Below are 72,089 nucleotides of genomic sequence, written 5' to 3' on the forward strand. Positions count from 1 at the left end.
AGTCGGTCACCTCTCCAGTGTATGCTCTGATGGCAGAACCGGAGGAAGGTGAGGCGACTTTGTAGCCCGTGAATCTTGAGTGGAAGCGGGTTTTAGATGGTCTTCCCTTTGTTTGGAGTCGGCAGGGGGATGCTCGTAAGCGAGTAAAGAAGGCATTTTGGGATCTTCTCTTTGAAGATCGGAGGTCGGTAGTGGTACAGGCCGAGGCTATGCGGATTGTATTCGAGAAGCTAAGGATGAGGAGTTCAATGTAGGAGAGCCAAAATTCGCTGAAATCGAGCTATCTCTGTCTAAGGCGGTCAGAGCGCTTGTACTGTCGGAGTCCTAGTATAGAAATTTTTGCCTTTTTATTTGAAATAGACCGCTTCTTGTATTTAGGAGACGAGTAGCTTCTTCTGTAAACATTGTACCTTCATCCCTTTTGCTCGCGAGATATGAATAGAGATTATTATTCTTTTCTGCATGCCGCATGTTTATAAAAGGATTTATCTTACTTCTTCTTGGGGAGCGTTCTCTTTGGGCTCCCTGAAGTTTATATTGTAGCCTCTTGTTTTTGCTTATGTCCATCGACGCCGAAAGTGATACAATCGTCTCTCGGTCTGTTGGTAATTCGTGCCTCTATTTGTCGGGCAGGTCTTCACCTACTGTCGCTGAGATGCTGAGCCGATCGCCATCTCCCTGTGAATTATCTTTTGCGGCCGCTGCAGAGCTCAAGGTGGAATTGTCTGGCCTTAGCTCGACCGGTAGGATTTTTCAGATGGAGGTACATCGGTCCAGTTCATGTTTCGCCGCCTAAGGACTGGTTTGCCTTTGGGGCATCCTACCGTGACCTCGATCACGTCTTCTCTGAACTGTTGTAGCGTGGCTGTGAAGATGGTCCGGATGTACACAGCGAAGTTGAAGGAGTGTCTGAATTGTATGGTCAGCCAAGACTTGCTAGGCCAGTCCTGTCCTTCTGCATCAGAGGGAGGGTCGCGCTCTCCGGAGTCGGCGTTGTCTCGAACATAAGGCTGTCTCAACACAGGAACCTTTGGCAGGAGGAGATGAGTCCTACGGTCCCCTCGGTAGGCGAGCTCGAACCTTGTCTCCTAGACGTCCTCTTTGTGCCTTCACCTAGTAGGTTGATGTGGTCATGAAAAGCGCACCTTTAACCCCTTATTGAACCCCGTTTCACATGCTTCTTAGTGCATTTTAGGGTCATATCGGCGTCTTTAGCTTCTTATTTGATTTTCTATAAGATTTTAGTTCGTTTGTAGGAAAGGAATCCAATTAGGCGGAAATCGCGCATTTAAGGAGCATTTGGAAGCTAAATTGATGATACTAATGACCAAGCATGAAGAGGAGACGGAAACGAATAGGCCGTAGCAAGATTTTTGGCTAATGGAGTCAAGCCCTATGGACCTAGGGCCATCCCCACGGATTATGGGACAGCATTTGAAGAAAAGAAGAAGACAACAGAGGAGCCTGGGCTTATTAACAAATGTATCCGGACTTATTAACAAATGTATATGGGCTTATTAACAAATGTATCCAGCATAATTTGTACGGTTCGCACCGTAACTCAGTTCAACAATGAATATTGATTGATAGAACATACAGTAGCAAAAGAAAACAAATTGTAAATCTTTGACGCTCTTTGTGGGGCTTCGAGCCAATATTCCAAAACTTGCATAATCTTTGGTGATTTCAGCTTAATCTTATCACATTAGATGGAGTAAAGCTCTTAATTAATAATAAAGTAGCTCTAATATATAAATAATATAAACACGACTTTCTTTTTCTTTTTTGGTAAAAACAAACGTTACATCATGACGAATATTCTCATAAAATGGAAAGAAAAAATGTAAGAAAAGACAAATATTAGAATATTCTAATTTTAATTTTTAAACATGTTTTTCCTCATGTATTATGTTTTCTTTAGCTGTTTTAAAATTTATTTTCCAATCACTTTATTTACACAATTACTCACGTAAGATGAATCTTACGCATATTTTTTATGAGATGGGTTCTTTTAAATTTTAAGTATATCCACTAATATGGGACAAGATATATAAATTATTGGATATATTTTAGAATATCCTATTATTAAAAACACCTTTAACAAAATTACAAGACTAACTATTTTATTTACTTATATATTTATCTATTGTACCTTTGTATAACTAATGACCAAATAATCTTTTAAAGTATAGAAGTTGACTCGTGTAAGACGGTCTTACACGAATTTATTATGAATTAACTATCATAAATTATATATACTTCCCATGGCTCTGATACCAAGTTAAGCGGATCTTTTTACAGTACCAACATAGTATAAGAACGAGAACGGGGGCGCTTGAGAGGAAAAGAGAAACAAGCGTTTGCATTTTTGTATGGAGTCGCCACCAATTTTTATGGGAAAATGGAACCGTTCGAATACCTCGCGTCATGTCAAGACACAAGGTAGAGACATGAACACTAAGCAATCGTTACCCTTAGCATTCTATGTCTAGAATGACTCTCGTGGATGCCAATGAACACGGGTTTTCACAGATATCTGGAGCAAGGGGTGAGGGTACGTATTAGGAAGCTCTTTTGATCGAACACCTAATCCCGCCCGCCTCGATAGCGGCCTCTACTAATGATTAGAGAAGTTATTCGTACTTGATATATCGTCGGCTATATGCATGCAATGCAATATCCAAGTTTTAATCCTAGCATGTGAGAATTAATACTAAGTCGGTGAAACACGTAATTAGCAAACAATTGGGTCGAAGTAGGATTTAATGTTGATTACATGTGAGAACATACAAACAATAAAAGAAATACAATAATTATGAATTACAATAATTACATTGGATTAGGCGATTTATGTCGAAAATACCTTTAAAATGGATAATTTGAGAAAAAGAATAAAAGAAAGAATCGACGAACAAAACAGAAGGTGATATTACGATTAATAGTCAATTATACGTAGACTAAATAACTAAGTCAAGCAACAACGGAGTTCAGGGACAGAATTCAACCCGGAACAGCCGCAGCAGAGCTGCGTCCTTTGGAATAGGCGCAGCAGATGCTGCGTCTGTTCCTGACCTGAATTCTGGCTGTGAAGCCGGAATTGCGAATTGTTAATATCAATTGGTGAATTTAATGATTGATTAAAATTATTTACTCGGATGAAAGTGATTAACAGGTTAATTACATATGATTGATGGTGATGAAACATGAATAAGACGGAATTAAACGAATTAACATAAGATGGATTAATTACAGGAGTGAAAAATGTTAACAAACTAAACGAATTAAATCAATTAATTAAGTTAGATATGACGGATTAATGACGAATATGTGATAAATATGACAAAAGACAGATGAAAACTATATCAAAGACGAATTTCAGAAACCCAATATTGATGAATTGAATCTTTATAACCCGGATTTGAATTTAATGACGAAAACCCGCAAATATTGGATTATAAGGGATTTAAGTCGGACTTGTGATGATTAAGACATATTGATGATGATGATTATAATATACATGTGAATTATATGCTATTATGATGAAGAATGAACAGGCAAACGAAACAAGTAAAAGAAACTTGACGAATAACAAAGGACGAACGAAGAAGGAAGGAAGCAGGAACTACGGCAGCCTCACGAAGAGGCGCAGCAGGTACTGCGCTCCTTCGAAGAGGCGCAGCAGTTGCTGCGTCCTTTCTCGACGGTTATCTACTGGAAATCCGTAAAAAGAGGTTTTAAAGCATGGTTTTAGAAATCGGTTTTAATGGTATTTTCGACATAAACCTTACAATTGATGATACAATAAATAAAATACAATAAACAAAAGAGAGATTACACCCTCAGACTTACATGTTGAAGAAACGAGAAGGACTAAGATATCGATTAGTGATGCTCGACGCAAATGCAAAGAAAGTGCCCTCGTAAGAGGAAAACGATTAGATTAATTAAGTTGATTGATTGTGGAGTTGGTCAAATTGGTAGGTCATGCAAACGAGGCTGGTACTCAGAAGGATCCGAGCTTACGTGGTCGAAAGTTCAAGCACGTAGACGCCAAAAAGTAAGAACAAAGTCTAGAATGCAAAGGGAGAAGAGAAGGGCGGACACTCGCGTGAGAAACTTGAGGAGTGAAGGCTCCTATTTATACTAATCACGTGGAGGAATTAGGGTTTCGGAGACTCTTTGGAAGTGAATCTCGGAAAGATATGAAAAAGATACGAAAAATACGCAGAAAAGGGCATGGGAAGAGGCGCAGCAGCCACTGCGTCTCTTGGAAGAGGCGCAGCACCTGCTGCGTCTGTTCCCAAGGGGTTTCCTCCTGCGGAAGAAAGATTTCCGTGTTTGAGTTATGGTAGGACGGAAATAATTCGGTTTTCCTTAATATCTTATGTGAATATTACGGGAAATTGTTTGCCAAAAGATAAAATTTATGAAATATGGAATAGAAATATCCGGAACATTCCAGAACATTCTGACTCGGGATTTAACGGTTATCAGAAAATGAAGACGGTTTTAGGCCCGGACTCCAAATGTACTCTAATTACTGTCAAAACGACCGTATCGGCAAGTAGATGACAACTAAGAGGTAGATATTAATATTTGAGCAATCACTTGACGATAATCTTATGAACTGTCACAAATCGTTCCGCGTACCAAACATGTGGCCCAATCATCACCGGGTGGTTTGCGAGAGGTGCAGAAATGAGGTATCTACAGAGCCCCCACTTTGACTGAGGCTTGGACAAGGCGAAAATCAAAGTATAGCCATCAGGTCAATCGAAGATTACAACCTGACGACTATGGCGACGCGAGGCGGTTCAAGGGGTCTGAACCAAGGACATTTCGTCGGGAGCATTTTAGAGTCTGTCGACTTCCGGGGAGGGTCGTTTAAAGTCCATTAGACTACGTAAGGAGGCTCGCCAGCCATAAGAAAAGATCAGACCTGAGACTTCTTCTCGAGATGCTTCCGGGGTGCATAGGAGCTAAGGTTAAGACCTAAAAGATACATAAGGATTGTGCTAGGGTATGGGGCCCTAAAGGAAAACATTTGACGGGAAGGAGGCCAGATATAAATTCGACTTAAGGGTAACTAAAGCTTGGGTATAGGAACTCTATTGGTTTGGGGCCTTCTGGAGAACGACACCTTTGTCGAACTCCACGGGGAAACACAAAATATTGTGAGTAGCAGGACACAGGCGGGAACTGCTGAGAGAAAACTGCTTGAGTAGTCTTCGAGAAACAATTGCGAGTAGTAGGACACAAGCGGGAACTGCTGAGGGGAAATCTGCTTAGGTAGATGTTAATCCTCACGTCTTGAGAGGGACAGTACGTCCGCTTACTCTCGCTGGAGACATGATTGGGAATTATTATTCTTGTCATGAGAGGGAAAGTATATCCGCTTACTCTCGCTGGAGACATAATGAGGGTGTGTCGAATTCGGAATAAATGCTCGTTGTGATAAGCAAAAGGTCTTGGAAGGAATAAATAACGTGTGACAGTCTGCTGTTGGCTTGGAAATGCGAGCCGGAACGAAAGAAAATCGTCAAACGGACCAAAAGAATAAAATAGCATCGGGGAAGAGGCGCACCAAAGATGCGCCCACAAATAACGAATTCATAACGAATTTTTGAAAATCCGTATGGAGGGAACATAGGGAAGAGGCGCAGCAAGAGCTGCGTCTCTTGGAAGAGGCGCAGCGCCTGCTGCGTCTATTCCCCAAAGTGTTATTTCTGCGTAAAAACGCGATAATCAGGAGGCTTATGTTCATTATTTCGAAACACAATTCACACAATTTCTCTCTCAAATCTTCACCATTTCCGCCAAGGTTTGATCCAAAATCTTGCATTAGTCATGACTAATCGAGGTATGTGTCTCATTCTTGCATTAATCGTCCATATTTGTCCAATTTTGAGCCGAAAAAATTAGGGTTTATGACCCATTTGATCGAAATTTTGGGGCTTTTCCCCCAAACGCATTTGCCTTGTCAAATTGACATTAGAAATGGATAGTAGGTAGTATTAGGAACATAACCATGTATTTGTCTCGAATTTTTGTTGAGTTTTGAGCCTTTGAGTGAAATTTGAGACGGTTTCAAAGCTAAACCGTAAATTGCTTCGAAAATAGCCTTAGGATTGCCCATTTGCGATGAAACTTGACATTTGGGATCCTTGAATGATGGGTAAACTTTATACCATCTCGGAATTTCGGTTTGTGAGAGCTTTTTCAGGACACTTTTCTAGGGCATAATCGCCGTTATAACGAAATGCTGCCGAAATTTCGACTCGAATCCGGAACTAGGCTTCAAATTAGGCTTGACTTGACCCAAATTACCACATGAGTGATCGGGTAGGTGGGAATATGGCCAAGGATGGCAAGAAGAGAGCGATTTCAGGGCTTCCGAAGGCTCGAAAACCCCTTAACCAAGGCTTGTCGTCACGTGACGCGGCCTAAACTTGCTTTAATGTTGCAGGTGATGAGGCTTCTACTTCTGGGAGAGCTCCCATGGAGATAGACGTTGCTACTGTCGAGGAGGCTTTGGAGTAGGCTTTCACCGCTGCAGTGATGGCTGCTGGGGACGAGATTCACGAGGAGGAGGTTGTTGAGGAGGAGGAGGCCCCGAGACGGGCCAACGTCGGGCGAGGAGTTCGTCAGCTGAGAGGAGCTCCTGCGTGGGCTGAGACTTGGGAGAGCGTTTTCTTTGTGGGTCGCCGAGGGTCACCTGTCCTACAGGACGGTGAAGAGTTTGGTAAATAAGAATTCACTACTCATTACTCATCCTCTTTCATTCATTTGTTCAAATTCCTTTCAAATTTTATTCAAAACTAAAGATAGCTTTTGTTTCAAATCACAATAGGAGGCCGGTAACATCAGGTCGTTCTCGGGGTACACGACAGCGATGGAGCACTACGAGCGGCTGTCGGCGGAGGAGCGGGCTATGATCGAGCGTGGAGCGTTCGGTCCTTTGGAGCATGTCTGGAGGGACATCGCGAAGAGGAAGCTACGGGCTAACCTTAGCTTGGTCCGCGCTTTCTTGGACCGATTCTGGGATACGACTTCCACGTTCCACATGCCTTTCGGTGAGGTGGGAGTCACTCTGGAGGACTACGGCATGATTTCTGGTCTGGCGTGCGGGACCGAGGAGGTGGAGTGGCCCAAGACTGCCATGAGGGTGGACTCGGCCGAGGCGAGGAGATTGATTGGCTGGAACTTGTCGCTGAAGGCTGTTACAGTGCCGGGTTTGATACCCAGTTCCTATGTTCGAGACTACTTTGCGGGAAAGACCCCGACGCTAGTGACGATTGACGGGAGGGAGACGACTCCTCCTCCCTGCACAGCTGAGCAGAGGGCTCATTTGTGGCTCTGGTGGTTTCTGTCTTCGATTTACCTCGGAGACAAGGGCGAGAGGCTGTCGAAGAAGCTTCTTCCCTTCCTTTCTGACCTAAGTTCCCTAGGGCGTTGGGACTGGGTCACTGCTGGTTTCGCGGTCCTCATGCGCTTCATGAGGGCCATGGTTCGTCCGGAGTTGATGGAGAAGGGGACTTCTCCTGGTCTTTGTCGGACTGGACTACATCGCCGGGAGGTATGAACCTTCCTTTAGACCAAATTAAATTCCTTTCTTTATCAAATCACGAAAGATCGTCATTGATTATTCTGCTTTACAGGCATGGGTGTACTCCTACTTCCCGAGCCTCGCGCCCAAGAGGACGGAGCCGCTGGAGAAGGCCTATCCCGTGGTGAGGGATTGGGTGATGTGCCGGACGAAGAGCAAGCGTTCTTCTCACAACGTCTACCGGCGGGACGTGAACGCTCTTCAGCTAGATAGCGTGAGTATCTCACTTATATTCACTCGTGCTTCTTATATTTGCTTTTAAATGATCATAGGAATGATCCCTTTCTTTATCTTGTCACAATGGGTGCCCAGACCTTAGGCGGAGTACGCTGGAGCGCCTCCTTTCGTGGCTGAGGTCCTTCGGCCTAGGAACCCGAGCCGACTGCTGTTGAGGACGTCGATGGGTCCTGTGTGGTACTTGGGCGAGCGCTTGGCTCGTCAGTGCTCTCGGGACGTGTTGACGGTCCCGTCGATCCTCCCAGGACGATGTTTAGGGAGCCTTCTGAGGCTGAGAGGGAGGCGGACTTGGCTGGTGCCAGTGGTGACGCCCTCCTTCTGCATGACGAGGACTACTCGGCGTTCCTCTACGGGAGGTTGGCGTACTGGTCGGTAGTGGTGAGCATCTTTTATTTTTCCTCTTGATTTGATTTTGAGAATTATGATGAAGGATCATCGATTAGTGAGAACCATTTGTCTTTGCAGGAGGTCGAGGCGGCGGGCATCGAGCCCCCGGAGTACCCCGAGACCCTCGAGTACACTGACGCGACCGGGAGGACGACGATCTCCGAGCTGCGTGACTTTGACGTAGCTGTGACGGATGCTGGCCTGGACGATTGGCAGCATCTGATTCGGAGGGTGAGCCTCTAACTTGTATAACTTTTGTGTAAGAACACATTTAATTGAGTTTGTTCAATTGTTGAGAATTTCTTTTTGAAAATGCAGGTTGCGCCGTCTCGGTTTGTGGCGTTGTGGAGGGTGGCCAACCGGCTGCGAGCTACTGCCGTCGAGGCACTTGTCGGCGGTCGAGGTCGTCAGGTATAAACCTTATGCCTATTTCATTTTTGATTTTTGATTTTCCGATTTTGCTTGAATCGATTGACATGAGCCAATTTATTGTTTACAGGGTGACCGCGAGCTGGAGCGAGAGTTGACTCAGTCTCGGGAGGAGACGGCTCCCTTGTTGAGGGAGCTCGAGGTTCGGGATGCCGAGATTGCCGTTCTTGCGGCGAGAGTTGCAGAGTTGGAGGGCGCCCAGCAGTAGTTTTGTGTAGCTTTTTTGTTTGTTGGCTGTATTTTGTACATTTGTACATTTGGACATTGATTTTGAACATTTTTGGACTTTGTTTGGGGCTCGAGCCCCCAGTTTGTTGTACATTTCCTTTGTTTGGTGTATATACGACGGCCTGAGTGCCTTTGCTGCTGGGTTGTGTTGCTTGTATCTGCAGGTTAGTTTTGAACAGGTTTGGTAGATGACGGTTTACGCCGTCATGCTGCCGAAATTTACATAGAAAACACGCAAAGCATACATTTGTATATACATATGGCGTTAATTAGCGCAAAATGAGTGACTCAAAAGGATGCAAAAATGCAAAAATTTTTCCGGAAATGACCGGACGGTAGGGAGGGTTACCCCCTAAAAAAAGAAAAAAAAAGAAATCTATAAGTTAGAAATGTAGAAATGAAATTAAGAAATCGAAATTAATATAGAAATGTTGAGATTCGGTAAAATGAATTAAATGAGAAATATTAAAACGAAAATTATTCTCTAAAATGATGATTTAAAATGAAAATTACTTCCTAAAATGAAGATATACAAGTGTGATAAAATGGCAAAAATGTCGATGTCGCCTCGAAATACGTGCCCGCGAAATTAGGAAACCTGAAACATGGTAATCTTCCCGTATTTACCAAAATAATAACCCGTAGGAATAGGAAATTATTCGTCATGGAATTAGGAAAGATCCAACGCGGAAAATCACATAAGTGAAGCTGAGGAAGAGGCGTAGCATGATCTGCGTCCCTTTGAGGAGGCGCAGCAGGTGCTGCGCCTGGTCACAAGGTGTCTTGTTCTGACGGATTTTTGGAAACAGAAATTAGTATAAATAGAGACGTCGATGGAGCTTTTATTCACATAATTCTTCCGTCTCTTCTTCGTCTATTTACATAAAATTCTCAAAAGAAATTTTCATCATGAATACTTTGGAGATCCGCTTGAAGGAATGGCCAACGAATTTTCGAATATGGAGAAGCATGATATGGGTGCTTATAATTTTGGGTCTTTGTTGAGTTTAAAACTCATCAAGGTTGTTAAACCGTTCTTGGATGCTTGCCTTGACTATTGGGACCCGAATTACCATGTTTTTGCGTTCCCTGGAGGTGATATTTGGTTATTTCCTGAAGAAATTGCTGCTATTGGTGGGTGGGATCCCGAACATTTGCCTGCCATTCCTTCTACTTCGCAAGGGTACAAGAGCAAATTTAGAGACTTGCTTGGATTGACTAGACTTGAGGTGGACCGTCTAGTTACCTCGAAAGGCGTTAGGATGCTGGATTTCATAGATCGATTCATCAACAGAGCCGACCCCACCGTTTCTCATGTTGCTAGGCGGAGGGCATTTGGCTTTTGCTTGTTGCATGTGTATGTCTTCCAAGGGCATGTTGATGAAGACTTGAGAGGTGATCCCCGTCTTCTGGGCCTTGTTGAGCAGATGGAGCTGCGCAGGAGCCCAGCTTGCTTATGCTTAGGAGAGATTATTTTGGGCTTGGATAGTAGAAAATCCAACCGCGATCTACCGTATTTGGGAAGCCCCGTCCTTTTGCAGGCAAAAGACGTTTTCTTTTTTTTTTTCATTTTTTTTTTTTCGTTTTTTTTTTATTTTTTTTCATTTTTTTTTTTCGTTTTTTCTTCGTTTTTTATGATGTCTAATACCCGCTTTTGGTAGGTTTGGCTTAAGGAACGGCTCCGATTGATCGAGCCCCCAGTTCATGTGCTTTCCTATCATGCCCGCTCGATTGCAATGAGGACGAGGTTGTACATGGTGGACTTCACTCGGGTCTGTGATTATTGGAAGAACAAGCTGAAGAGCGACGATGGCCCGTTGATTAGGTGGGTCGTACCGTGGTGGCACCTCAAATCCGTCACTGGAGTGTCTTCTTTGGATCCCACTAGGTCCGTGCGCATTCCTGGATTGGAGTTTATGGTGTGCATCTTCCCGGAAAGGCTGATGAGACAAGTTGGGCTGAAATAGACGATTCTGAGGCTTGACACCGTCCCCCTTGATCGCTATGGCGCTTACTACGAGAGAGTCAAGAGAGTGGGCCATTAAATGGGCCCAAAGAAACATGTGGTTCTTGAATTTCTCTGCCAATGCCTTGTGGGTGTCGGATTCTTATCTGAGATGGAGAAAGGCTACTACTCCGGAAGAGCGCGAGAGACTGAGGAAGCGCGAGCCCGTTGACTACAAGGTGCGCGAGGTAGAGAAAGAGAAAGAGAAGCACCTGACAGAGGGAGAAGAAGAAGCCGGGTTTCAAGTTGTTCATCCTTCGAAGAAACCAAAGACTACTCCTGTCGCGGAAATGGTGATTGGCAAGAATGGAAAGTCTAGGCCTCGAGAAAGACCGTTGGTGATTAGGTCTGAAGTGGCGCAAGAGCGTCCGGCTCGCGGTCGTGACAAGAAATATGACAAGAACGACAAGGGCAAGGGGAAGATGGAGGAATAACCCTAGTCTTTATTTATTATTTGATTATTATTATTATTTGTTGTTGTAATAAAAAGGTGGGATTTTTAGAATCATAGCCCATTCTATTTTTTATTATGTAGCGTACTATTATTATTAGAAAATGAATGAAATAAAAAGGTTAAATGGTTATGAAACTGTTGTGATTTTCTATTTATTATTCTTGTCGAATTTCAAATGCAATGCAAATGTCCTTCTATTTACATTTTAGATATAACGGGTTGAATCCTGTGAAGGATTGCCTACGTATTCACTTAAAAAATGAAATCAAACCCTGGCGCGTAGTTCGAGTAAATGTAAAAGAATAATTGTTCTAAGCAAGAGCTTGTAATGAACGTAGAAAATAAGCATGAGCTTTTGCTTACTCTGAAGGTGCGAATTTAGTTTATTTGATGATACGAGGATGACAAATTTGTCAAAATGCTAGAGCACAGTGACATTAGCTTATTTCAGCTTGGCCAGGGGCCGTTTATTTAGTGCCACAAGAGCGACACGTGGGGTTACGCGAGGCGCGTTTTCGTTCCTATTCTAGGCATAGTATTGTTTTAGTTGGTCAAGGTTTGTTGGGTTTGAAAACTCATTCCCGTCTAGGTCTGTGATTCTAACCGCACCCCCTGGGAGTATGGATTTGACTAGAAGTGGTCCGGCCCAATTAGGTTTGAATTTTCCCCGTGGGTCAACAGGTAAAAGAGCTCTAACCAATTTAAGTACAAAGTCTCCTTCTTTGTGTAGGGAAATATCCGTAAAATTCCCTCAAATTTTAAGGATTATAACGCAAATTTAACATGCGATTATTGTCATAAAACAAAATTACAATTGAAACGATAAAGAACAAAGAATCAACCTCGGGTCCTTGCAAATTCGGCCTAAGAACAGAAATCAAAGTAGATTTCCTCCTAATCGTCGCACCCAAGACCGTCTGAGACTATGCCCCTTGTGCTAGAAAGTGCTCTCTAATTGACTTGCAATATTGAGAGAGTTTATGTGAGTTTTCTGATGAGAGATCTAGGTTTCAGAGAGAAAAATGATCTCCAAAACCCTAATTTTGTTGTCAAAATGAATTAGGTTTCAAAAGGAGAGAAGGCTCTCCTTTTGTTGCCTCGGTCCGCGGGTCACTAGAGGAGGGAGTGGGCTTTCCACTTTCTCCTCACTTAACTCGTGATCCGACTCGTCTCGCTAAAATGTATATGACGCGGTTTTTATTATAAATCGTCATCGGTTATCGGCTATTAAAATATCAACTAATAACACGGGTTAGTTGAAGTATTAATACATGTCCGACAAAGACGATATTGTATAATTAATTTATTCAATATACATTAATCGAATATAAATCGTTTACATTCAATTTACGAATTAACTGCTTAATTCGCCTTAGCCCATTTTATTTAATCCGTATTAAATAAAATATCTCAACATCACGTTTGACTAATTACTAGTCAATAACTCGGACTAATCGGTTAGTCAAAATCGGCATCAACATGATTGTATTTTCATCTTTGTCACATCTCTCAAACGTATCCTATAGGTGTGACTTTTAGGGACCAGTTGATCACCGCCATCTGTATGACAATAACGTCAAACTTATCTAGCAAGCCAACCGTTATTGATAAACGTGGATCAACTGATAATAATACCAAAAGTATGCCCTTTGATCCTTTTAGAGATTTAAATGTTATTACACTAACTGTAGAGGACACCAGCCCCAACAAGCTCCCACTTGTCCGTACAAGTGTATGTGTAATAACGTTATCCGCACTAACTGGAGGACTCAGCTCCAACAAACTCCCACTTGTCCATACAAGTGTGTGCGATAACCGATTCTCATATTCATTTAAAATTTCTCCCACTCAATGTAAAACAATTTGCAGATCCGGATCCGCAAAGGTCGTATTTTACAATCGATCTGGATCAAGAGTGGTTTCCCCGACTAGAGAGTAACTTAACTGATAAAACGAATCCGTATCCGAGCATGGCCATGCATTTCGATTCTGACTCCTCGAGTGGCCCCGAGAAATATCGAGTACACGATAAAGGCTGAATATTTCCTTCAACTCGACTCCTTCCGATCTAAGCACAAAGCATGAAATGACCGAGAAAAAATCTACTTGGCCCCCGTTACGGATGACCGTGAGAAAGAAACCAAAGTCACCCAAAATGCCTTAGTCTCAAGAGACGGTCGATAGTCAAAAGAATCGACTCTTAGGATCACCATGGAGGTCCTATCCACGACCTGGCACCGAATGTTATAAAACATTTAGGACTCCACGTCGATGTCACAATTGTGTCCTACGAGATATCCGTATAACTCGCCTCTGTGATTGGTCAGTCAACCGGTTGACTTATGGCTTGTTGAACCCACCATCAACCAACGTCACAAAATAATTGCCAGAGTTATCAACTCATGTGGGCAATTAAGGACTAAAAATATATAATGTTTGTTCAGTTCACTTTGTGGTGTTCAAAATTGTCGTACAATTCCACATGAAAAACAAAATATATAAATATCAAAACGATGATGTCGTATAGAGTACACAAGAAGATGAATCTAATCCATAAAAGAGTACTACAACTCAGGAACACGTTTAATTCCCATGGAATTAACATGCCCTTCATGCTTATCTTGTCGTAATGGTTTAGTGAGAGGATCTGCTATGTTATCATGTGTAGCAATCTTTTCTATCACTACTTCCTTTTGCTCCACGTAATCTCGGATTAGATGAGCTTTCCGTTGTACATGTCTAGACGCGACATAGTACTCGGACTCGATCGCGAGAATCTGCTTTGTAACACTTTGTTTGGAACTCTTCCGGTGACAAAGTAGCGCCATTAAGAGTAAAAACGAATCCAGACTGAGATTTCGAGTCATCTCGATCCGTTTGGAAGCTAGCATCTGCGTAACCGGTTGCGCATAGCTTTTGTTCGCCTCCATGAGTCAATGCCCAATCTTTAGTCCTCCGTAGGTACTTAAGAATGTTCTTGACAACCATCCAATGTGATTCACCTGGATGCTGTTGGAATTGACTTGTCATACTCAATGCATATGCCACGTCCGGACGTGTGCATATCATGACATACATGATTGATCCTATAGCCGAGGCATAAGGAATCCGTGTCATGCGCTCTTTCTCTTCCGGTGTCTCGGGTGCCTGAGACTTGCTCAAATGCACCCCTGGAGCCATAGGAAGAAACCCCCTCTTGGAGTTAGTCATGCTGAATCTCTCTAGAATCTTGTCTATGTAAGACTCTGATCGAGAGATAACATCCGACGTGATCTATCTCGATAGATACGGATGCCCAAAATTCTTTGTGCCTCACCCAGATCTTTCATTTGGAAATGGTTCTTCAACCATACTTTTACCGAAGTTAAGAGAGGTATGTCATTCCCAATCAGGAGTATGTTGTCAACATACAATATTAGGAAGACAATCTTGCTCCCACTCGACTTGATATATAGACATGGTTCCTCGACTGGTCGAGTAAATCCATTGTCTTTTATCACTTGGTCGAAACGATGATTCCAACTCCTAGAAGCTTGCTTAAGTCCATAAATGGAGTCCACCTCGGATTTCATGGCCTCAAGCCATAGCTTTGAGTCGGAACTAGTCATGGCATCTTTATAGGTTGCGGGTTCACTACTCGTTAAGAGTAGAATGTCATCTATGTCATGTTCCTCGACCATACCAATGTATCTGTCCGGAGGAATAGAGACTCTACCCGACCTCCTAGGTTCCTCAGGAATATTAACCGCAGCCGGGATTGAAGAAACTGGTTCCCCCAATGGTTGCTCGGTATTTGGTTCTGGAATCTCCGACAGGTCGAAGGTTCTATCACTCTTTGCATTCTCGAGAAATTCCTTCTCTAAGAATGTCGCACTAGCCGCAAAAAAAACACGTTGTTCGGTTGGCGAATAGAAGTAATGACCAAGTGTTCCATTAGGATAACCTATAAAGTATGTCTTAACCGATCGCGGGCCGAGCTTATCCTCATGTCTCCACTTGACATAAGCCTCGCATCCCCAAACCCGTATAAAGGACAAGTTAGGGACCGTTCCCTTCCATAGTTCATATGGAGTCTTGTCAACAGCTTTAGACGGACTTCGGTTAAGTATTAGAGCAGCTGACAGAAGAGCATAACCCCATAATGAATCAGGTAATACCGTGTGACTCATCATGGATCGAACCATATCAAGTAGAGTTCGATTTCTCCGTTCGGACACACCATGCAACTGAGGTGTTCCAGGTGGAGTTAACTGTAAGGCAATCCCCAGTCCTTAAGGTGTTGATCAAACTCTTGAGAAAGATACTCGCCACCACGATCTGAACGTAGTGTTTTAATCTTTCTACCCAGTAGGTTCTGTACCCGATTCTGGTATTCCTTGAATTTCTCAAAGGATTCACTTTTGTGCTTCATTAAGTAGACATAGCTATATCTACTTAAATCGTCTGTGAAAGTGATGAAATACCTATAGCCTTCTCGTGCGGTGATTGACAAAGGCCCACACACATCTGTATGTATGAGTCCTAATAGGTCAGCAGCGCGCATTCCAACACCTTTGAAGGAAATACGAGTCATCTTACCGATGAGACATGATTCACACGTGCGAAATGATTGAAAATCAAAGGCCGAGATAGCTCCATTTTTGATGAGCTGTTTTACGCGTTTCTCATTAATGTGTCCCATACGGCAGTGCCATAGATACGTTTGATCTTTGTCACCAACCTTTAACTTCTTATTCATTACGTGTAATATTTCGGTGGTCTGATCTAAAACATAAATTCCATTCATGGAGACTGCCTTGCCAAAAATCATATCGTGTAATGAGAAAATGCAATTATTATTCTCTATTACAAATGAGAAACCAAGTTTGTCAAGTGCAGAAACTGAAATAATATTTTAGAAAGACTGGGTACATAATAGCAGTTATATAAAAATAACTCAAATCCGCTAGGAAGCTGGATCACGTATGTTCCCCTCGAGACGGCAGCCAATCGTGCTCCATTCCCGATACGCAGGTCCACCTCACCCTTTACGAGGGGTTCGATGTTCCGGAGCCCCTGCACATGATTACACAGATGAGAACCACAACCAGTATCTAGTACCCAAGTTCCGTAACTTGCGTGGTTAATCTCAATCATATGAATAAAAGTAGAAAAGGATGAAGACATACCAACAGGTTTAACGCGACCTGCTTTTATGTCCTCATGGTAAACAGGACATGTACGCCTCCAATGCCCAGTCTTGTGGCAATGATGGCATTCCATGTTATCGTTCTTGCTCTTTGTCGTGCCTGATGAGGTGCTCGACTTACCAGGTCCACTCTTACCGATCCCGACTTCTTAAACTTCGAAACTTACCTCTGCTAGGTCTGGCTGAACTTTGCCCTTACCCTTGCCCTTGTTTGACACAATGAGAACATCCTGTTTCATGCTCCCACTAAACTTCATGTCCTTCTCGGTCTGTACAAAAAGGGAGTGTAGTGCATGAGGACTTTTCTTCAAATCATTCATATAGTAATTGGCTCTGAAGAGCGCAAAACCATCGTGGAGTGAATGAAGCATGCGGTCAATCACGATGTTCTCACTGATCTTACAATCAAGTGTCTCCAGTTTTTCGACATTCTCAATCATCTTTGAGAATGTGTGGGCTAACCGGTTGGCCCTTCTGGAGTCTCGCCTCAAAGAAGCGACTGGTAAGCTCATAGGTCACGATTCTCGGTGCTTTCGAGAATTCCTTAGTGAGCGTGGTGAAAATATTGTTTGCACCTTGGGCTATGAAGCGTTTCTGCAAATTGGGTTCCATTGCAAAAATGAGTACGTTCTTTACCGCACCCGCTTCCATGGCGAAATCGTTATACTTGTCGATCTCGTTAATTCCAGCCGTGGGGCCTGGGTTTGGTGGGATGGGCTCAGTCAGATATTTGAGCTTCCCATCAGCAATGGCAGCATTCCGTAATACCGCCTCCCAGTCCGCGAAGTTAGATCCATCATTTTTCAGTCGAGTAGACTGATTCATCTGATCCATAAAGATCCGAAGCCAGGACTCACGGTCCAATGTGACACTTGGCATTGGGTCGTTAGTAGGACCAGCCATTTTGTTATTAGCAGTTTAAATGTTCGTGTTCTACACTGAAAAAGGAAGAAAAACAAAAACGAAATAAGCAACTCATTGAGGTGATTTAAGTCTATTTAAAATTCATTTTAACGTGTAGACTCATAGCACTTGCATAATTGATCTCCCTCAAGAATAATACAAGTGATCCCAAGACTCAATTTTCGTAAATTGATAAGCCAACTGTTTAGCTAGTTCTTCCGTAAGAACTCTTGGTCGATAGATTTCCGTAAATCCTATCTATAGTCCACCATAATCACAGGATCGTACGATGACCATAGTGTTGAGATAAAATAGGTCAATCAGTTCCAACTTACCCGACGTAGAAGGGGTCATATTATGCCTACTGACGAAGAAGGGATTCATTGGAGTAGAAATACGCTCGATCGAATGCAAACATGGCTGAAAACTGTAAAACCCTCGTGAAAACGATTTGATATAACAAAACAATTTCAATTTTGATCAAAACCGCATCAAAACAATTCTACAATTGTCAAAACTTAACATATTGCTATAATCTCCGTATAAAATAACAATATGCAAAAGAACAAATCGAAAACAAGATCAGACATGAACAAGCATGTCACGGTTTACAAAATCGAAACAGCCGTGTATACATGGCACGGTTTTCAATGCACAAAAAAAATCAGCCGTGTAAAAATTACCAGCCGCACGGTTTTTTATGCAAAAAGCAAGATCGTTTCAAATCGATTTATAAAAAACACAATGAAAAATTTACGTGGCCTCGCTCTGATACCACTTGTAGGGAAATATCCGTAAAATTCCCTCAAATTTTAAGGATTATAACGCAAATTTAACATGCGATTATTGTCATAAAACAAAATTACAATTGAAACGATAAAGAACAAAGAATCAACCTCGGGTCCTTGCAAATTCGGCCTAAGAACAGAAATCAAAGTAGATTTCCTCCTAATCGTCGCACCCAAGACCGTCTGAGACTATGCCCCTTGTGCTAGAAAGTGCTCTCTAATTGACTTGCAATATTGAGAGAGTTTATGTGAGTTTTCTGATAAGAGATCTAGGTTTCAGAGAGAAAAATGATCTCCAAAACCCTAATTTTGTTGTCAAAATGAATTAGGTTTCAAAAGGAGAGAAGGCTCTCCTTTTGTTGCCTCGGTCCGCGGGTCCCTAGAGGAGGGAGTGGGCTTTCCACTTTCTCCTCACTTAACTCGTGATCCGACTCGTCTCGCTAAAATGTATATGACACGGTTTTTATTATAAATCGTCATCGGTTATCGGCTATTAAAATATCAACTAATAACACGGGTTAGTTGAAGTATTAATACATGTCCGACAAAGACGATATTGTATAATTAATTTATTCAATATACATTAATCGAATATAAATCGTTTACATTCAATTTACGAATTAACTGCTTAATTCGCCTTAGCCCATTTTATTTAATCCGTATTAAATAAAATATCTCAACATCACGTTTGACTAATTACTAGTCAATAACTCGGACTAACTGGTTAGTCAAAATTGGCATCAACATGATTTGTATTTTCATCTTGTCACATCTCTCAAACGTATCCTATAGGTGTGACTTTTAGGGACCAGTTGATCACCGTCATCTGTATGACAATAACGTCAAACTTATCTAGCAAGCCAACCGTTATTGATAAACGTGGATCAACTGATAATAATACCAAAAGTATGCCGTTTGATCCTTTTAGAGATTTAAATGTTATTACACTAACTGTAGAGGACACCAGCCCCAACACTTTGATGTTTCTTGGCCTAACCCTCTTGTTGAAAGCTCGTTTGATACGTGCTTGATATGTTTGGACATTATGCAAGGCGCGTAGCCTACGTTCATCACGGAGGATGAGTTCTTCATATCTATCCCTCTTCCAATCGGCTTCCAGGATTTGACTTTCTAGTAAAATACGCAAAGATGGTATTTCTAGCTCGACTGGTTGTACAGCTTCCATGCCGTATGTCAAATAGAAAGGAGTAGCCCCAGTGGGCGTCCTAACAGATGTACGATACCCCCACAAAGCAAAGGGTATCTTGCTTGGCCAATCTCTATAGTTGTCAATCATTTTCTTTAGGATCGTGAATACATTATTGTTTGCCGCCTCTACCGCGCCGTTAGTCTATGGTCTATATGGCGAAGAGTGGTGATGTTTAATCTTGTATTTGGCTAGCAATTGCTCGGTCTCAGCTTGGAAGTGTGATCCATTATCACTAATGATCTCATGTGGGCAACCATATCGACAGATGATGTTGTTTTGTATGAACTTTGCCACATTTTTAGCTGTAAGACTAGTGTAGGAAGCCGCTTCTACCCATTTGGTGAAATAGTCAATTGCTACTAGAATGAAACAGTGACCTCCTGTTCCGGCGGGGGTTATCTTCCCGATTATGTCAATTCCCCATGCAGAAAATGGCCAAGGGGATGTCATCGTATAGAGTAGCGAAGGAGGGACATGTTGTACATTCCCGAAGATTTGGCAATTGTGGCAATGTCTTATGTATTTGATGCAATCGGATTCCATTGTGGTCCAATAATACCCCAGACGTGTGATTTTCTTTGCCATCATAGGCCCACTCATGTGAGGACCGCATTCTCCGTCGTGGACTTCTTCCATCACCTTTCGTGCCTGTGAATGATCAAGGCAACGTAGGAATACACCAAGAGGTGTTCTTTTGTATAATTCTTCTTGCATGAGAATGTATTGGGAAGCTAGTAGGCGTATAGCACGTTGTCCCCGCTTGTCCATATCCGGTGGATAGGTACCATTAAGCTTAAAATTCAGGATTGCTTGGAACCAGGGTTCATGCGCGATCTCTTCTTCATCGGTGATTTGGTGGACATAAGCCGGCTCTGACCGTCGTTCGATGCGCAAAGGCATTTCCATCATGTGATCCGGCATATTAATCAGAGATGCAAGTTTCGCAAGAGCGTTTGTAAATTGATTTTCTTCCCGAGGTAGGTGTAGGTAGGTTACGTGATCAAAGAATTGAGCGACTTGATCTATTCTAGCCTGATATGGTGCGAGGCTTTCGCTTCGGATTTTCCAAGATCCTGTAACTTGGTTGATGATCAGTGATGAATCCCCATGTACTCGGAGGTTTTTTAATGCCTAAGCTCACTGCCGCTTGTAGTCCAATGAGACAAGCTTCGTATTCTGCAGCATTGTTTGTCACCTCGAAGTCGAGTTTGACAGCAATTGGTGTATGCTCACCTTCAGGAGAAATGAGCAACACTCCTATTCCGAATCCTCTTAAGTTCGATGCTCCATCAAAGTACAGGTCCCAGGAGTCTACATCAGTTTGGAGTATATCCTCGTCTGGAAATGACCAAGTATCTATTGTTTGTGCGTCATTGATAGGATTTTCTGCGAAAAATTCGGCGACGGCGCGACCTTTTATAACTTTCAGTGGCACGTATTTGAGGTTGAATTCTGAGAGCATCAGGGTCCATCTTGCTAGACATCCGTTGAGGACGAGTTTCTCGAAGAGGTATTTGACTGGATCCATTTTGGAGTATATTTTGACGGAGTAGCTAAGCATGTAATGGCGTAGCTTCTTCGTTGCCCACACAAGAGCGAGGCATGTCTTTTCGAGTTGTGAGTATTTGCACTCGTACTCCAAGAACTTCTTACTAAGATAATAGATAGCTCTTTCTTCACTTCCTACAGTTTGAGCCAGCATGGCAACCATGGCCGTTTCGGTTACTGTGAGGTATAAACCAAGAGGTTGATCTCGTTGTGGTGGCATGAGCACTGGTGGTTTAGCCAATATCTCCTTGATTCGGTTGAATGCCTTTTGACAATCATCATCCCATATGGTGTGGTCCGTTTTCTTGAGTTTCTTGAAGATAGGCTCACAAATCATCGTAAGTTTCGATATGAATCGACTTATATATTGTACTTTTCCCAGGAATCCTCTGACTTCTTTTTCTGTTTGAGGTTGTGGCATTTCGATCAGAGCTTTGATTTTGGAAGGATCTATTTCTATACCTCGTTGGCTAACAACGTATCCCAGGAGTTTGCCAGATGTTACCCCGAATGTGCATTTCTGAGGATTGAGCCTCATGTTGTACTTTCGTAGCCTTGCGAAGAACTTGCGAAGGTTCGCAATGTGTCCCTCTCTTTCCTTGGATTTGACAATCATGTCATCTACGTATACCTCAACTTCTTTGTGCATCATGTCATGTAGGAGTGTAGTTACGGTGCGTTGATATGTAGCTCCGGCGTTGATCAATCCAAACGGCATTACCGTATAACAATAGGTTCCCCATTGGGTGACAAAGGCGGTCTTATGCATATCTTCCATGACCATTTTGATTTGATTATAACCCGCATACCCATCCATGAAGGATAGTAATGCGTGGTCTGCAGTATTGTCCACCAATATGTCGATGTGAGGTAGAGGGAAGTCATCTTTTGGACTTGCTTTGTTTAAGTCCCTAAAGTCAACACAGACACGGATTCTTCCATCCTTTTTGGGTACGGGTACTATGTTAGCTTTCCAGTCAGAATACTCGGAAACTTTGATGAACCCGGCTTTGAATTGTTTGTCAACTTCTTCCTTAATCTTTAGAGCCCATTCTGTTCTCATTCGTCGAAGCTTCTGTTTTATAGGTTTGAAACCTGGCTTAATCGGAATCCTGTGTTCGGCGAATCCCTGTCGATCCCTGGCATGTCTTTGTAGGACCAAGCGAAAACGTCTTTGAATTCATTTAGGAGGTCTATGAAATCGGCCCTTTCGGTAGAGCTCAAGGTAGCCCCTATCCTAAGTTCTTGGGGTTCTAGTTCAGTTTCTACATTGATGGGTTCGGTGTCCTCTATTACTGGTCCCTCTTCCCCTTCCTGTAGTATTTCTTTGGCTACGTAGGGAGGTATTTCGATAGAGTCTGGGTCTTGGTCATCCTCAGTATCATCGTAAACAGAATTGCACTCAAGATAACACAAAGAGTAAGCAGAACCTGATTTATTCATACTGAAATTTGAGTAAAGTTGAAACAAAGAAGCCAACCGATCCATGGTCAGTGGCGGCAAAGGACGATGGTTGGGGCATTTCCCGAACTACTGTGACTACTCGAGGCTAAGCTAGGAGAAACAAAGGGAGTGGGGATGACGACAGGAGTAGACTCTCTAATGACTTCTCTAGACTCCGACTCTGACTCCGACTTCGACTCGAACTCATCGTCTTCTGGTTCTCCTTTGAACATCTCTCCTTCTCCAGTGGTGAGCTTGAAGAGTCTTCCTTGATTGTTGGTCCATTTAATTGATTTTCTACATCCTTTCTGCTGTCTTGCGTTGGTTTCTGTGATTAACGCGGTGGGGTTGAAGCGATCGTCTTGAAGTATCATGGCAATGATCTCATCATGCGCGGCCCTAACGAATCGATCTTCTCCAAACAATAGGCTAACAGCTTGTTCGTCTAAGCAAGGTGCTTGACGGGTTTTGACGGTAGGAACCGTTTATAGAGGGATAAAGTAGCAATCGTGAAAGATCTCGATTCCGGCTAGCTTCCTCTCGAGATAATGCCAAAGTTCGGGAAATCCGTGAAAGAGTTCTAGACTTCCTTCTTGAACAAAGTACCCATTTAAAGTAGGGAGATAGGGTCGCATTTGGACTCCTACGTGCTTACGGTTTTGGACTTGGGCAAGCATTTCGAGAACCTTCTCTTTTGTGGGTTTGTACCGTAGTCCAAGTGGTATCCTCTTTGAGTTGCCTTCCTTGTATGGTGCGAAGGTGTTTCTTCGAGTAGGGTTTAAAGGCATTCCAGGGAAGTATCCCTGGGTTTTGAGTATGTGGTTGACCACCAAGTTGGAGTAGGGATCATAGTATAAGGGTGCCAACTCACTTTCTATGACACTTACACTTTGGAAGCCCCCAAGTTCATATACGCGATCCGCAAGGACTTGGTTGTTCGACTGTTTTTCGGTTCTTGCCTTGATGGGTGACGAAGTGATCGTCACTACTTTGCCATTTAGTGGGATCTTGATCTTTTGATGGAGGGTGGATGTTACCGCTTTGGAAGCGTGAATCCACGGCCTTCCCAGAAGTATGTTGAAGGAAGCTTTGATATCCACTATTTGGAAGTTAACCTTTTGTTCGATTGGCCCTGTGGCTATGGTTAGGTTAACAAGTCCTACCACCTTTCGTCGTGTACCGTCATATGCACGCACACCTTGATTGGTAGGGGTCCAATCCGACTCTTTCATGCCTAGCTTGTATGCCGTTTCGAGGGGTATGACGTTGACTGCAGAGCCATCATCCACCAAGGTCATTGGCACATTCTTCTTTAGACAAATGACAGTGATGTATAGAGCAAGGTTGTGACTAGCACCAAAAGGTGGCAAATCTTCGTCCGAGAAAGTAATAGGATTACTTAGCTTCGGTGAGTCTTGGAAGACCGATTTGACTACATCTTCAGGAGTGGAGTTATGTGCTACATTTAGTTAGGCCAAAACTTGCAGTAAAGCTTGGCGATGTGGGAATGAGCTTGCTACTAATTGCCAGACTGAAAGATCAGCCTTTGTCTTCTGTAATTGCTTGAGCAAATGATTAGTGGAGTCATCTTCGTTGTCACTTGGTGTGATGACGTTGGTTGGACCATTTTGAGTGGTGCTTTGATATGGACGACCCGAACGAGTTAGGTGGTCCACATCTTGGTCTTCACCATTTTGGACTATTTCTTTGACTAGGGAGTTTTCAGTGAGATATTCGTCCTCGTCATCGTCGGCCCAAACTCCATTGATTGCAGTTAGTTCCCTCATTCTCATGATATCACCTTCTAGTCGTATGATTTGGTCAACTAGTTTATCAACCACGGTGACTACTTCCTGCATAGTAGCATTTTGAGAGAAGATTAGTGGCGCATGTTCTTCGGGTGTTGCGTTGGGATCATGTAGAGTTGTCACCATGTTTTCTAATTCCCAAACTTGTCTATCCACACTCCTTGCCCATGTGATGAAGTCGGAAATGGTAGGGGAGATAGTAGAGTAGAGCCCTTCATTCTCGATTACATAAATTTCATTTTCGCATGGAGAAATAAGGTGTGAGCAATGTAAGGTAGATTCATCACTTGTGATCACTAGAACTCTAAGAGGATTCTCAGTGTTGTTGGGCTTACCTCCCGGTGGTATTGGTAGTCGACCATCTTCAATCATGTCTTGAAGCACGTTTTTCAACTTGTAGCATTTTTCTGTGTCGTGTCCCTTGTCCCTATGGTATTCACAGTATGAGTTCTCGTCCCAGAATTTGGATTTCCTTTCGGGTTTGGGAGTAGGTCCGATGGGTTGGAGTTTACCTTGCTTCATTAACCTTTTTAGAGCGTTGGAGTAAGTGTCCCCAAGATTTGTGAATTTCCTTGGTGGGGTACTTTTCTTGGATGGCTCGAGAAGATGAACTTCATCGGTCTTGCTAGTAGAGCCGTATGATCGACTTGTGGAACCTTGATATCCTCGACCTACCGTTTTGGACAAGAGTCCTTTACGGATGTTATCTTCAATCCTTGTCCCTAGTACGGTTAAGTCCTTGAAAGTTTTGATGTTTTGGTATCTCAAATGATTGGCATAGATGGGTTTGAGATTATCCACAAACTTCTCCACAAGGGTAGCTTCATCCGGGCGTTCAACTAGTTGGGTGCTAGTCTTCCTCCGCCTACTTAGGAAGTCGGTGAATCCTTCTTTGTCATTTTGGGTAAGAACCTCTAGAGTACGCATGTTTACTTGGATCTCGGCATTATCCGCATATTGTTTAGAGAACTCGATTGCGGCATCCTCCCAAGTAGCGACCTTCTTGTGATCTAAGGAGTAGAACCATTGCTTCGGGATAGTGTCAAGAGATGAAGGAAAGATCCTTAGGAACATCTCGGGTTTGATGCCTTTGATAGACATGTAATCCTTGAAGACACGGATGTGGTTTAAGGGGTTCTCGTGTCCTTTGAACTTAGGGATATCCGTCATATTAAAGTTAGTCGGCAATTTGAAATTGACGGCCTCATACTTGCGATTGTTCTCCCTATAAATGTCATCCCCCTTAAGGTACATCAATTGCTCCTCTAAGTATTGGAGTCTTTTCTCAGCTACAGTCATCCCCATGAGAGGGTTTTCATCCTTGGGGATTCATTATCAGAGTCACCTATTACTTCACTTTCATGAGGGGGCAACCTTCCCTCTACGGCATAGATACGGCCCTCAATGAGTTCAAGGCGGTCATAGACTTGGTCTTGGGTGACTTGAATTTGGGCTAGCACGGCTAGGATTCGATCATTACCATCTTGAAGTTGGTGGAGGTTTGTTTCGCTGGATCCAGGCATCTTGAAAACTGGATAAGAGATCGGCGACGAATCAAAACACGATCGACCATTCTAACACACTTGCTAAGAGAAAGAAATGTTTTGACTCGTGAAGTGGGTGTGTGCCACTTGTGTTGAGTGAGTTTTGAAGAAAGACAAGGTTTTTTGAAAATGTGTGTCCTAGTCAACTGTAGTGTAGTTGTAGGAGTGGACTCGAAGTGAGGTTTTGAAATGGGCTTGTGGCCCGAATTTTGACACGACAAACGGACAGAGTTTTGACCGGATTTTGCGCTAATTGAAAGCCTATTTCGAAATTTTGTTTGAAAATGGGTTTTGATTTGAAAAAATCGTCATGGTTTTCTTTAGAAGTGGTGATCACGTAAGGTACAAACATTCATACAAGCATTATAACGGGATGCTGAGTGCATTTAAAAGGGTTTTGGTTTAAAGGGTGGGTTGCCATACCGAACCATCAAACCCGAAGTCTGTGGAGAGGCTCGTACCAAACAAGAGTAAAGCCGATTCCTAGTCTATTTCCTCAAGTAGTGAAGGTCGTTGATACAAACAAGAGTAAGCATCATGGTATGGATGACGTCAATCGCTATCCATCCTTAGGCCCAAATAAGAATTAGGACCGTTTAGACGGGACGATTGGTCGAATGGGTTGGGTTGGGCCTAGGAAGGCCGAGTAAAACGGTCTAGGAAAACCGAGTTATGAAAACCGACAATTGTCTTATACAAACTATTCCCTAACCTTGTTCAAGTTTCACCCTTGCTACACGTAAGTGTATTATCCCCAGCGGAGTCGCCAAACTGTGGACAGCGGGGGGCCATGGGGGCGCTTGGGAGGAAAAGAGAAACAAGCGTTTGCATTTTTGTATGGAGTCGCCACCAATTTTTATGGGAAATTGGAACCGTTCGAATACCTCGCGTCATGTCAAGACACAAAGTAGGGACATGAACACTAAGCAATCGTTACCCTTAGCATTCTATGTCTAGAATGACTCTCGTGGATGCCAATGAACACGGGTGTTCACAGATATCTGGAGTAAGGGGTGAGGGTACGTATTAGGAAGCTCTTTTGATCGAACACCTAATCCCGCCCGCCTCGATAGCGGCCTCTACTAATGATTAGGGAAGTTATTCATACTTGATATATCGTCGGCTATATCCATGCAATGCAACATCCAAGTTTTAATCCTAGCATGTGAGAATTAATACTAAGTTGGTGAACCACGTAATTTGCAAACAATTAAGTCGAAGTAGGATTTAATGTTGATTACATGTGAGAACATACAAACAATAAAATAAATACAATAATTATGAATTACAATAATGAAAATTACAATAATTACATTGGATTAGGCGATTTATGTCGAAAATACTTTTAAAATGGATAATTTGAGAAAAAGAATAAAAGAAAGAATCGACGAACAAAACAGAAGGTGATATTACGATTAATAGTCAATTATACGTAGACTAAATAACTAAGTCAAGCAACAACGGAGTTCAGGGACAGAATTCAACCCGGAACAGGCGCAGCAGAGCTGCGTCCTTTGGAATAGGCGCAGCAGATGCTGCGTCTATTCCTGACCTGAATTCTGGCTGTGAAGCCGGAATTGCGAATTGTTAATACCAATTGGTGAATTTAATGATTGATTAAAATTATTTACTCGGATGAAAGTGATTAACAGGTTAATTACATATGATTGATGGTGATGAAACATGAATAAGACGGAATTAAACGAATTAACATAAGATGGATTAATTACAGGAGTGAAAAATGTTAACAAACTAAACGAATTAAATCAATTAATTAAGTTAGATATGACGGATTAATGACGAATATGTGATAAATATGACAAAAGACAGATGAAAACTATATCAAAGACGAATTTCAGAAACCCAATATTGATGAATTGAATCTCTATAACCCGTATTTGAATTTAATGACGAAAACCCGCAAATATTGGATTATAAGGGATTTAAGTCGGACTTGTGATGATTAAGACATATTGATGATGATGATTATAATATACATGTGAATTATATGCTATTATGATGAAGAATGAACAGGCAAACGAAACAAGTAAAAGAAACTTGACGAATAACAGAGGACGAACGAAGAAGGAAGGAAGCAGGAACTGCGGCAGCCTCACGAAGAGGCGCAGCAGGTACTGTGCTCCTTCGAAGAGGCGCAACAGTTGCTGCGTCCTTTCTCGAGGGTTATCTACTGGAAATCCGTAAAAAGAGGTTTTAAAGCATGGTTTTAGAAATCGGTTTTAATGGTATTTTCGACATAAACCTTACAATTGATGATACAATAAATAAAATACAATAAATAAAAGAGAGATTACACCCTCAGACTTACATGTTGACGAAACGAGAAGGACTAAGATATCGATTAGTGATGCTCGACGCGAATGCAAAGAAAGTGCCCTCGTAAGAGGAAAACGATTAGATTAATTAAGTTGATTGATTGTGGAGTTGGTCAAATTGGTCGGTCATGCAAACGAGGCTGGTACTCAGAAGGATCCGAGCTTACGTGGTCGAAAGTTCAAGCACGTAGACGCCAAAAAGTAAGAACAAAGTCTAGAATGCAAAGGGAGAAGAGAAGGGCGGACACTCGCGTGAGAAATATGAGGAGCGAAGACTCCTATTTATACTAATCACGTGGAGGAATTAGGGTTTCGGAGACTCTTTGGACGTGAATCTCTGAAAGATATGAAAAAGATACGAAAAATACGCAGAAAAGGGCCTGGGAAGAGGCGCAGCAGCCACTGCGTCTCTTGGAAGAGGCGCAGCATCTGCTGCGTCTATTCTCAAGGGGTTTCCTCCTGCGGAAGAAAGATTTCCGTGTTTGAGTTATGGTAGGACGGAAATAATTCGGATTTCCTTAATATCTTATGTGAATATTACGGGAAATTGTTTGCCAAAAGATAAAATTTATGAAATATGGAATAGAAATATCCGGAACATTCCAGAACATTCTGACTCGGGATTTAACGGTTATCAGAAAATGAAGACGGTTTTAGGCCCGGACTCCAAATGTACTCTAATTACTGTCAAAACGACCGTATCGGCACGTAGATGACAACTAAGAGGTAGATATTAATATTTGAGCAATCACTTGACGATAGTCTTACGAACTGTCACAAATCGTTCCGCGTATCAAACATGCGGCCCAATCATCACCGGGTGGTTTGCTAGAGGTGCAGAAATGAGGTATCTACATATATATATATATATATATATATATATATATATATATATATATATATATATATATATATATAATAACTGGGTTGAAGCGTTGTGGATGTGACACGTGTCAACCCAGCATTAAATACAAGTATTAATTACAGCTGAACATTAAATATAAACATAATAAATGCTATATAAATCTCAGCAAAGTTGATTTGACTCGTATTTACGCACATTTAGTCCCTTAACTAGCCTCGTTCCTATGCTTTCTAGCATGCATTAGGGTCGTTTCTTATCTTTAGCTTCCTACTTTGCATATTCTATGAGGTTTTGTGCCCTTGGTAGGGGAGGAGCGCTAGCGTTGCGTGTATTGAGCAAAACGGAGTTAAATTGATCGCATCTAAAGACCAAGCAACAAGGAAGAGACCGATACTAAAGGCCTAAGTTGATAGAACAAATAAATGGGCAATGATAAAGGACCCCCACGACCCATGAAGGATCCCCACGAGTTAGGGAACAACCAAATGAAGATGAAGCAATTCTGCCCTTCAAGACGGGCATCCCAGAATCAGGACGGGCGTCCCAATGAGGAGGATGGGCGTCCCCTAGCTCAGCCCAAGCATCCCCAAAGCAGGACGAGCGTCTTTCAATGCAGGATGGGCGTCCATCAAGAGGAGGTCGTGCGTCCCATGCCAGGACTTAGAAGGCGTTGTACTTCACTTAAGGGGCTTAATCGTCATTTAAGCCCTTAGTTAACCTAATACCTGTACTTAGTATAAATACTCCCTTGTAATAGAAGATTAGCCCCAAGTCATTAGAGAGATTAGACATCAATTAGCTTAATTACATTTTAATCCTTCCTTAATTATTATTCAACAATTCTTAGATCTAGTTGGGTAATTGAATATTATTTGGGTTTATTGGAAAATTGACAACTCTACATCATCAATCAAGTTTTCTTCTATTATTCTCTTCTTTCCATTTGTTCATCATAAGTTGATACAATTTCTTTACTTTTTGCTTAATTCTTGTTTATTGCTTTACTCTTCCATCATGTTTATGCTTATTAAGATGATTGACACCATTGTTAGCATGATTTCCATGATAATGAGTGAGTATTTCCCTAACTAAGGTTAGTGGGGGATTAGGGGAGTTAATCATGGGGTAGATCTTTACTTAATAAGTTCTTATGAATGCTTGCTTGTTCTAATTTCAACTTATGCCCATGTTATGCTTGATGAAATGTTTGATTGATAACCTAGCATGATTCTCTTATCCTTTCAACAAGACTTGTAAGACATAAACTAACTCAAGGCTTGTTAGACCATGCATATAGTTGAATAGGGAGAATTAAGTCGTTATAGGTGTTGTAATGTCTTGATCGACTCGGTTCCGAGACCCAAAACTCCCTAGGTATTGTAAGATATAAACTAACTCGATTCCATTATAATAATAAATTGCTTGCATCTATGAAACTTATTTATGTGATCTCATCATGATTCCCCTATGAACCCATGACACCCTAGTGTTTTAATCAATTGTTTACACCCCCATTTACTTATCTTGCTTTGCTTTCTATTTGTTTACAATTCCCTTGTTAAGTAGTTTAGAATACATTCTCAACTCAAACCAAATTGTGAATTAAGACATAACTACTTGCATTTGATAGCCTAGTTCAATACCCGTCCATTGGGATCCGACCTCTACTTACCGCCTTACTAAGAGTATTTTGTTGAGATTATAAATATTGTTTGAGAGCGTACAACTACACGTTCATAAAAAATATTAATTAGAGTTTAATAAATGTATTATAAAATTACATATAACAATTACGGTGATTTGATTTTGAATTTATATAAAAAACAATTTTGATAAAAATTCTAAAATATAAATCGTTACCTTTATTGCAAAAAATGCTTTAAATTGAGGATACTTTCCATTATATTTATTGATTGATATATTTTGATATGTATAGATGATTAAAGTGAGTGTCGCACAATGAGTTACATTTACTTAAAGAAAAATATTTTGGGAAAATTATAATACTTAGACTACTTTATCCACCAAGAAAAATATACTTGGAAGAACCATTGTGTTTATTAAAAACAAAATTTAAAGATAACTACTAAGAGATAAATTTTTATAATGTGATAATGAAAAAATTATATTGGACAAATTAAATACATTTGAGATTTGTGGACACGGGGTCCCACGAGGGCGCTTGGGAAAACAAGCGTTTGCATTTGTGAAGTCGCCACCAATTTATTGTAGAAAATTGGAAACCGTTCGAATACTTGGCGTCATGTCAAGACACAAAGTAATGACATAGACACCAAGAACTCGTTACCCTTAGCATTCTATGTCTAGAATGACTCTCGTGGTTGCCAATGAACACGGATGTTCACACAGATCTGGAGTAAGGGGTGAGGGTACGTATTAGGAAGCTCTTTTGATCGAACACCTAATCCCGCCCGCCTTTATAGCGGCCTCTACTAATGATCAGGGAAATCATCTATACTTGATATGTTGTCGATTATATGTATGCAATACAACATCCAATAAATTAATCCTAGCATGTGAGAATTAACTAAGTCGGTGAACATGTAATTTATCACTTATTAGGTCAAAGTAGGGATTTAAGGTTGATTACATGTGAGAGCAAACAAACGATAATAAATAGTACAATAAATAAAATACGATAAAAAAATTACAATAATTACAATGGTTCAATGATTTACGTCGAAAATACGGTTAAAATGGATAATTTTAGAAAGAAAAGGAAAATAATTAAGGTTAGAAAACGGACAGATTAGTGGTGATTCTACGATTAATAGTCGATTAATACATAAGTTAACAAACTAGGTCAAAGCAAGAACGCAATTTCAGGGACAGAAATCACCCCGGAATAGGCGCAGCAGTGTTGCGTCCCTTGGAAGAGGCGCATTGGTCACTGCGTCTGTTCCTGAGGTGAGTTCTGGCTGTGAAGCCAGAACTACATATTGTTAATGTTCGTTGGTGAATTTAATGATCAATTATTAATATTCGACTCAAGTAGAAGTGATTTAACGGATTAGTTACATGTGAATTGGTCATAAAGGCGATAAAGAACGAACTTAAATTAATTAGAACAAATTAAAGTGAATTATAGACTAATTATAAATTAGGTTTATTTGATACGAATTAATTAGGTTTGCTATGTTAAACTATTGACGAGGATGGTGATAAACAGATGAAAGATATACAAAAGGCGAATTCCAGAGACTTGATATGAACAAATCGAATCTCTAAAACTCGGGTTTGATTTTATTGACAAAAACCCGCAAATATTGATTACTTGGGATTTAAGTCGGATATTTAAAGGGTGATAAATTATTATGAAATATGTACTATAATTATGCGAGTGGAAATATGAAGAAAACAAGAAAAGACGAAACAAAAGAGACGAATCAACGAAGAACAAAGGAAGAAGAAGAAAGGCAGAAACTGCGGCAGCTTCAGGAAGAGGCGTATCAGTTGCTGCGTTTCTTCTCGACGTCTGTCTTCTGTTAATCCGTGAAAATAGGTTTGACAAAAGGTTTTATAAATAAGTTTTAAACATGCTTTCAACGTAAATCTTACAATAATTTATACAATAAAAAGAACAATAATAAAACATGGGATTTACACCCTCAGACTTACATGTTTGACGAAACGAGATTAACTAAGTTTACGATTAATGATTGCTCGACTCGAATGTATGATGAAAGTGCCCTCGTAAGAGGAATTAAATTAAATTGATTTGATTAATTGAGTGGAGTTGGTCAAATTGGTCGGTCATGCAAAACGAGACCGGTACTCAGAAGGATCTGAGCTTACGTGGTCAAAAGTTCAAGCACGTAGACGTCAATAAGCAAATAACGCGGTCTTAGAATGCAAAGGGAGAAGAGAAGGGCGGACAATCGCGTTAGAAATATGAGGAACGAAGGTCCCTATTTATACTAATCACAAGGAGGAATTAGGGTTACGGTAAAACTTTGGAAAAAAACTCGAAAAGATCTTAAAATACGCAGAAAAGAGCTGGGGAAGAGGTTTCCTCTTGCGTAAGAAAGATTTTCCGCGTTTCTGTTATGAAATTGCGGTAGATCTCAACTTCCTTATTGTTTAAAATATGATTTCGGGATATATTTTGCCATAAGATGAAAAGATTAAAATTATGGAATAGAAATATCCGGAATATTCCAGAACATTCCGACTCGACATTTTAAACGGCTTTATTAGAAAATGAAGACGGTTTTGACCCGGACTCCAAATGAACTCTAATTGCTGTTAAAACGACCGTAATGGCACGTAGATGACAACCAAGGGGTAAACACAAGTATTTGAGCTATCACTTGACGATAAACTTACGAACTGTAATAAATCGTTCCGTGTACCAAACATGCGGCCCAATCATCACCGAGTGGCTTGCGGGAGGTGCGGAAATGAGGTATCTACAAGATTTAAGAGGTTTTAAATAACGTGATAACTAGTGCATATTTGTACATAAATGATGGCTTTTTGAACTTTTTCGAGTAGGTTAAGATGAGATTTTCAGGCAACTTGATCCCTATCGTAGAAAAAGGTTAATATTTTGGTGCTGATTAATGATTACTAATTATTGATTATGTTGTTACTGATTATGAAAAAGGGTCCTTATATTGGTTTGCTTATCAATTAACCCTATTTTATATGTATTTGTTTCAAAAGACAAAAGTGCAAATTTCTTAAAAATATGTTGTTTGACACATAGAATATGCAAGACATACACAAATAAAACGTTCGAATAAGTTGAGCTTTGACTCTATATGTTTGATACATAAATATCACATGGCATACATTAAAAATTGAAAAATGCATTAATTATATTCACATCGTTTTCAACCAATATTAATTGATTTGGATCATAACGTATCGTGAAATGATCTAACTTAAGAACTTAATGTTGATTGTTGCCTTATTCGAATACATTTATTTTAATAATATGATATTTGATAAGTCACAAAATTATTTATATAATAACGTTTATCATGAATAAAACTATCACTTACTCCCTCCATTATTCATTATATGTCGTTTTAGGAAAAAAGACAACTATTAAGAAAATGGATTAAATGTGATAACGACACTAACTAAGCATTTAAATAGAGCTTTGTAATGAGCAAAGTGGTTGGAATTTTACAACTCATAGTGAATTTCTTTATTGTAAACCAATGAAAAAAGGTTTGCATGGGAAGTAGTAAAGAACCCATAATTAATTTACAATTCCAATAAGAGATAGAGTCCATAGCAAATGTAAAACGACATATAATGAGTAAAATTTTTATGTACCTATAATGACATATAAAGAATAATGGAGGGAGTATTAATTATAATTAAAACTGTATGTATTTTATTTTAAAACATTGAAGTTAAACCTAAGAACATAAGAGTTGAGAAAATTAATTTATTTTTATTTATATGTAAAGATATTAAATGTCATAGATAAATTATATTATTTTTCTTCAGTTATAGTAATAAAATTTTAAAACAGGCTGCGCGATTCGGTGAGAACGATCACTCAGTGAGAACGATCTTTAAAAACCAAATACACACGCGTCCTTTTTCTCACAACCAACTTCATCTCTCCCAATCCTATTCCTTCTCAAACCCAACCATCCTTCAAATTCCTCCATCACCACCACCACTCTGTCGTAACCACCTACCATCTGTAATCGCCGCCGTCGATGATCACCAACAACTCCAGCGAACTGCAGCATCGTGCACCAGTCGACTCGACACCTCTCATACGCAAGACTCCATCAAAAATCATCTCCCCCAAATCAACATTCATCACCTTGCGTCGCCACCTATTTACCTGGAGTCGTCGCCGGCGACGACCACCAACAACACCAATGAATCATCTCAATTTTCCCTCCCTCTCCAAACCCCAACCACCTATCATATTCCCCAGGACCTGTCGTCGCCGTCAACATCAACCACCATCAAGGCAAGTTAACCACAGTCGACATCCTCAGGCGACACCATTGAACACCATCAATCTCCAACATTACTTATTTACGAACCCAGATCTCGATTTTCCTTCCTCTGATTTCGAGTTCCACTCAGTGCAGCCGCCGCCTATTTTGCAGACCACCGAGACGACGACGACAATGGATGGCTCAGACTGAGTTGGGGAGTCGAGCCCTTGATATCCCAATTCGATTGATGGGTTGATTTTGCGAGCTTGGTTTACTTATGATAATTTATGTGGTATGTAATAGCTAAAATAATTAGTTGCACATTACTTTCGTGGAGTTTCATAATGAGATTAGTTTCAAAATGATGGCCGTCAAGGGCGGGAGTCGCGAGTGTTGTTCACGGGTGGTGGTGGTGGAGTGGGAATTAGGGTGGTGAATTGTTTTTCGGAAATTAGGGTTGATAATTTAGGGAAAGTGTATCTAGCTTGGTAAAAAGTGTATATACATTGTTAAAAAGTGTAACTAGAATGTATGCAAAAAAACGTATCTAGGATAGTATTTAATGTATCTGATATTTGATTAAAAAAAGTGTATCTATAGTGTCCAAAAATGTATCCTGAATTATGAAATAGTGTACCTAAAATAGAAAAAAGTGAATATAGAATTAAAGTAAAAAATGTATCTAGAATAGAAAAAAGTGTATATAGAATCTAGTAAAAAAAATGTACCTAGTATTGAGAAAAGTGTATCCACATTCTTAAAAAGTGTATATAGACAATTCAGGTAAAAAGCGTATCAACAACAGTCTAATGTCTATCTGAGATTTAGTAAAAAAAAAAAAAGTATACCTTATGTATAAACATGTATTCAAGTGTATCTAGTGCGTTCTCACCGGATCCTAAATCTATATATATATATATATATATATATATATATATATATATATATATATATATATATATATATATATATATATATATATATATATATATATATATATATAGGAATGGGATCATGTGAGTATACACTATCTTTTTGAGGATTGAGGATTTCATTACAATATCACAGGTTGTTCAATACAATATCACAGGTTATTCGAAATAATATCACACGAAAAAAACAGTTGTGCAACAAAAAAAAATTATTTTTTTTTTCAAAAAAAAAATTTTTTTGGACAAGTCTAATTTTTTTTCGTGATATTGTATTCACTAATCCTCAATCCTCAAATATTTAGGAGTTCTCACCGGATCCCGACTCTCTCTCTCTCTCTCTCTCTCTCTCTCTCTCTCTCTCTATATATATATATATATATATATATATATATATATATATATATATATATATATATATATATATATATATATATAGAGAATTAGGATCCGGTGAGAACGACTATTCGGTGAGAACGGTGAGAACGACCTTTAATAATTAGAATTAAAAACATTGTACGTCTGAGATCCACGACCAAAACAATAAAAATATCTTCAGCCATTCCCAACATTTTCGTTCTCTCTCTTCTAAACAGCTTTTTATACTTTAACCCAAATAACACCTGCCACATACACATGCCACCAAGAGCACCAGTCGCCGGAGCTCCGACAAGGCTCTCGTCGGAGAATCTCGACAAACCCACCATATGGTCGCCGGCTTCGACTAAACCCACCATCGTCGTCCCTTCATATGTGCCCTTCCTTATAATCATACCACAACAACCGTGCCACAGACGCCGTCACACTGACAATAACAATTCCGGCAATCAATCGCATTTCCAAAGCGTGGAGGAAGAGGTTGTTCAGAGTGTTCGAAATTGTAAGTTTGTCGTCGTTTTTATGTCGAATCATTGAAATCCCATTTTGCAGTTTTGACATGATCGATCGATTGATTCCCTGACCGATTAAACCGTTGACTGATTGCGATTACCATATAAAGCCTAGTAATAATAATAATTGGGGGGAATTGTTGTCCACTTATATGGACGGTGATGCTCGAAGTAGTTGATATCTACTCCAATTTTTAATGTATCTTATGATTATTTTAATGTATCTTATGACTATTTTAATGTATCTTAACATAGATACATAAAATAAGTTATTAGGTACATTAAAATTGATTTGAGATACACCAATTTAGTGTACAGATACATGAGTTTGTAGCGAATTTTAAATAAGAAGAAGCGTGTCGGAGGAGGTACGATGATTAAGAAGGGACAATGAACACGGGAATCTCCGGCGAGGATAGAAGGAGATAGAAGATGGAGATTAGTTCGATGTAGTCGGAGTGCCGGTCACCAAAACCGTTGTGTTTAATAAACCTTAATTCGAACGACGAAAACGAAAGAACAAGGGACGAGAACAGAAGCCTTTGGGTGGTGGCCAGAATCACGTTGTGGATGTCGTCGGTACAGTGCGAGTGTTTGGGTGGCTACTAGGGACGACGGTGACGGAGTTGGTGCCGGTGGAGACTGCTGGAGTTGACTGATAGTAGATGTCCAGTGGAGTATCGATGAGATAAACTTGGGTGGTGACTGGGTGTATTAGTGTTTGCGTATTTGGTTTCTTTTTTTTAAATGTTTATTTATAAGATCGTTCTCACTGTTCTCACCGAGTATTCGTTCTCACCGGATCCTACCTATATATATATATATATATATATATACATATATATATATATATATATATATACATATATATATATATATATATATTTGGGATCCGGTGTGAACCACCTACATAGTGAGAACCTTGAGAACTCCGCCTTAATGATTTTTTTTCTAAAAAAAAATGACATATTTGGATTAACCATAGAATTTTATGTCTAGATAACATATTTCTTGGTCCAAAAACTATAAATTATTGACCGGAATCGAGTTGAGAAATATTTTATTAATTTTGATGCACCTAGTACTAAATTTTCATGTATCTAACAATTTTCACGCACCTAGAACTCGTTTTCGTGCACATAGAACCTGATATTTTCATGCACCTAGTAATCATTTCCTTGCATGTAACAATTTTCATGCACCTAGTATTGGTTTTCATGCATCTATAGGCAATGTAGTATACCTAATTGTATTTTTGTACATTAAGTTTATATTTTGTTAACAAAATCAAAAAACTTTATTTAGCTATACTAAAAATGTGTTAGAATAAACTAAACTAAGGGTAAATGATCCATCAAAACTTTCGGAACAAGATTTGATGATGATTTAGTAAGGGTTCTCACGGTTCTCATTATGTAAGTGATTCTCACCGGATCCTGACCATATATATATATATATATATATATATATATATATATATATATATATATATATTTTAATTTGAAGTTCCATTTAAATTATTAAGTATCGAACTTTAAGGTAAAAAATAAATTTCAAATGTAAGAAGTCAAAGTATTTTGGACCCGTTTTCTATTTATTTTTTAGTAAGTCGCCAATCCAAGCCTTTAAGTCAATATCTTCAAAAAATTCGGTAAATCGTTGATTAAATCTGGTATTTTAATATGTACTTTATTTACTTTACTATAACTAGATCGAAAATTAAACTTAATGAAATTAAAAAAATTAAATATCCATGTCACATTCGGTGAAGATTTATGATATATATATATATATATATATATATATATATATATATATATATATATATATATATATATATATATATATATATATATATATATATATATATATATAACAAGGTTGAAGCGCTGTGGATGCGCCACGTGTCAACCCAGCTTTAAATACAAGTATTAATTACAGTTGAACATTAAATAAAAACATAATAAATGTTGTATAAATCTCAGCAAAATATTAATTATAGTTTAATAAATTTTATTATAAAATTACATTAAATAATTATGGTAATTTGATTTTAAATTTATTAAAAAATTGTTTTGATAAAAATTCTAAAATGTAAATAATTACGTTCATTGCGAAAAATGCTTCAAATTAAGTATAATTTCATTATATTTATTGAAATATTTTGTTTTGTAGAGATAATTAAAGTGAGTGTCTCATAATGTTTTTATTTTTACGTAAAAAGACATTTTGAGAAAGTTATAAAACTTAGACCATAAACTCTAAGAAAAATATATTTGGAAGAGTCATTGTATTTCTTAAAAACATAACTTAAGTAAACTACTAAGGGGGTGATTGTTTCAACTCATAAAGATATGAGGTATGGGTTTGGAATGATCCAAACCCATACTAGGTGTTTGTTTGGCAAAAATAAGGGTTTCATACTCATACCTCAAATCCATGAGGTATGGGTTTCTCATACCCAAGGGAGAGTTGGGTATGAGATTGATACCCATGGATATCAAATAATAAAACCAAAAATCATAAAAAAACTTATATGGAACATTTTAAATGACTTTTTTTTTTCATTTATTTGATCAAATCTTTATTTTCATGATTTTTCAATATAAAAATAATTATTTTTAAAGTTGTATTTTAGATATTTTAAACTTTGATCAAGTTCAACCCCATTTCACCCAAAACTAAAACAAACACAAGGTATGAGGAATCAGTTTCAAACCCATACCACCATGGTATGATTCCGGATTCCAAACCCATACTCGGCCGCGCGAAAGGCAAAGCCCCCCCCCCCTCTCTCGAAAAGATAAGTTTTTATGTGGGAATGAAAAAAATTATATTGCGAGAAATTAAACACATATGAGATTTTGATAGGTTTAAATAGTATGATAACGAGTATATGTACGAGTATGTATGTACACAGTGATCGCGGGTACAAGTAATGTTTATTGAATAATATAATTTTATAAACGACATGAAAAAGTAGAAAAAACGTTACATTTTTCTTTAATATTTTCAATTAAAATATGTATACGTCAAGTATAAATATTGATTATGTGTAGCTAAATATTACTTTTAGTTAAAAATTTTATATGTTATCTTTTAAATACTTTGAAGTTAAACCCCAAAAAATATTATTTGAGAAAGTTTAACCAATTTTATTTACAGGTAAAATGTTAAACATCATTTATATATAGTTTTTCAAAAATACAAAAGGTGTAATTCTTATATATATGTTTGACACATAACACATGCAAGACACAATCAAAGCATTTGAATAAGTTGAGTTTGAACTTTATATATTTGATACATAAATATCACACGTTATACATAAAAAATGAAAAATTACATAAAATTATATTCACATCATTTTGAACAAATATTAATTGATTTGGAACATACGTATCGTGAAATGATATATTTTGAGAACTTAATGTTGATTGTTGCATTATTCAAATAAATTTTATTTTAATTAATATGATACTTGATCAGTCACAAAATAATTTATAAAAGATTGATCATGGATAATTAATTATCACTTATTAGTTTTAATTAAAATTGTATGTACTTTATTTTAAAACATTGAAGTTAAAACTAAAAAAAATTAAATTTGAGAAAAATTAATATATTTATATTTATAAGTAAAAATATTAAAGGTCATATATAAATTTATATTATTTTTCTTCAATAATAATAATTAAATTTTAGAAAAGGCCGCGTGAAGCATGGGATACTACCTAGTATATATATATATATATATATATATATATATATATATATATATATATATATATATATATATATATATATATATATATATATATATATAATTGGGTTGAAGAGTTGTGAATGCGTCACATGTTAACCCAACTTTAAATACAAGTATTAATTATAGCTGAACATTAAATATAAATATAATAAATGCGCTGTAAATCTTAGCAAATTATTATTTATAGTTTAATAAATTTTATTATAAAACTACATTAAATAATTACGGTAATTATATTCTAGATTTATTAAAAAAATTATTTTGATAAAAATTCTAGAATGTAAATAATTACGTTCATTGCAAAAAATGCTTCAAATTCAGTATAATTTTCATTATATTTGTTGAAATATTTTGATTTGTAGAGATGATTAATGTGAGTGTCTCATAATATTTTATGTTTACGTAAAAAGACATATTGAGAAAAGTTATGAAACATAGGCCCTTTACTCTTAAGAAAAGTATATTTGGAACAGTCATGTATTTATTAAAAACATAACTTAATGAAAACTACTAAGAGATAAATTTTTATGTGGGAATGAAAAAAATTATATTGTGAGAAATTGAATACATATGAGATTTTGATAGGTTTAAATAGTGTGATAACGAGTATGTGTTTGGGTATGTATGTACACAGTGATCGCGAGTACATTTGAATAATAAAAACAAAAGTAATGATAATTAAATAATATAGTATTATAAACAACATGAAAAAGTATAAAAAACGTTATATTTTTCTTTAATACCTTCAATTAAAATATGTATACATCAAGTATAAATATTGATTATGACTAGCTTGATATTACTTTTAGTTAAATATTTTATATGTTATCTTTTAAGTACTTTGAACTTAAACCTTAAAAAATATTATTTGAGAAATTTTAACCTATTTTATTTACAGGAAAACTCTTAAACATCATTTATATATAGTTGTTTAAAAATACAAAAGGTGCAATTCTTATAGATATGTTTGACACATATCACATGCATGACACAATCAAAACATTTGAATAAGTTGTGTTTGAACTCTATATGTTTGATACATAAATATCACACGTTATACATAAAAAATTAAAAATTTCATAAAATTATATTAACATCATTTTGAACAAATATTAATTGATTTGGAACATAACATATCGTGAAATGATATAATTTGAGAATCTAATGTTGATTGTTGCACTATTCGAATAAATTTTATTTTAATTAATATGATATTTGAACAGTCACAAAATAGTTTATAAAATGTTGATCATGTATAATTAATTATCACTTATTAGTTTTAATTAAAATTATATATATTTTATTTTAAAACATTGAAGTTAAACCTAAAAAAATTAAATTTGAGACAAATTAATTTATTTTTATTTATATGTAAAAATATTTAAGGTCATATATATATTATGTTATTTTTCTTCAATTATAATATTTAAATTCTAAAATAGGCCGCGCGAAGTGCGGGATACAACCTAGTATGTTTATATTATTGGATCAGTTTTACACTACCTTATTTTTAAAACCGCCGTTATGAAAAATACGAGACTAGCTGTTTTATTTATTTGTTTTTTTTTGTATCTTTGTATAACTAGGGATCAAATAATCTTTAAATTAAGTATAGCAGTATACTTGTGTAAGACGGTTTAACACAAAGTTTTTATGAGACGAGGTTTTTTTAAAGCTTAATTATACCCACTAACATGGTTATATTATTTTCGTTATAAACTATCTTATTGTTAAAACTATCTTCAACAAAAATACGAGAGTAACTGCTGTATTTTTTTTTTTATATATATTTTTATTAAAAATGACCAAATAATCTATTAAAGTATATACGTATAAACGAAATTGTTGGTATATTTTTGTGGTATAAAGGACAATTTTTTGGAATACTGTGGTTTATTATCAAATGGGTAGAACAAGTGTTGTTTACTTGCCTCCCTCTTCTAACACCCAAGATTGTAATTCATATTTTCTAAGACGGCGGATTCACGGAAGTTAGTAAGGAGGTCCTTAATGCTAAATAGAATAGGTTCAAGTCTTTATTGCTAAAAAAAATTTGAAGTTCAGGTTCTTAATGTGTCCTTAACTCGTTAAATGATTGAGACATTGGCGCCATGAAAATTTGATAGGATTAATATTGTCTCTTTGTTTGTAGTGAATTAATGGGGGAACAACTTATGGTAATGTAGGCAGAGATATTTTAGATACGGTTAGTTGTTTTGATAGCATTGAATTTAATCATGTTAGACTCGATGGAAATAAAGTAGCCCATGACATCCCTTGTGTATTCTTAATATGATATTTAAATATGTGATTGTATTATTGTCAAGGACACATACTCCAACAGAAAGCTCTTGGTACAAACATGAGTATGTACCACGGTATGGTTAACGTCAAATCGTTATCCATCCTTAGGCTCAGATAAGAATTTGGACCGTCCAGACGGGACGATTGGTCGAATGGCTTGGGATAAGCCTAGGAAGGCCGAATGAAACGACCAAAGAAGGTCGAGTAATGAAAATCGACAACTGTCTCATATAAACTATTCCCTAACCTTGCTCAAGTTTCACCCTGGGTAACACGTAAGTGTATCATCCCCAGGGGAGTCGCCAAACTGTGGACATGGGCCACCAGCGCCGCGTGCACCCGCGCGTTGGTTTCGAGGCGGCGGCACTTCTCCCACGGAACCTTGGTTTGCCAAAGCACGTGATGGACCGTTACCGATTGGTGAGGTATTGAAACCGGTGAAAAGTTGAATAAGCCTACATTTGTGGAGTCGCCACCAATTTTTATGGAAAATTGGAACCGTTCAAATACCTCGTGCCATGTCAAGACACAAAGTAATGACATGAACACTAAGAACTCATTACCCTTAGAATTCTATGTCTAGAATGACTCTCGAAGATGCCAATGGACACAGATGACCAGAGATAACTAGAGTAAGGGGTGAGGGTACGTATTAGGAAGCTCTTTAGTTGAACACCTAATCCCGCCCGCCTCGACAGCGGCCTCTACTAATGATTAGAGAAATCGTTCATATTTGATATGTCGTCGATGTAATACATGCAATCCAACAAACATAGATTAATCCTAGCATGTGAAATTAGACTATGTCGGTTAACACGTAATTAGCAAACAATTGGTCGAAGGTAAATGTTAGATTAATTACATGTGAATGCCATACAAATAAATCATACATAAATATATAATAAAGGAATATTAAAATTACAAGAATTAAAATTAAAAGAATTACAAGGTTTGTTTGATCTACGTCAAAAGCACGCTCGAAATGGGATTTCGAAGAAGAAAATAAAATAAAATTAGAAATAAAAGTACGAAAATACGTCAGATTAGAAGTGATAATACGATTAATATTGATTTAATACGTAATTAGGAGCTACGTTAGAGCGAGAAAGAGTTCAGGGACAGAAGCCAACCCAGAACAGGCGCAGCATCTGCTACGTCCTCTAGAAGTGACGCATCCCTTCCTGCGTCTGTTCTTGAGTTGGACTCTGGCTGTGAAGTCAGAACCGCTGATTGTTAATGTTCGTTGGTAAATTTAAGGACGATTTTTGATATTAGACTCAAGTTGAAGTGATTTAATAGATTACATACATCTGGAACCGTCATAAAACAAATTAAAGATGCGTATTTACAGCAATTTACATGATTATACGATGTCCGATTTGACAAAGATCGAAACTTTGAACTTGAAAACAAAATTGAAATTGGAAAAACTGAAATCAAATCAGGAAGAGTATGTACAAAAGACGAATTCCAGAAAATCGAACCTCTAAAATCCGGGTTTGAAATAAATGACGAAAACCAGCAAATATTAAATTATTAGGGATTTATGTCGAATTATGCGTTATGGTTTGAAAAGGATTAATAAAACATGATTATATACTGAAACAAAGAAAAGAAACGAAAGATATAAGAAAAATAGAAATTCCCTTCGAAGAGGCGCAGCTGCTGCTGCGTTTCTTCTCGACGTCAGACCTTTGCTGTTTTGTAAATACGGTTTTAAAAGATGGTTTTTAAGACGGTTTTGAACGTGCTTTTGATATAGACCTTACATTAATTGATACAAAATAAAAGTACAATAAAATAAAATAGGATTTTACACCCTCAGACTTACATGTTTGATGAAATGAGATTGACTAAAGTTATCGTTTAGTGATTGCTCGACTTGAATCTGCGTGGAAAGTGCCCTTGTTAAAGGATTTAAAAGATTGATTAGATTGATTAAGTGGAGTTGGTCAAATTGGTCTGTCTATGCAACGTGACTCGGACTCAGAATGATCTGAGGTTACGTGGTCATTTGATCAAGCACGTAGGCGTCGAAAGCAAAAGCGTGGTCTAGAATGCAAAGAGAGAGAAAGAAGGGGCAGAACACTCGCTTGCCAAATATGGAGGCCGAAGGTCTCTATTTATACTAAACACACGAAGGAATTTAGGAAGGACAAGGATACGGAAACAAATCACGGAAATATTCTCGAAAACGTGGAAAGAGGGCTGGGGAAGAGGCCCAGCAGCCACTGCGACTCTTGGAAGAGGCGCAGCACCTGCTGCGTCATTTCCCTAGAAGTTTCCTCCTTAGCAAGAAAGATTTCCGCGTTTTTTTATGGAATTTCGGTAGATATACACTTCCTTATTCCGTGAAACACAATATACGGAAGATATTTCCTTAAAAATATTAATTTTAATTAGGAATAAATATTCGGAGAATTCTAGAACATTTCGAAACATTCCGACTCGGTATTTAAACGGTTTTTAGAAAATGAAGCGGTTTTTGACCCGGACTCCAAATGAACTCTAATTACTGTCAAAACAACCGTATCGGTGCGTAGATGACGACTATGAGGTTGACTCGAGTTTTTGGGCCATCACTTATCGATGAAATTACGAGCTGTCATAAAATCGTTCCGCGTATCAAACATGCGGCCCAATCATCACTAGGTGGTTGGCGGGAGGTGCAGAAATGAGGTATCTACAAGGTTCTGGAATCATAGTTTGATATATAAGTTTTCTTCTAAGTTTTATTTGTCCATTTTTCATCCTAATCTACTCTCAAGTCTCGTCTTTTGTATTTCCGACACGAGTTAATCATAATCATGTAAACCGCTGTAATTTCTCGTTTTAGTTCGCTTTACGACATGCCTAGATGCATATAATCGGTTAAAGCTATTCAATTCGAGTCTTATGTCAATAATCCATCCTAAATATACCAATGAACGATAACAATGTTGCGATTCTGACTTCACAGTCAGAGCCCAGCTCTAGAACTGGCGCATAAGGTGTTGCGCCTCTTCCAGAGGACGCAGCAGATGCTGCGTCTGTTCTGGGTTGGTCTCTGTCTCTGAACTCTTTCTCGCTTTGACGTAGTTTCTAATTACGGTTTAAATCAACTATTATTCGTATTATCACCCCTAATCTGACGTATTTTCCTATTTTAAATTCTAATTTTATTTTCCTTTTATTTTCTTCTTCGAAATCCCGTCTTTGAGCGTTCTTTTGACGTAGATCAAATAAACCATGTAATTCTTGTAATTTTAATTATTGTAATTAATTTATCGTAATTATTTTCTTGTATGATTTATTACTTGGCTTTCATATGTAATTAACCTAACTTCCAACTTCAACCCAAATTGTTTGCTAAACACGTGTTAACCGACATAGTCTAATTTCACATGCTAGGATTAATCTGTGTTTGTTGAATTACATGCATTACATCGACGATATATCAAATACGAATGATTTCCCTAATCATTAGTAGAGGTCGCTATCGAGGCGGGCGGGATTAGGTGTTCGAATTAAAGAGCTTCCTAATACTTACCCTCACCCCTTACTCCAGTTATCTCTGGACATCTGTGTCTATTGACATCTTCGAGAGTCATTCTAGACATGGAATGCTAAGGGTATCGAGTTCTTAGTGTTCATGTCACTACTTTGTGTCTTGGCATGACGCAAAGTATTCGAACGGTTTCCAATTTTTCCACAATAACTTGGTGGCGACTCCACTAATGCAGGCTTATTCAACCTTTCACCAGTTTCAATGCCTCACCAATCGATAACGGCCCATGACGTGCTTTGGCGAACCAAGGTTCCGTGGGAGAAGTGTCGCCGCCTAGAAAACAACGCGCGGGTGCGCGCGGCGTGGGTTGCCCATGTCCACACGGCTAGCTGTGATAAACTTGTGGATTGAATTTCCTTAATCGAGCTCAGAGAGCCCCCGGTTGAAAACGGGTTCTAAAACGGATTGTTTTAGAGCCCCCAATTGATTGTTGATATCTTTGTGATGCTATCGGGTATACAAACCTGTTAGCAATGGTGCTTCGGCTCTACAAATGTACCTGCAACAAACTAGTACAGTATTATACAAAGTAAAAAATACTTCACATAGTTAAATCACATAGCAAATTTGAGGATTGAATTTGATTTTGATTTTTCGAAAGTTAGCATTTTCAAAAGACTTGGATTTTTTGAAATTCAAAAGACTTGGATTTGAGTTTTGAAAAAAAATGAAATTTGAATTTGAAAATTGAAAGAATAGAATTTGATTTGAAATGAGGCCTGAATTTTGAATTTTCAAACGTTGACTTGGACTTGGATGCTTTGAAATATGAGAGACCAAAAGACTCTTGATGACTCGAGTATTTGACATTTTAAATTGACCGGGGTTGACTCGAATTAGGACAGACTCCTAAGTGTGCATGAACCTTAGTTGAGACGAATGACACACGACGTGAATCAAAGGTGAAAGGTATCATAACTCCCTAACCAAGTCTTTCTAGGAGCGCAGACCATATCATGTTGAACATCTTTGCCAACACCATCAGAGAAAGCTCATTTTGAAACCTGGCAATCACTCATTTGAATCTAGATCCTCATCCTAGCCTAAATCGAATACTAAGACTGACTCGGTTAAAGGTGGCTTGATTTGGATTTAATTAAGACCCGTAAGAAATCGACAAGATGAATGATGGATGGGTGGATTGAATCCCTTATTTGGAAGGATTGCCTACGTATTCGCATGGAGCGAAATCAAATCCGACGTAGTTTGATGAGTTGCATAAAATTGGCATTTTTGTTGTTTATGTGTGTACACACTTAAAGGTTTTCACCTAAGATGCCATGTTGTATCCCGTTCTAGCCTGCAAGGTACCGTTAAATCCCTTATCTGGAGTTTGTGTAAAAGGCTTGGATGCTTTGGGATGTGGAGCTTGGTAATAAGGGGTTTGAATGGTAAACCATCACTCTAAAGGTTTATTTTGTGGTGCCTAGGCCAATGGGTTATGGCTGCTGATGCGGTTGGAAATGGTATCTCGGGTTTGATAAAACCCGAGTACAAATGGGTTGGAAAATGATGCGGGTTCAAATTTCCATGTCTGGACCCTATTGGCTTGGGTGTAATGACATAAGCTAGATGAATCCTCAAAAATTCTGACTATTTCCCTATGACTGTCTCGAGAAGGACTTAGGGGTATAAAGGTTTTTGATGGTGCTAGCTGACCGTTTTGGCTCTGCCTTTTGCGCCTTGATCACAAGTGCTTGATATTTGACTTTTGGCTTCTACAACTTCAGTATTTATTTTTGTGCTTTTGCTTTTTTGCTTTTTTTCTTTTTTTTTTCTTTTTTTTTTTTTGCTTTTGCTAGCATTTTTCCTCTTTTCTTTTTGCCTTTTGCTTTGACGTTCCGATGCTTGTCATAATTGATTTCTCATTTGAAAATCTGGTCTTTGCCAATGGATTGGGTCATGCTAACATTTGATAGGTTGGTCGGTCTTTTCTTTCTTTGAGATGGGATGATTTTATGGGGGATGGGCTTGCCTTCCGTCATAGATAAGAGAAACAGGGAAGAAGTCTGAGTTCGTCATAGGATGGTCTAAGAGCTTGTCTTCAGAACTGGTTTTGATGGAGATTTTCTTCCGCCTGACATGGAATAGGTAAAGGAAACGGAAACGAGATCCTAGTGTACCTTACCATTTAAAACGGGATATACTCTTACCCTAGGGATGCCTTTGAGTGTGCTATACATTTTGGACTGATTCTGATGATTGGAATGAAAACAAAAATGGAATCAAATTCATTGATATTGAAAGAAGTTCGACATAATTGTAGGAAAACAAATCTTAAGCTCGACTCAGACTAAGACTCGAATGCAAATTCCGACTCATAATCATCAACCTCGGTTCTGAACTTTTCTCTTTTCAAGAGTCGACTCGGATGTTCGATTTGAAAGTTGGCCCACTTTTGCAACTTGATTTGACTTGGTAAGAAACTAAGTGACTCGGGTTGACAAAGTTTCGGTATAACTCGTAAACTGAAAGAGGTTTCACTCTACTCAACGACACGGGATGCAAATGGACAAGATCGGATTTGGCATGATTTAGACTCCGGAATGAACAACATGGTCTTAGTCCCAAATAGACATCGACTTGACAATAGATTCGACTCACATTTTGATTTAGACTTTGACTTGGTTTAGACTTGACTCGACAACAGGTTCGACTTACATTTTTACTCATATAAAGACTTGGCTTAGACTCCACCTAGACTACGTGTGACTAACTCGTGCTTGGACCAACATGGACCATAGGTTCGTGATAAAAAAATGTCCCATGTGTTCTAGGGTAGACATTTTCGTGGTTCGACTCGGACCTAGTGGTCGACATACATGACTCGAACCCAAGAGTGAGCTCGGGTGACCCATGTGGGTCATGTACTAGCCTAAGACATGGTTCACTTGAACTTAAGACATGGTTAAGACCTTGATTCAAAACATGTTCCGTGTTCGTTTGGTTTGACAATTTGAAAACGGTTTTCGAAAATGAGAGGATTTGAATTTGAAAATAAGGTTTTAAATGGGCAGCATGCCGGCTATAAAAGGCTCATTTTGGTCGAAAATTCTAATCCTATACTTTGGCAGCACCTGGACTTTAAAACATACTTTTTTCAAAAGGCTAGTTTGAAAGATGGTTTTGAAAATTGACTTGCGATTTTCAAAAACTTCATTGACACGGGAACACATAGCAAGTAGTTATTCGCATGCGAGCATGAATGCATGAGCCTAGACTCAACTAAGTCTCGGTCGATCTTCTAAATTGGGTCTATGCCAATGATCCCACTTCAGCAATTGGGTTATGCATACATATGAAACAAATACTAATTCATTCGGTAAGATATCATTTAACTTTTCAATTTACGCTACTCCCCAGCAGAGTCGCCAAAATGTGGATGTGGGAATTTGATAATCCATGGGGGCTTTGAAAAAAAGGAGTCGCCACCAAGTTTTAAGGAAGACTCGAAAACCGATTTAGAGAAAAAGGTCTATGTGTGGGTACGTGTTAGGAAGTCCGTTAATAAAACACCTAACCTCGCCCGTCGCAATGACGCCTCTAATTAGAAAAATGATGGCTAGTCGAATAAATTGTATTTGTTCAAGTGCAAACAACGTTTTAACCCTAACATGTGAATCCCGTTCTATGTCAATTTAATGCAACTAAATCGTCGAGTAAATTTAGCATGTGAGTTCATTAGCTATTCTAGCAAAGCAAACAATAAAGAGAAGGAAAGAGATATTCTTACTCTTTAGCATTAGATAGACTCAATAAATATTAGTGGTTAGATTACAAATATACAACAAAAATTATAAATAATATAAATTAAAATCTAAAATTAATTAAACGAATAAAATTAAAATTTAATAAATATTATCAAAATAAAAGCACACAAAAATATATTGTGGACAGACCTGTGCAGCATCTGGAATCTCGAAATTGGTCATATCAGATCCGTGCACTGTGCAGGGTTTGCATAAAAACAATATTAATTGCAAAATAAATACTTAATCAATGAAATAAATTACAAAAATAAACATAAATTAAATTTATAAATTATAAGTCTGGAAAATCATCAAAAAAAAATTTACATGGTTAAAAATAAATAAACACAAATTAGATCTAATAACATGCTAAATAAACAGACAATTAAACTAAACATGTGAAAAATCATAGGAACGGATAAAACCTGGCAAATATAATAAGAATTTCATTCTAATTAAACTAAACATCAATAAATTCGAATTGATAATTAAAATTACCGACATGCCAAAATTATTCGTAATTAGTTATTAAAACATGATAAACTTATTATAATCAATCATATGATACAAATCTAATTTAACAGAACACAGAACCACACACAACGGCCATCCATCGGCACATCCATACTACTAATCCCATTCTCCTTCATTCAACATTAACAAAACAACAATTATCGCTAATCTAGCTTAATTAAAACGATAAAATAACATAATACGATATAATAAATAAAGCAATTAAAATGGAATTAAAAAGGAGAAAGGAACGATTTTTTATGCACCCTCAACCTACATGTTACGTTGACACCATCTTGGGTCATAATCGATCGTAGATTTTGTCTCGAGGGGCCGTCGTCGACGAAAGTTGAAGCAAACACGTGTTTTTGATGGAGTTGCGGAGCATTTTTCAATCTCGAATATCTCAGTCGTTTCTTGATGAAAATTCGATAGGAAAGCTGTTTTAGAATCGCAGAAGAACTTAGATTTTGAAAGTGCAAACAAACAAGGGTAGTTTTAATGGAATAGGCACGAAACACGAGGCAAATAAGGACTGGTCACGCTAAAAATCACGCGAAAACTCGAGCAGTTTTGAACGCTTTTTAGGGTTTTTTATGGAAATTGAAGCTTGGGAATGGTGTATTCGTGTGAGAAGATGGTATAGGAGCAAAGTTATGGAATTGTTGAAGGTGTTTTGAAGGGTTTTGAAGGGGGTGTATATAGGGAGACGGGAATAGTTGGAATAGGGTTTATGAGTTCAGATTTTCTATCTTTCTTAATGGCACGGCTATGGGAGGACATTATATGGTGTGGAAGTCTATGGAAGGTAGGTCTTTTAAGGTTTAAGCTAATGGGTGTGAATGGAATAGGAATAGGAAATATCGAAAGATATTTGCGGGTTTTTGGTAAGTCTTTACTATTCGGTTTTGGAAGGGGATATAGCATAGTTTTATGGAGATTACAGAAAGCTTGGAGGTCTAGGAAACGGGTGTGTCTAGGTGGCTAAGGAGTGGGTGCGTATGGCTTGAGGCATTGCTCAAAAAAGAGGACCGAAAACATAGAATAGCTTCGATGCTTACTGCTCTCGGGTCAGGGGGTTTGAGGGGTTGTTTGCTTGGGTTTAGGATGTGGTCTAGGTGAGTTTGATGCATGGGTTTATGGATAGCATGGTGGTTTAGGATACGTGAGAAGCTTAGGTCGAATAAGAGTCGGGTTTGGGTCGAGAAACATGAGTTTTAGAAGCTGGAAAACAGGGTATACGGGATTGGGAATGAGCTGTTTGGGATGAGGTTTTGGACGGGTTTTGGGTAAGCTTTGAACGGGCTTAGAGGAGGTTTGAACACGGGCTGGAGGAGGAGAGATTGGGCCAAAAGTTGCATCAAAATTCGTGCCGAAATCGAATAGAAAACGAGTTTGAAATCGTGTATAAAACGTCTTAAAATCAAGTTTTTCAAATATGATTTATAAAGCAATTTAAACTTTAAAAACGAATTTCAAATCAAAAAAATATTTTATTTTCAATAAAATAAATTAGAAAATAAATTCAAATTAAAATAAAATGAATTTAAAATCGTTATTAATTGGAATATCATTTAAATTAAAAAACGCTTCATCGACAGGAGTACATGACGTCCTATGATCATCGGCTGTTTGACGGGAGTCTGTAAATTCCAATATCGACAGACACGGGTTTATACACTTAGCTTGATTGAGTCCTAGAGGACTAGATTGACCACATCGTTAGGAGTAGAGTCATGTGATATATTGAGCTTAGCCAATGCTTGGAATAAAGCTTGGCGATGTGGAAATTAACTAGCAACTAGTTGCCAGACTGAAATATCAGCCTTTGCCTTCTGTAGTTGCTTCATTAGGTGATCAGTGACTGAATCCTCATTGTTATTTGTTGGAGACGCGACATTCCCATTGGTAGCTGAATTATTTGCTTGCACTAGGGTGACATTTTGATATGGGCGACCAGATCGAGTTAGATGATCTATGTCAAGATCTTTTAAGGTTTTGACTAACGGATGTTCTTTGAGGTAAACATCTTCGTCCTCATCTGTCCAAACGCCATTAATAGTGTTGAGCTCTTTTAAGCGCAGAATTTCGGCCTCTAGACTGATAATCTTCTGGACCAAATCATCAACTTCCATGATGACTTCTTACATTTTAGATTCGTAAGATAGAGTAACGGCCATTTGCGTGGCTTCTTGAGTTTAGATGTTGGGCTTTCGTAGGGATGACACAACATCTTCCGGTTCAGCGACTTGTCTACTCACACTCCTTGCCATCACGACAAAATATGCAATTGTGGGTGTGATGGTAGAGTAGGTTTCTCCGTCGTCGACCATATTGATCTCATCTTCGATTGGAGAGATAAGGTGTGAACAATCTAAGGTGAATTCCTCATCCGAGATCATCAAAATTCCAAGAGGATTTTTTATTTTGTTAGGCTTACTCGCGGGAGGGATAGGCAATCGTCCATCTTCAATCATGTCTTGGATAGCATGCTTCAACCTATAACAGTTTTCTGTGTCGTGCCTTTTACCCCTGTGATACTCAGAATACCCATTGTCATCCCAGAATTTAGGAGTTTTTTTCTGGGTCAGGTGTTGGTTCTATTGTTTGGATTCTACCCTGTTTAATTAACCTTTTCAGCGCATTTGTGTATGTGTCACCAATATCGGTGAACTTTCTTGGTGTATTGTTTTTCTTGGATGAGTCGATGAGGTTGACGCCGTCGGTTTTGCGAGTGGAACCGTAGGAACGAATTCCAGCTGACGTTTAACCTTGATATTCGTGTCCCACAGTTTGGACAAGAGTCCATTGCGAATATCGTCTTCGATCCTTGTTCCTAGCACCGTTAAACCTCAAGTGTAACACCCCACGGTAATTGAAGAGGTCCACTGATAGGCTTAAATGACTAGTGCTTAAAGGGATTGAAAGTACTACTCATATCAACAAAGTGCACTTTATTTTATGATCATCCATGCAAAAGAACTCCACAGTTAAACGTGCTTGGCTGGGAGTAGTCTTAGGATGGGTGACCTCCTGGGAAGGTTCCCGGGATGAACATAAGTGAGGACAAAATGTGCTATAAAGGACCCTTGTTGATCTGTGGGCCATGTACACAGCCTGGTGAGCTATCATAAGTAACCGCCCCCGACCCGGTTTGGGTCGGGGTGTTACATCAAGTGATTTGCATAGATAGGCCTTAGATTGTCCACGAACTTCTCCACAAGAGTGGCCTCATTTGAACGCTCAACAAGTTGGGTACTAGTCTTTCTCCACCTGCTTAGAAAGTCGGTGAAACCTTCTTGTTCGTTTTGGATAAGAACCTCTAGAGTGCGCATGTTGACTTAAATCTTGGCATTATCTGCGTACTGTATGGTGAACTCGATGGCTGCATCATCCCAAATAGATATTTTCTTGTGGCCTAAAGAATAGGACCATTGTTTGGGAATGGTGTCGAGAGATCAAGGAAATATCCTTAAGAACATCTCTAGGTTGTCGTTTTGGGTAAGAACCTCTAGAGTGAGCATATTGACATGAGTCTCGGCATTATCTACGTACTGTATGGTGAACTCGATGGCTGCATCATCCCAAATAGAGATTTTCTTGTGGTCTAAAGAATAGGACCATTCAAACAATAGGATCTTTGAATGCACGAATGTGGTTTAGAGGATTTCGTTGGTCCGGTTCAAACTCGTCGTAAAAAGCTACCAACCAAAACAATATTTATAACTTCATAAACTATTCTTAGAAAAGAGGCAAGTAAAGGTCGGATCCCAAGGGACGGGTATTGATGTAGGATTTTCAATTATAAATGGTCGTGTCTTAGGGTGTCAGAATTTGGGGTTGAGATAGGTGATCAACTAAAACTAATCAACAATAAAAACAAGGGTTATTTCATAAGAATAATCCATCCTATGGGTGATCTGCTTAAATTACTCCGTCCTTTACGTAATCCGAATTTAATCCATCCTATCACCCCTTTCTTCCCAGATCAAACTCACTCAATTTTTCGACTGGTTATATCAAGTCACCTCCCCTTTCCTTCTTCTTCTCCCGTTTTTCGATCCACCATCTTTATTTTTTTTCTTCTCCTGTTTTTTATCTTCATCCTCCCTCTTCCTTTTCATCTTAATCTTCTAACAAAATGTTGATTTCTACATTATATGATGATACACCCCAAATCATCACTCTGCTCCTTTTTTTACTAGTTTATAAAACCAATCAAACCACCATCACTTACCTTTCTAGTTTTTTCATTAAAATCCTCCGACCACCACGCAACACAAGTATACGCATCGCCGCCACCAATGCACTCACATTTCTCATATCTATCTTTTGACCCTCTCCTCTCGCCGCCAAGAGTACCACTTACCGTTGCCGCCTTCGTTCCCGAACTGTTGCACATTTCCAGCCTCTATAATAAATGTCGGTCATTTTCGGTGGATTTGGGAGGATAAGTGAAGGTCGTCGTAGTGGATATGGTGATGATAGTGGATGGCGTATATTGGCGGTGACAATGGAGATATGGTGGACGGTGGTAGTGTAGATGAGTTGCCATTATTATTGATTTTCTAATTTACTTAAGCAAAATTATGAATCTGGTGATTCAAACTTGTAAACTTTTTTGTCATTTTGCCCAGAATTTGAAGTGTTTGATGCTTTCTTTATGATGGGTTTGATTGATTAGATAAGGTTGATGGTAGTTGATCAGTTTTTTGGAAATTGGTCAGTTGAACACACTTTTTTCAGACTTTTAACCCATAAAAAGATAATGGTAACCTGCTATTTAGGTTGCCCTTCTCCGCAGTTTACCCAGGGAAGGAATGGGGGATAGGATGGATTAAATTCAGATTACGTAAAGGATAAAGTAATTTATGCATACCACCTAAAGGATGGATTATTCCTATGAAATAACCCTAAAAACAAAGCAAGGTAAATAGAATGGAGATGTAAATAATTGTGGACAATAGGGCCACGGGGGCGCTTGGGAAACAAGCGTTTGAGCAATCACTTGACGATAAACTTACGAACTGTCTCAAATCGTTCCGCGTAGCAAACATGCGGCCCAATCATCACCGGATGGTTTGCGAGAGGTGCAGAAATGAGGTATCTACAATAATTGATTAAAAGCACTAGAGTGTTATGGGTTCATAGGAGATTCATGGGACTTGATCATACAAACATGTTCTCAATTATATAGCAAGCACTTATTGTTGTGATGGGATCGAGTTGGTGTATAAGCTTACAATTCCTAAGAAGGTTTGGGTCCCAGAGCCGAATCAATTAGATTGTACAACACCTATAAGTCGACTTAATCCTTCCTATCCAACTATATACATGGTCTAATGAGGCTCGAGTTGGTGCATAAGCTTACAAGCCTCATTGAAGAGATAGGTGATGGGTAAAAAATGAAAGGATTCATAAGCTCGCATTTCATCAAACATAACATGTGCATAAGTTGAAATCACAACAAGCAAGCAATTTAATTATGAAAACACATTAGATTAAGCATAAATCATTCCCCATGTTTGTTTCCCCTACTTCCCCATTAACCCTAGCTAGGAGACTACTCACTCATGATCAAGTTTAGCATGCTAATAAGGTTGTCAATCAAACTAACAAGGCTAAACATGATGAACAAATGAAAATAATTAACAATAATTAAAAATAGGGTAAAAGGGATTATACCTATGAAGATGATTCCAAATAATAATGTAAAGAATAATAGAAGTACTCGATGATTGATCAAAAGTTGTCAATCCCCCAAATAAACCCAAATAATCTTCTAATTACCCAAAATAAATGAAGAACAATAGAGAAATTAAGGAATGATTAAGATATAATTAATATTAATAAATTGTATTACAGCTAAATTAAGACTAATTTGATTAGATTAAGTTATTACTAAGAGAGTATTAAGGGATGATTAGAGATTGATTAAGAGATGATGCTAATCTAGGTAGTACAATGGGGTATTTATACTAAAGATTAGGTACAAGGATTAGGGTTACTAAGGGCTTAAATGATTATTGAGTCCCTAACAAAAGTTGAGGAAATGCTCCTTTCGAAGGAAATGAGCATATCCCTCGTGCTGGTCCCGTGTCAATCAGCTCGTCCCGTGCTGAGGCACGGTTGGTACTGCCTTGTAATCCGCTCGGATCACTGGGGAGACGCTCGTATCAGGGTGTTATGGGACGCTCGTCTTGGGCACAAGACGGTCGGATCTTGCTGCTCAGAGACACCCGGATTGTGCGCAATCCGCTCGAATCCTGGGACAAACAACTTCTCTTCTTTTCCTCCTTCACAATCCGCAAGGATCATTTCGGGGATGCAAGGATCCTTTTATCATTGCCCATTTCACTTTATTATCTACATAGGCTTTCTAGTATTGTCTTCTCCTTGATGCTTGGTCATTGGATGCGATCAATGTAGCTCCATTCTGCCTCATAAATGCAAGGTTAGCACTCCTTTCCTACAAAGGGGACAAAACCTCAAAGAATATGCAAAATGGGAAAGTAAAGATAGTAAATGACCCAATTATGTGCTATAATGCATAGGAATGAGGTTAATTCGGGGACTAAATGTGCTCAAATATGAGTCACATCAAACATCCCCAAACCGAACCTTTGCTCATCCCGAGTAAAGAGGTGACTACAACTAGGACCTTTATTTAAACTAACCTACTAATATAGCCGATGTGAGACAATTAGGGGGTCTCACTCCGCCCTTCAACTCACAACAAGACATCCATGAGGTAGGATGCCTTCTTGCAAGGTAAGGTGGGGCTTGCCAAAATGGCGATACATCCATGCATTAAGCACACAAAAACAAATAATGGATGCATCTACAAAAATGAATAGTCACTTTCCTCATCTAAGTGGCGGAAATTATCTACAAGGGAAGCAATCTAAGGGTACACACTCCATTATAGATACGGTTTCTTCAAGCTACTAAGCCTAAGAGGATACCAATAAATCACCTCCAAGTTGTATCAAGTTAGGGTACCTTTATCCTCAATCGTTAAATGCTTTCGTCAAGAGTAGACTCTTTATGGCGTTAGAAACACTGGAGGATCGCGGAATTCCCCTTCTTGCCTAGACAAGAAGAAGGGTCGTCCCCTCTCTACCATGCACAAAATTGGATTCGATGGATAAAAGGGATCAATGTGTTTTGAGTTTCATGTGGAAGTTTGCTTTTGTTGTTGTTGTTATTCCTCCCAATTTCTTGTGGCATTTGACATTTGAGAACACTTTCTTTTTGCCATTTCTTTATGTTTGGCATTTGATGCTTGACAATTTCAACTTTTTTGCATTTTCTTTTGAACATTTTCAAAGTCACCCCAATTAGTTTGGTGTTGACCAGGAGTATCCCCTACCGACAGCTGGGCCAATATCCTTTGGGGTACTGAAGGCAATTAGTAACGAGGGTGCTTATATTTGATGCATAGGAGTCTATTTTTGTACTCCTCTTTTCTTTTGATGCAAATTGCAAACTTTTTCATTTCTTTTCATTTCAATGCTTGAACTCAAATTTGATAATTCTTGTGCCCTTTCCCTTTTTGTTGACAAAATGTGATGGATGTGGAAGATGGTTGCATGGTTTCAAGGGTCACCTTGGAATAAACGGTAGCCAAGGAGTTATCACACCACAAGGTACTCTTGACTAGGCCTTAATCCATGGGTCAAAGGATACTAGCATGACACATCCTAGGGTGTTTTAGAAGCATTCTAATGAGTAAAGTCTCAAGAAGAAAAAGTATCTACAAGGGCCTTATATACACTTGTCAAGTTTCCCAAATAGATGTTTTCACAAAATTTTCCTAAATGCAACTACATGCCATGATGCAACTATCATTTATACAACCTAATGCAAATGCTTCTACCAACTAGTATGCCATATAAACTACATGCAACTCCTATAATCACATTGTTTTATACCGCATCAATCAAAATAAAGCCACATAGTCATTAACATAAAGAGGAAAAAGGAGATTGGAAAGATCATACCAATGCGGTCTTCATGATCCTCATGTCTCGGATGTGGCATAGTCGATCAATGTGAAAAAGGATAGACAAACAAACAAACAAACAAGTATATACAATACTACACTATAAAGGAAATGAACATATTTTTGGTTTTTCAATTTTTAAATTTTTATTGGTTTTTGTTTATGAAATAAAAAGACATGTTTTTGTATTTTTCAAAATCTCTCAATTTTAATCATTTTTTTTTTTGATCTAAAAGTTAAGTTAGAATTCCCCATCCCCACACTAGTATGGGCATTATCCTCAATGGCCAATACGATGAGAAATTATGCAAGCTAATATTAGAATGCATGATTTCGACACTAAATGCAAACTACATGACATATAAACAAGTTAATGCATTCTAAACTATACTACATGATGCATGAATTTATTGGTTGGAGAGCATAATTTGAATTAACTCCCAATTCTTGTACGTGCTTAAACTTCTCCAAACCAAATATGTAACACCCACGCTTTTCAGGCTAATTTAAAAATAACATTTACAAAAAAAAAAAAATGCCCGAAAAGTCGAGAATATCACTGAAAATATACAAAGCTGCTCAAAATAGTAAAATTTAGAAGTGTCTTTCCAAAAATTATAAACCATTAAAAATAAATATATGATAAAGCTGGTCCAAAATACTTAATACCAAACTTGACTGAAAATCTTCACTTTGAGATCGACTCGAGCTCAACAAAAGATTTCCTCCTGAAAACAATTGACAAAGAGAAAAGAATCTACCCCCATGACGGGTAGCCCAAAAGGGAGAAACACGTCAGCCGAAAGATAAAACTAAAACTCGTAAGAGAGTAAAACCTCGATAATAGGGTAGTATTATTTTTGGTCATGGCGTGGAAACACTCACATGTGAAAATGGAAAATATAATATAATAATACTATTATTATAAACCACAATAAACTCAAAGATTTCTCTATACTTTCACAGATTACTGCACATTCACTAACTCCTTCATTTCATATCCGAGTCTCACAACAGCTCGTTTCAAATAAACTCTCACTATCTCAACTTATAACCAGTACTATATTCCCATCATCGACCCAATGACTCAAACGAGCGGGAGTACCGCGAAATAATACTTCCATCTCAATATCGAATCCAAAATAAAATAACTATCTCAGTAACAACCATGGTCACAATGGACCCTAATTGTAACCTGGCACAAAGGCCCTAATACGAGTAACTAATCCCAATATCAATATCCATACTGTCAAAAGGTACAGAGTACGTTGCTCAACACTTGGGAGTATAAAACTCCAAGCTACTCACCCACAAATCGAGATTAAAGAAAACGACAACTGAATATAATACAAAGACCACAATCTCATAATATCACCACCTCAAAACCAATGTCAAACATATTCTTAAAATCTTTCTTCTGTCAAATATAAGTAATCAACTTTCTAACAACATATGCACAACAACTTAATTCACTTCGTGTTCTATTGCAATCACATTCACTTGGCTAATACTAGTATGGTACTCCTTGAATCTCCACATACACTTTTATCATAAATAAAGTATCTCTGACTATAGCAAAATAATATTAGCTACCTCTATTTATAAATAATATTACAGTCAATATAATTCACCTTAACACATAAATAAACCAAGGAGACAAAAATTATATAGTAAGAAAGTTTACTTCCTCAAGGGACTAAAAAGTTAACAAAACTGGCCACAGGTTTATTGTGCACACCGCTATGTCCCCGGCTCGCCACTGCGGGTTATGAGCCAGACTATAATTAATTAAAAGCATCTTTTTATGCCAGGCTCGCCACTACGGGTTATGAGCCAAACTATAATCCTCTAAGGCACGTTTGTATGCCTGGCTCGCCACTGCGGGTTGTGAGCCAAACTATTTCACGGCTCGCCACTGCGGGTTTGAGCCAAAACTATAATTCTTAAATATTAAAATTTTGATATACGGGTACATAACCTCAATATGAACAACTTCCTTTAGGGGAACTTATGCATTTGATGCCTTTAAACTCGAATTTTAGGATAAACTATACCGACTTTCTGTAAAAATGCAATTCTGACCCTTATACCTTCTTACAAGAAGGTCTCCTTAACAACAATTCTCCTGTAAAAGTGGCTTACCTTTCTGAAAACTAGATGAAATTCGTGACAAATAATTCCGACTGAAAAATCTCAGAAAATGACTTATATTTACCAAAATTGTACATGCTAACAAGCTCTTTTCTGGAAAGCAGTTATCTATCATTCCAGCCCAAGTTTACCAAATAAATCATACCTCTTAATTTACAGATCGTATGAATATGAAATTAATATGCTTGGAAAGCTAATAATAAGATCTAAAACTCATATGTACAAAGTTTTTCCAAAATCATTAGTTTTCAATAGCTTATTGCATAATCTTTACAACCCTCCCCGTTTTAAAACCCTGCAGAATCAGTTTTGAGTCATTTGGGCAAAACAATCATAACTCCTAAACTACTTGGAATCAGAAGCTCTAATTGGTCTTTTTGGAAAGTTAAGACAATGAGCTAAAATATCGTTGTTGAGCAAATTTTTCCAGTTCTGAGTATTTAAGGTCGAAAAACAGGTTTAAAGATTGATACAGTTTCTGGGCATAATCAACCAGCTCGGTTTTAACATGTTTATAGTCCAAACTTAATTAAAACGTGATTTTCATCTCGAATCTTCCCCTTAATTCAATTGAATATGTTAAATAAGTTCCTAAACTTACAAAATCAGGAACTCATCATACCCAACAAGCAATCTCTACTCAAAGATAAACAAAGTTAATCCAAGAAATAAAAGTGTAATTACCTTCTTAAAACCATCTTACAACTTCGTACAATCCTCCCTCCTTAAGCTTAATCCATATAGAAAAATATGATGGATGATGGTGATGGAATAGGATGAACACACTTAATTTTCCTCTTTCTCTTTCTATGCTCTTCCTCACGTTTTTCACCCTTTCTACACATTTCTTTTCAATTTTTTTTCTTTTGATCTTATCGCTTAAGGAATATGGTAGACGTAGGTGAGTGATTTGGAGTATATATAATAACTTAGTTCTAATTGTATTCGGGTCCGTTTTAGTTATGATACGATATTTACGTTAAGTTACTTAACATAACTCCCGAGTACTACACCTTGAAGTAACATTTTATATACGTGTTAGTAAGCGTCCTTAACTAATAGTTCTCGTACGTTCTTTCTTTTCTTTCCCTTCCGTTTCAAGTTAGTAACGGATTTTCTATTTGATTCTCAAATCAATATACGATTTTCTTTACTATTCAAATTGAAATTTTCATTACAAATATTTTTTTTCCACGTAAAATGTTATTTTACTGAAAATATTTTCTATGTATTTCTAAGCTGACTCAAATTTTTGGGGTGTTACATTATCTCCCCCTAAAAAGAAGTTTTGTCCTCGAAACTTGAAAATACGAAAAAATGAAGTTGCACGGATAAATATTAGCTTTCGAAACCAACAATTACAAATATACTAGAAGTGAAAATCCATTAAAATTATGTTTTTCCAAAAAGATTAAGTGAGGTTGTCAAAAAGTGCAAATCTTCATAAGTGGAACGAAAGGGTTCCTGTTGCAGTCAGGAACACTATCAATCCATAACGAAGACTTGTCAAAACCGAACAAAACTGAATAATGATATTACAATCCACCCGTCTTAAAATAAAGTTTGTCCTTGAATTTAAAATTCAAAACAAGTCTCATCTTAAAATTTTAAAAAGATCTTAAAAACTAAAATCAGCGGTGTTAAGATGTGAAGATCTCAACACCTAACCAAGAACGAAACCCGCTCTGATACCATTTTGTAACAGCCACGCTTTTCAGGCTAATTTAAAAATAACATTTACAAAAAAAACTGCCCGAAAGTCGAGAATATCACTGAAAATATACAAAGCTGCTCAAAATAGTAAAATTTAGAAGTGTCTTTACAAAAATTATAAACCATTAAAAATAAATAAATGATAAAACTGGTACAAAATACTTAATACAAAACTTGACTGAAAATCTTCACTTTGAGATCGACTCGAGCTCAACAACAGATTTCCTCCTGAAAACAATTGACAAAGAGAAAAGGATCTACCCCCATGACGGGTAGCCCAAAAGGGAGAAACACGTCAGCCGGAAGATAAAACTAAAACTCGTAAGAGAGTAAAACCTTGATAATAGGGTAGTATTATTTTTGGTCATGGCGTGGAAACACTCACATGTGAAAATGGAAAATATAATATAATAATACTATTATTATAAACCACAATAAACTCAAAGATTTCTCAATACTTTCACAGATTACTGCACATTCACTAACTCCTTCATTTCATATCTGAGTCTCACAACAGCTCGTTTCAAATAAACTCTCACCATATCAACTTACAACCAGTACTATATTCCCATCATCGACACAATGACTCAAACGAGCGGGAGTACCGCGAAATAATACTTCCATCTCAATATCGAATCCAAAATAAAATAACTATCTCAGTAACAACCATGGTCACAATGGACCCAAATTGTAACCTGGCACAAAGGCCCTAATACGAGTAACTAATCTCAATATCAATATCCATAGTTTCAAAAGGTACAGAGTACGCTGCTCAACACTTGGGAGTATAAAACTCGAAGCTACTCACCCACAAGTCGAGATCAAAGAAAACGACAACTGAATATAATACAAAGACCACTATCTCATAAATATCACCACCTCAAAACCAATGTCAAACATATTCTTAAAATCTTTCTTCTGTCAAATATAAGTAATCAACTTTCTAACAACATATGCACACCAACTTAATTCACTTCGTGTTCTATTGCAATCACATTCACTTGGCTAATACTAGTATGGTACTCCTTGAATCCCCACATACACTTTTATCATAAATAAAGTATCTCTGACTATAGCAAAATAATATTAGCTACCTCTATTTATAAATAATATTACAGTCAATATAATTCACCTTAACACATAAATAAACCAAGGAGACAAAAATTATATAGTAAGAAAGTTTACTTCCTCGAGACTAAAAAGTTAACAAGACTGGCCACAGCCTTATTGTGCACACCGCTGTCCCCGGCTCACCACTGCGGGTTATGAGCCAGACTATAATTAATTAAAAGCATCTTTGTATGCCAGGCTCGCCATTGCGGGTTATGAGCCAAACTATAATCCTCTAAGGCACGTTTGTATGCCTGGCTCGCCACTGCGGGTTGTGAGCCAAACTATTTCACGGCTCGCCACTGCGGGTTTGAGCCAAAACTATAATTCTTAAATCTTAAAATTTTGATATACAGGTACATAACCTCAATATGAACAACTTCCTTTAGGGGAAGTTATGCATTTGATGCCTTTAAACTCGAATTTTAGGATAAACTATACCGACTTTCTGTAAAAATGCAATTCTGACCCTTATACCTTCTTACAAGAAGGTCTCCTTAACAACAATTCCCCTGTGAAAGTGGCTTATCTTTCTGAAAACTAGATGAAATTCGTGACAAATAATTCCAACTGAAAATTCTCAGAAAATGACTTATATTTACCAAAATTGTACATACTAACAAGCTCTTTTCTGGAAAGCAGTTATCTATCATTCCAGCCCAAGTTTACCAAATAAATCATAACTCTTAATTTACAGATCGTATGAATAGGAAATTAATATGCTTGGAAAGCTAATAATAAGATCTAAAACTCGTATGTACAAAGTTTTCCCAAAATCATTAGTTTTCAATAGCTTATTGCTTAATCTTTACAACCCTTCCAGTTTTAAAACCCTACAGAATCAGTTTTGAGTCATTTGGGCAAAACAATCATAACTCCTAAACTGCTTGGAATCAGAAGCTCTAATTGGTCTTTTTGGAAATTTAAGACAAAGAGCTAAAATATCGTTCTTGAGCAAATTTTTCCAGTTCTGAGTATTTAAGGTCGAAAACAGGTTTAAGGATTGATACAGTTTCTGGGCATAATCAACCAGCTCGGTTTTAACAAGTTTATAGTCCAAACTTAATTAAAACGTGATTTTCATTCCGAATCTTCCCCTTAATTCAATTGAATATGTTAAATAAGTTCCTAAACTTACAAAATCAGGAACTCATCATACCCAACAAGCAATCTATACTCAAAGATAAACAAAGTTAATCCAAGAAATAAAAGTGTAATTACCTTGTTAAGACCATCTTACAACTTTGTACAATCCTCCCTCCTTAAGCTTAATCCATATAGAAAAATATGATGGATGATGGTGATGGAATAGGATGAACAGACTTAATTTTCCTCTTCCTCTTTCTATGCTCTTCCTCACGTTTTTCACCCTTTCTACACATTTCTTTTCAATTTTTTTTCTTTTGATCTCATCGCTTAAGGAATATGGTAGATGTAGGTGAGTGATTTGGAGTATATATAATAACTTAGTTCTAATTGTATTTGAGTCCGTTATAGTTACGATACGATATTTACGTTAAGTTACTTAACATAACTCCCGAGTACTACACCTTGAAGTAACGTTTTATATACGTGTTAGTAAGCGTCCTTAACTAATAGTTCTCGTGCGTTCTTTCTTTTCTTTCCCTTCCGTTTCAAGTTAGTAACGGATTTTCTATTTGATTCTCAAATCTATATACGATTTTCTTTACTATTCAAATTGAAATTTTCATTAAAAATATTATTTTTCCACGTAAAATGTTATTTTACTGAAAATATTTTCTATGTATTTGTAAGCTGACTCAAATTTTTGGGGTGTTACAAAATATGACACTATTGCTAGTGTAACAATAGGGGAGTTCATGCACAAGTATGCTATGCATGAAACTAAATTGTCATTTGGATTGCACAAGGTGGGAATAATATAAGATACCTCAATGAGACCGAGGTGGGAGTCCTCTGAGTGTTTCTAGGACTCAAAACCAATTATCAAGATTGAATTAAAATGATATAAAGATAAAGTTAAAAGGAGTTGTAGGAAACTCACAATGGATTGTGGCATCCTCCAAAAGCTTGCCAAACCTCAATTGTCGCTCATGGCAACATCCTCATCACTTTCATCGTCATCATCATTAACTTCCTCACTATCATCATCATCATCATCTACCTCCATAGACCCGGAGGCTTCACCATCATCACTTGAGATTTGAACCTCTTCCTCTTCTTCATCTTCTTCTTCTTCCTCACTCTCAACAACAATTTCCTTCCCTTTGGTAACCTCACCACCCGTGCTAGCATCTCTAGGAGCATTAGGAAAGAACACTTTCCTATCCGCCCAAACTAGGCAAAAGATATGATGGATCAAGGAGTCCTTGCCTATCTAAGTTTAGGAGGGGTGTATATTGGGCCCGGTAAGCATTGACCCGGTCCTCATAAGCTTCCCTATGCATATGTTGCATCAATTGGGTCAAGTAATCATTACCTACCTTAACATCTTTGGGTCGGAATTCTTTTTATGTAAACGGATAGGGTGGAGTCACAATGTAGGAGGAGGAGGAGGAGGGCTCGGCAATAGTTTTCCTATGTTGTTGCATAATCAACTCGGCTTCATCGGAGAGTGGAAGAAGATAATTTGGGCTTCGGACATTGAGTCGACAAATCTTGTTTGGTAGAATGAAGGACTTAGCATCCTCGGTGAGCCACTCAAATTTGTTGTCAAGATTATCATTCTTGACCCAATGTAACTTGTTAATCATAGTGGCCATATCAAGAAGGTTTCCACCTCTAACCGACTTGTAAGTCTTATCCTTGTTGAAATCCAGGTTAAAGTGTTTGGCTAACTATGTTACTAATCCTCCATTCACTATAAAGGCCGCCCCATCTTTACCTTGGTCAATTGTAAGACACCTTTCAAGTAAGAGTTGAAGTAAATTGTATTTATTGGTGAACTTCTTGTCGACATTCATGGTTGATTCAAGGTAGATGAAGTCGAGTTCGGTTAAATGATTAGTGCCCTTCCTTGCAATTAGAGTATTTGCCACAACCTTATGCCATACCCTTATACCCGGATGGTAGACATAAAGGGCACGACACTCATGGAAGTATTCAAATTTTCTTCCGATGATTGCTTTCCATAGAGGGGCGGGGTCATATTTCGAGGGCTTCTTCCCATAAGGAGAATGGTCCTTAAGACCAAACACCTCGCCAAACTCATTCAAAGACATATTTCTATCCTTGTTTTCTAGGCGGAATTCAACATTCTTTCGAGCCTCTACCTTAGTGATTTTCAAAGAGCTTATAAATTCCATGGTAAGGGAGGGGTAAGTCAATTCTTGCATGTCAAATAGTGTAAGTAACCCCATAGACTCGAAGAAGTTCTTGGTCCTCTCAAGAATACCCAATTTGGCTAAAGCATCTTGATATATAAACTTGGTGGGCAAAATTGTTTCCTTAGCAAGAGATATTAAAGCTTTCCTATAAGATTCGGTTGTGAAAGTTACCTCCGGATATTCTTGTAATTGCTCAATAACCGGAATAGGAGTAGCTTCCACCATAGGGGTAGGAACCTCTTGAATTTCCACTCTTGCTTGTTGTACCACCATAGCCATTGAGGCTTGAAGAGCTTGTTGCCTCTTTGAAAGGTTTGATTTTGTGGGTGCCTTGTTTCCACCTTTAGTCCTTGCCATAATGATTCTCCTTGTTAAGAATGTATCAACAAACCAAAGTTTTACTTGAATGCTCCTAATATCCTCAAGCTTCAATGAATCCCTAATCGATTTTGGGTTTTTCGAATTTGCCTTGAAACCCTAGAAAATCGATTCAATTTGTGAGGATTTTGGTGTTTTGATGGCTTCTTGTTGATAAAGGAGTAATTTGATTGTGTTTAGAGGAAGTTTGGATTTGATTTGGGTGAATTTGGTTGAGGAAATTATGTTTCGTTGATGAGGGGATTGAGGGTTTTGAATGTGTGTTTGTGCTTTGAAAGAATAAAATGAATTGGGGAAGAGGGGTTTTAAATCCCGTGTTATAGCCTTTCAGCAGCAGGAGACGAGCGGATTCTTCAAGAGACGCTCGGATCATAAGACAGTCATCTTTGAATTTTCTAACCCGTGCTGAGACGCGCGGATTCTGCAGGAGACGAGCGTCTTTCTGCTGGATACGAGTGGATTCTTCAGGAGACGCTCGGATTGTAAGACAGTGTGAAACTTTAAATTTTGAAGCAGCCAGGACGCGCAGATTTCCACTGAGACGAGCGTCTTCTAGGCTGAGACGAGCGTCTTCTCCTGGGGATGCTCGGATGCATAGTCAGTATGGATTCTTCAATTTTCAGTTCTTCCAAGATGAGTGGGTAGGTTCCAGGACGCTTGGATCACTTCCTGTACCCACGGGTTCTGTTCCACCCGTGGGGATTCTTCATTTCCCATGTTATTTCTTCTTCATTCCTTTGTTCATCATTGTGGGTTCACTACGAAGGCTCGGATAGCCTAGGCATTTGTTATCCCCACACTAAAGCAAACACTACACATCAAGAAACATTAAAGTACCTCCCTCACTTTCTCTCATGATAAAAATCTTGATCAATGCATAAAAATATAAATCCAAAATTCACAAAAATGCAATACAAGAAGTAAAATGCAAGTTAAGGGTTAGAATATTTATAAATGGTGGTTTAAGGAGGACTCCACTAAACTCTCACTCTTGAATGAGATGTCAAGAGGGCATAGCCAAGGTGTTGTTATTGATGTTGCTCAACACCTTGTAGAAGTAGTCGAAGGCTTGTTTATTTTCATTATAAAGATCTTCAGTAGACCTTTGTACATTATGTTCTTCATGGTGGTGACCCATGTCAAGGTGATGACAAGGATCAACAAAGCCGTGGTCTAAGGTCATAGCATTTCCAATGTAGGGGTTGACTGATCCTTCAAATTCGTCATCCCATAGACCATATACTTTACTAGCTTGCTTCCCTATGTTGTCATGAGTTTATGAAAACAACTCCTCTTTCTTGTTGTCATGGCCAATGAGGCCTTTTTCTTCTCTTGGCATGATTGGTGGTGAGCTATTCAAGCTCTCATTGTTGTTAAAATTTCCTTGCTCTTTGGATAGAGCATCTTGAAGAGTATCCACTATCTTCTTCCATATGGGTGGTGATTCTTTACCCATAGCTTGATCTTTGCATTGAGATGCCACCTTCTTCCTATCACTTTCTCGGCTATAGTGATCAATCTTGAAACATGGCTCATGGGGTTGGGGAGCTCTCATTGTCTTATCAAGATTAAAAGTGATCGTCTCATCTCCCACTTCAAGTGTAAACTCTCCATGCTTCACATCAATTACCGCTCCCGCGGTATGTTAGAATGGTCTTCCTAAAATGATAGGAATGTTGGAATCCTCCTCCATGTCAACAATAACAAAGTCCACCGGGATGAAGAACTTGCCAATTCTTACGGGCACATCCTCCCATATCCCTAAAGGTGTCTTCATTGATCGATCCGCCATTTGAAGCGTAATATTGGTGCATTTGAGTTCTCCCATTCCTAGCCTTTTGTACACCGAGTATGGCATGACACTCACACTTGCTCCAAGGTCACATAATGATTTGTTGATTGTGGTGTCGCCAATTGTGCATGGAATAGAGAAGCTTTTCGGATCTTTGAGCTTTGGAGGTGAACTTCCTTGTAGAATAGCACTACTCACTTTAGTGAATACAATAGTCTCTAGCTTCCGGATAGATTTATTCTTGCTAAGAATGTCTTTCATGTATTTCGCATAGGCCGGAACATGATTGATCAATTCCGTGAATGGAATTGAGACTTCTAAGTTCTTCACAATCTCCATAAACTTTCCAAGTTGTTGATCAAGCTTAGGCTTAGCTTGACGACTTGGGAATGGAAGTCTAATCACAATAGGCTCTTTGTCCTTAGCCTTCTCTTCATTCTTCTTATTTGAAACTTCATTGGTGGTGGGTTTTTATTCTTTAGAGTTCTCCACAACTCTTTGCTTGTCACTATAATTCATAACATCTTCATCAATAGGCCTCTTCGGCCCTTCATATCTTGTACCACTTCTCAAATGGATGGCATTCACTGTTTCATGTCATAGGGGATTACTTTGAGGTGGTAGTTGTCTCTTTTGTCTTTGAGAGTTAGAAGATGCTAATTGATTCATTTGAGTTTCTAGCATCTTGGTGTGGGATAGTATGTTGTTGATGGTGATGTCTTTGGCTTGGCTATCTTTTTGCATTTGGGTGAAAAATTCTTGTTGGTTCTTTTGCATTTGGAGGACCGCTTTTTGAACATCAAAGCCTTGGTCATTTGGTTGAGTGTATGAAGGTTGATTTTCATAGTTTTGGCTTTGGTTGTAAAAGGGTCTTTGAGCTTGATTTCTCATTAGAGGTGGGGTGTATGTTGGTTAAGGGTTTTGAACATTTTGGCTTTTGTACGAAATATTTGGATGGAATTTGGTGTTCTCATTATAATAGTTGGAATAAGGGGTACCACTCTTGTATGCTTGGAAAGCATTCACTTGTTCACTTGTTCCCCTACATTCACTTTGGTCATGTTCCAAAGTTCCACAATTCTCACATACTCCACTTGGAACTGAGGATGATGCCACCATAGCATTAACATGTTGTCTAGGTGATTTGAAAGCCTCATCAAGCTTAGCCATAGCCTTCTCAAACTTCAAATTGATGGTGTCAATATGAGCACTTAGTTGAGCACCCAATTGAGTGATGGAATCTACCTCATGCTTTCCTCCTTTAGTAGCCTTTCGAGGTCTACTATATTGTGAATTATGAACCGCCATTTCTTCAATTTTGGCCCATGTTTGATTGTCATCAACTTCGGTAAACATACCATTGGATCCCATCTTGAGGATGTTGCGGGAGTCTTCATATAGACCGTTCCAAAATTGTTGCACAAGGAACCACTCGCTAAGTCCATGGTGTGGACAAGAACGACAAGTGTCCTTAATCTCTCCCATGCTTCATACAATGATTCCTCATCCCTTTGCGTGAACCCGGTGATTTGGGCTCTCAACATATTGGTCTTCTCCAGAGGATAGAATTTCTTGTATAAAACAAGTGCTAACTTCTTCCATGAGTCAATACCAAGGGTAGCCTTCTCTAAGCTCTTCAACCATTGCTTTGCGGCACCAATCAAAGAAAAAGGAAATAATACCCATCGGATTTGGTCTTGAGTAACTCCGGTTTGAGAAATCGCATCACAATAGTCACAAAAAGTCTCCATATGTGAGTGAGGGTCTTCACTAGGCATCCCTTAAAATTGACTTCTCTCAACTAGTTGTATGAATGCGGATTTGGCAATGAAATTACCGGTTAAGTGTTGTGGTGTAGGAGTACCATGTGGTAGGTTCTCCTCGGTTGGTACGGAATGTGATGAAAATTTAGGCATTGTGGGTTGATTTTGTGGTGGATTTTGTATTGGGTTGTCCACTCCTTCTCTTGAAAAAGGGTTGGTAAACTCAATGTTATTTGGTTGAATGTCCACAAACTCTCCAATACCTCTCAAAGTACCTCTAGCAACTCTTGTATTGTTGGTTAAGGTTATTTCAATTTCAAGGTCAATAGGTAATGGATTACCTTATGATCTCCTAGTCATGGAAAATATCAAACAACTCGAAAACAATTAGAACAACCTTGAGGAGATTGACTTCCCCAAGGTAAAGAAAGACACAACTAAAAATAATTAATGAAAATCAAATCAAGTTAACACCGTCCCCGGCAACGGCGCCATTTTTGGTCCGGTTCAAACTCGTCGTCAAAAGCTACCAACCAAAATAATATTTATAACTTCACAAATTACTCTTAGCAAAGAGGCAAGTAATGGTCGTATCCCAAGGGACGGGTATTAATGTAGGATTTTCAATTGTAAATGGTCGTGTCTTAGGGTGTCACAATTTGGGGTTGAGATAGGTGATCAACTAAAACTAATCAATAATAAAAACAAAGCAAGGTAAATAGAATGGAGATGTAAACAATTGATTAAAAGCACTAGGGTATCATGGGTTCATAGGGGATTCATGGGAGTTGATCATACAAACATGTTCTCAATTATATAGCAAGCACTTATTGTTGTGATGGGATCGAGTTGGTGTATAAGCTTACAATCCCTAAGAAGGTTTGGGTCCCGGAGCCGAATCGATTAGATTGTACACCAACAAGTCGACTTAATCCTTCCTATCCAACTATATGCATGGTCTAATGAGGCTCGAGTTGGTGCATAAGCTTACAAGCCTCATTGAAGAGATAGGTGATGGGTAAAAAATGAAAGGATTCATAAGCTCGCATTTCATCAAACATAACATGTGCATAAGTTGAAATCACAACAAGCAAGCAATTTAATTATGAAAACACATTAGATTAAGCATAAATCATTCCCCATGTTTGTTTCCCCTACTTCCCCATTAACCCTAGCTAGGAGACTACTCACTCATGATCAAGTTTAGCATGCTAATAAGGTTGTCAATCAAACTAACAAGGCTAAACATGATGAAC

Source organism: Silene latifolia, chromosome 9 (genome assembly GCF_048544455.1).
Source record: "Silene latifolia isolate original U9 population chromosome 9, ASM4854445v1, whole genome shotgun sequence".
Taxonomy (NCBI): Eukaryota; Viridiplantae; Streptophyta; class Magnoliopsida; order Caryophyllales; family Caryophyllaceae; genus Silene; species Silene latifolia.